We start from the raw sequence: 72089 nt of genomic DNA, 5'->3' as shown, positions 1-72089 counted from the left end.
AAGGCACCTCTAGGTGCCTTGGGGGGGAGGGAAACCTCCCCTTGGCTGCCGCACCTAGGAGATTGGATCTCCTAGGCTGGCGCACCACCCCCTTGGCCCTCCTATATATAGTGGGGGAGAGGAGGGACTTGATACACCAGCCCCTGGCGCCTCCCTCTCTCCCCGTTACGTCTCTCTCTCTTAGTATAGGCAAAGCCCTGCTACTGTGACGCCCTGCATCCACCACCACGCCGTCGTGCTGCTGGATCTTCATCAACCTCTCCTTCCCCCTTGCTGGATCAAGAAGGAGGAGACGTCTCCCGTCTGTACGTGTGTTGAACGCGGAGGCATCGTCCGTTCGGTGCTAAGATCTTCGGTGATTCGAATCACGTCGAGTTCGACTACCTCATCCCCGTTCTTTGAACGCTTCCGCTCGCGATCTACAACGTATGTAGATGCATCTAATCACTCATTGCTAGATGAACTCCTAGATGGATCTTGGTGAAACCGTAGGAAAATTTTTGTTTTCTGCTACGTTCCCCATCAGTGGCATCATGAGCTAGGTCTATGCGTAGTTCTCTTGCACGAGTAGAACACAATTTGTTGTGGGCGTAGATGTTGTCAACTTTCTTGCCGCTACTAGTCTTATCTTGCTTCAACGGTATTGTGGGATGAAGCGGCCCGGACCAACCTTACACGTACGCTTACGTGAGACCGGTTCCACCGACTAACATGCACAAGTTGCATAAGGTGGCTGGCGGGTGTCTGTCTCTCCTACTTTAGTTGGAGCGGATTCGATGAACAGGGTCCTTATGAAGGGTAAATAGAAGTTGACAAATCACGTTGTGGCTTTCACGTAGGTAAGAAAACGTTCTTGTTAGAACCCTACTTCAGCCACGTAAAACCTGCAACAACAATTAGAGGACGTCTAACTTGTTTTTGCAGCAAGTGCTTTGTGATATGATATGGCCAAAGTTGTGATGAATGATGAATGATCTATATGTGATGTATGAGATGTTCATGCTATTGTAATAGGAATCACAACTTACATGTCGATGAGTATGACGGTGACAGGATGATCATGGAGCCCCAAGATGGAGATCAAAGGAGCTATGTGATATTGGCCATATCATGTCACTATTATTATTTGATTGCATGTGATGTTTATCATGTTTTGCATCTTGTTTGCTTAGAACGACGGTAGTAAATAAGATGATCCCTCATAATAATTTCAAGAAAGTGTTCCCCCTAACTGTGCACCGTTGCTACAGTTCGTCGTTTCGAAGCACCACGTGATGATCGGGTGTGATAGATCCTTACGTTCACATACAACGGGTGTAAGACAGATTTACACACGCAATACACTTAGGTTGACTTGACGAGCCTAGCATGTGCATAGACATGGCCTCGGAACACAGAAGACCGAAAGGTCGAGCATGAGTCGTATAGAAGATACGATCAACATGAAGATGTTCACCGACGTTGACTAGTCCGTCTCACGTGATGATCGGACACGGCCTAGCCAACTCGGATCATGTTATACTTAGATGACTAGAAGAGGGATGTCTATCTAAGTGGGAGTTCATTATAATTTGATTAGATGAACTTAATTATCATGAACTTAGTCTAAAATATTTACAATATGTCTTGTAGATCAAATGGCCAACGTAGTCCTCAACTTCAACGCGTTCCTAGAGAAAACCAAGCTGAAAGACGATGGCAGCAACTATACGGACTGGGTCCGGAACCTGAGAATCATCCTCATAGCTGCCAAGAAAGATTATGTCCTACAAGCACCGCTAGGTGATCCACCCGTCCCACAGAACCAAGACGTTATGAACGCTTGGCAGACACTGCCGATGACTACTCCCTCGTTCAGTGCGGCATGCTTTACAGCCTAGAGCCGGGGCTCCAAAAGCGTTTTGAGAGACATGGAGCATATGAGATGTTCGAAGAGCTGAAAATGGTTTTCCAAGCTCATGCCCGGGTCGAGAGATATGAAGTCTCTGACAAATTCTTCAGCTGTAAGATGGAGGAAAATAGTTCTGTCAGTGAGCACATACTCACTATGTCTGGGTTACATAACCGCTTGACTCAGCTGGGAGTTAATCTCCCGGATGATGCGGTCATTGACAGAATCCTCCAGTCGCTTCCACCAAGCTACAAGAGCTTTGTGATGAACTTCAATATGAAGGGGATGGAAAAGACCATTCCTGAAGTATTTGCAATGCTGAAATCAGCAGAGGTAGAAGTCAAGAAGGAATATCAAGTGTTGATGGTCAATAAAACCACTAAGTTCAAGAAGGGCAAGGGTAAAAAGAACTTTGAGAAGGACGGCAAGGAAGCTGCCGTGCCCGGCAAGCAAGCTGCTGGGAAGAAGAAGTCAAAGTATGGACCCAAGCCTGAGACGGAGTGCTTTTATTGCAAAGGGAAGGGTCACTGGAAGCGGAACTGCCCCAAATACTTAGCGGACAAGAAGGCCGACAAAACAAAAGGTATATGTGATATACATGTAATTGATGTGTACCTTACCAGTACTCGTAGTAACTCCTGGGTATTTGATACCGGTGCCGTTGCTCATATTTGTAACTCACAGCAGGAGCTGCAGAATAAACAGAGACTGGCGAAGGACGAGGTGACGATGCGCGTCGGGAATGGTTCCAAGGTCGATGTGATCGCCGTCGGCACGCTACCTCTACATTTACCTACGGGATTAGTTATAAACCTCAATAATTGTTATTTAGTGCCAAGTTTGAGCATGAACATTGTATCAGGATCTCGTTTAATGCGAGATGGCTACTCATTTAAATCTGAGAATAATGGTTGTTCTATTTATATGAGAGATATGTTTTATGGTCATGCTCCGATGGTCAATGGTTTATTCTTAATGAATCTCGAACGTAATATTACACATATTCATAGTGTGAATACCAAAAGATGTAAAGTTGATAACGATAGTCCCACATACTTGTGGCACTGCCGCCTTGGTCACATAGGTGTCAAACGCATGAAGAAGCTCCATGCAGATGGACTTTTAGAGTCTCTTGATTATGAATCATTTGACACGTGCGAATCATGCCTCATGGGTAAAATGACCAAGACTCCGTTCTCAGGAACAATGGAGCGAGCAACCAACTTATTGGAAATCATACATACTGATGTGTGCGGTCCAATGAGTGTTGAGGCTCGCGGTGGCTATCGTTATGTTCTCACCCTCACTGATGACTTAAGTAGATATGGGTATGTCTACTTAATGAAACACAAGTCTGAAATCTTTGAAAAGTTCAAGGAATTTCAGAGTGAAGTTGAGAATCAACGTGACAGGAAAATCAAGTTTCTACGATCAGATCGTGGAGGAGAATACTTGAGTCACGAGTTTGGCACACACTTAAGAAAATGTGGAATAGTTTCACAACTCACACCGCCTGGAACACTCAGCGTAATGGTGTGTCCGAACGTCGTAATCGCACTATTAGATATGGTGCGATCTATGATGTCTCTTGCCGATTTACCACTATCTTTTTGGGGCTATGCTTTAGAGACTGCCGCATTCACTTTAAATAGGGCACCGTCGAAATCCGTTGAGACGACACCGTTTGAATTATGGTTTGGGAAGAAACCTAAGCTATCGTTTCTAAAAGTTTGGGGATGCGATGCTTATGTCAGGAAACTTCAACCTGAAAAGCTCGAACCCAAATCGGAAAAATGCGTCTTCATAGGATACCCTAAAGAAACCATTGGGTATATCTTCTACCTCAGATCCGAAGGCAAGATCTTTGTTGCCAAGAATGGATCCTTTCTAGAGAAAGAGTTTCTCTCGAAAGAAGTAAGTGGGAGGAAAGTAGAACTTGATGAAGTATTACCTCTTGAACCGGAAAATGGCGCAACTCAAGAAAATGTTCCTGAGGCGCCTGCACCGACTAGAGAGGAAGTTATTGATGATGATCAAGATACTTCTGATCAAGCTCCTACTGAAATTCGAAGGTCCACAAGGACACGTTCCGCACCAGAGTGGTACGGCAACCCTGTCTTGGAAATCATGTTGTTAGACAACGGTGAACCTTCGAACTATGAAGAAGCGATGGCGGGCCCGGATTCCGACAAATGGCTAGAAGCCATGAAATCCGAGATAGGATCCATGTATGAAAAAGAAGTATGGACTTTGACTGACTTGCCCGTTGAACGGCGAGCCATAGAAAATAAATGGATCTTCAAGAAGAAGACAGACGCGGATGGTAATGTGACCATCTATAAAGCTCGGCTTGTCGCTAAGGGTTATCGACAAGTTCAAGGAATTGACTACGATGAGACTTTCTCACCGGTAGCGAAGCTAAAGTCCGTCCGAATCATGTTAGCAATTGCCGCATTCTACGATTATGAGATATGGCAAATGGACGTCAAAACGGCATTCCTTAATGGTTTCCTTAAGGAAGAGTTGTATATGATGCAGCCGGAAGGTTTTGTCGATCCTAAGAATGCTGACAAGGTGTGCAAGCTCCAACGCTCGATTTATGGGCTGGTGCAAGCATCTCGGAGTTGGAACATTCGCTTTGATGAGATGATCAAAGCGTTTGGGTTTACGCAGACTTATGGAGAAGCCTGCGTTTACAAGAAAGTGAGTGGGAACTCTGTAGCATTTCTCATACTATATGTAGATGACATACTTTTGATGGGAAGTGATATAGAACTCTTGGACAGCATCAAGGCCTACTTGAATAAAAGTTTTTCAATAAAGGACCTTGGAGAAGCTGCTTATATATTAGGCATCAAGATCTATAGAGATAGATCAAGACGCCTCATAGGTCTTTCACAAAGCACATACCTTGATAAGATTTTGAAGAAGTTCAAAATGGATCAGTCCAAGAAAGGGTTCTTGCCTATTTTGCAAGGTGTGAGATTGAGCTCGGCTCAATGCCCGACCACGGCAAAAGATAAAGAAGAGATGAGTGTCATCCCCTATGCTTCAGCCATAGGATCTATTATGTATGCCATGCTGTGTACCAGACCTGATGTAAACCTTGCCGTAAGTTTAGTAGGAAGGTACCAAAGTAATCCCGGCAAGGAACACTGGACAGCAGTCAAGAATATCCTGAAGTACCTGAAAAGGACAAAGGACATGTTTCTCGTTTATGGAGGTGACGCAGAGCTCGTCGTAAAGGGTTACGTCGACGCTATCTTCGACACAGATCTGGATGACTCTAAGTCACAAACCGGATACGTGTATATGTTGAATGGAGGAGCAGTGAGCTGGTGCAGCTGCAAGCAGAGCGTCGTGGCGGGATCTACATGTGAAGCGGAGTACATGGCAGCCTCGGAGGCAGCACATGAAGCAATATGGGTGAAGGAGTTCATCACCGACCTAGGAGTCATACCCAATGCGTCGGGGCCAATCAAACTCTTTTGTGACAACACTGGAGCTATTGCACTTGCCAAGGAGCCCAGGTTTCACAAGAAGACAAGGCACATCAAGCGTCGCTTCAACTCCATTCGTGAAAATGTTCAAAATGGAGACATAGAGATTTGTAAAGTACATACGGACCTGAATGTAGCAGATCCGTTGACTAAACCTCTCCCTAGGGCAAAACATGATCAACACCAGAATTCCATGGGTGTTTGATTCATCACAATGTAACTAGATTATTGACTCTAGTGCAAGTGGGAGACTGTTGGAAATATGCCCTAGAGGCAATAATAAAAGCATTATTATTATATTTCTTTGTTCATGATAATTGTCTTTATTCATGCTATAACTGTATTATCCGGAAATCGTAATACACGTGTGAATACATAGACCATAATATGTCCCTAGTAAGCCTCTAGTTGACTAGCTCGTTGATCAACAGATAGTCATGGTTTCCTGGCTATGGACATTGGATGTCATTGATAACGGGATCACATCATTAGGAGAATGATGTGATGGACAAGACCCAATCCTAAGCATAGCACAAAGATCGTGTAGTTCGTTTGCTAGAGCTTTTCCAATGTCAAGTATCTTTTCCTTTGACCATGAGATCGTGTAACTCCCGGATACCGTAGGAGTGCTTTGGGTGTACCAAACGTCACAACGTAACTGGGTGACTATAAAGGTGCACTACAGGTATCTCCGAAAGTGTCTGTTGGGTTGACACGGATCGAGACTGGGATTTGTCACTCCATATGACGGAGAGGTATCACTGGGCCCACTCGGTAATGCATCATCATAATGAGCTCAAAGTGACCAAGTGTCTGGTCACGGGATCATGCATTACGGTACGAGTAAAGTGACTTGCCGGTAACGAGATTGAACAAGGTATTGGGATACAGACGATCGAATCTCGGGCAAGTAACATACCGATTGACAAAGGGAATTGCATACGGGGTTGCTTAAATCCTCGACATCGTGGTTCATCCGATGAGATCATCGTGGAGCATGTGGGAGCCAACATGGGTATCCAGATCCCGCTGTTGGTTATTGACCGGAGAGTCGTCTCGGTCATGTCTGCTTGTCTCCCGAACCCGTAGGGTCTACACACTTAAGGTTCGGTGACGCTAGGGTTGTGAAGATATGTATATGCAGTAACCCGAATGTTGTTCGGAGTCCCGGATGAGATCCCGGACGTCACGAGGAGTTCCGGAATGGTCCGGAGGTAAAGAATTATATATAGGAAGTGCTGTTTCGGCCATCGGGACAAGTTTCGGGGTTATCGGTATTGTACCGGGACCACCGGAGGGGTCCCGGGGGCCCACCGGGTGGGGCCACCTGTCCCGGGGGGTCACATGGGCTGTAAGGGGTGCGCCTTGGCCTAGATGGGCCAAGGGCACCAGCCCCAAAAGCCCATGCGCCTAGGGTTCCACTTGAGGGAAGAGTCCCAATGGTGGAAGGCACCTCTAGGTGCCTTGGGGGGGAGGGAAACCTCCCCTTGGCTGCCGCACCTAGGAGATTGGATCTCCTAGGCTGGCGCACCACCCCCTTGGCCCTCCTATATATAGTGGGGGAGAGGAGGGACTTGATACACCAGCCCCTGGCGCCTCCCTCTCTCCCCGTTACGTCTCTCTCTCTTAGTATAGGCAAAGCCCTGCTACTGTGACGCCCTGCATCCACCACCACGCCGTCGTGCTGCTGGATCTTCATCAACCTCTCCTTCCCCCTTGCTGGATCAAGAAGGAGGAGACGTCTCCCGTCTGTACGTGTGTTGAACGCGGAGGCATCGTCCGTTCGGTGCTAAGATCTTCGGTGATTCGAATCACGTCGAGTTCGACTACCTCATCCCCGTTCTTTGAACGCTTCCGCTCGCGATCTACAACGTATGTAGATGCATCTAATCACTCATTGCTAGATGAACTCCTAGATGGATCTTGGTGAAACCGTAGGAAAATTTTTGTTTTCTGCTACGTTCCCCATCAGTGGCATCATGAGCTAGGTCTATGCGTAGTTCTCTTGCACGAGTAGAACACAATTTGTTGTGGGCGTAGATGTTGTCAACTTTCTTGCCGCTACTAGTCTTATCTTGCTTCAACGGTATTGTGGGATGAAGCGGCCCGGACCAACCTTACACGTACGCTTACGTGAGACCGGTTCCACCGACTAACATGCACAAGTTGCATAAGGTGGCTGGCGGGTGTCTGTCTCTCCTACTTTAGTTGGAGCGGATTCGATGAACAGGGTCCTTATGAAGGGTAAATAGAAGTTGACAAATCACGTTGTGGCTTTCACGTAGGTAAGAAAACGTTCTTGTTAGAACCCTACTTCAGCCACGTAAAACCTGCAACAACAATTAGAGGACGTCTAACTTGTTTTTGCAGCAAGTGCTTTGTGATATGATATGGCCAAAGTTGTGATGAATGATGAATGATCTATATGTGATGTATGAGATGTTCATGCTATTGTAATAGGAATCACAACTTACATGTCGATGAGTATGACGGTGACAGGATGATCATGGAGCCCCAAGATGGAGATCAAAGGAGCTATGTGATATTGGCCATATCATGTCACTATTATTATTTGATTGCATGTGATGTTTATCATGTTTTGCATCTTGTTTGCTTAGAACGACGGTAGTAAATAAGATGATCCCTCATAATAATTTCAAGAAAGTGTTCCCCCTAACTGTGCACCGTTGCTACAGTTCGTCGTTTCGAAGCACCACGTGATGATCGGGTGTGATAGATCCTTACGTTCACATACAACGGGTGTAAGACAGATTTACACACGCAATACACTTAGGTTGACTTGACGAGCCTAGCATGTGCATAGACATGGCCTCGGAACACAGAAGACCGAAAGGTCGAGCATGAGTCGTATAGAAGATACGATCAACATGAAGATGTTCACCGACGTTGACTAGTCCGTCTCACGTGATGATCGGACACGGCCTAGCCAACTCGGATCATGTTATACTTAGATGACTAGAAGAGGGATGTCTATCTAAGTGGGAGTTCATTATAATTTGATTAGATGAACTTAATTATCATGAACTTAGTCTAAAATATTTACAATATGTCTTGTAGATCAAATGGCCAACGTAGTCCTCAACTTCAACGCGTTCCTAGAGAAAACCAAGCTGAAAGACGATGGCAGCAACTATACGGACTGGGTCCGGAACCTGAGAATCATCCTCATAGCTGCCAAGAAAGATTATGTCCTACAAGCACCGCTAGGTGATCCACCCGTCCCACAGAACCAAGACGTTATGAACGCTTGGCAGACACTGCCGATGACTACTCCCTCGTTCAGTGCGGCATGCTTTACAGCCTAGAGCCGGGGCTCCAAAAGCGTTTTGAGAGACATGGAGCATATGAGATGTTCGAAGAGCTGAAAATGGTTTTCCAAGCTCATGCCCGGGTCGAGAGATATGAAGTCTCTGACAAATTCTTCAGCTGTAAGATGGAGGAAAATAGTTCTGTCAGTGAGCACATACTCACTATGTCTGGGTTACATAACCGCTTGACTCAGCTGGGAGTTAATCTCCCGGATGATGCGGTCATTGACAGAATCCTCCAGTCGCTTCCACCAAGCTACAAGAGCTTTGTGATGAACTTCAATATGAAGGGGATGGAAAAGACCATTCCTGAAGTATTTGCAATGCTGAAATCAGCAGAGGTAGAAGTCAAGAAGGAATATCAAGTGTTGATGGTCAATAAAACCACTAAGTTCAAGAAGGGCAAGGGTAAAAAGAACTTTGAGAAGGACGGCAAGGAAGCTGCCGTGCCCGGCAAGCAAGCTGCTGGGAAGAAGAAGTCAAAGTATGGACCCAAGCCTGAGACGGAGTGCTTTTATTGCAAAGGGAAGGGTCACTGGAAGCGGAACTGCCCCAAATACTTAGCGGACAAGAAGGCCGACAAAACAAAAGGTATATGTGATATACATGTAATTGATGTGTACCTTACCAGTACTCGTAGTAACTCCTGGGTATTTGATACCGGTGCCGTTGCTCATATTTGTAACTCACAGCAGGAGCTGCAGAATAAACAGAGACTGGCGAAGGACGAGGTGACGATGCGCGTCGGGAATGGTTCCAAGGTCGATGTGATCGCCGTCGGCACGCTACCTCTACATTTACCTACGGGATTAGTTATAAACCTCAATAATTGTTATTTAGTGCCAAGTTTGAGCATGAACATTGTATCAGGATCTCGTTTAATGCGAGATGGCTACTCATTTAAATCTGAGAATAATGGTTGTTCTATTTATATGAGAGATATGTTTTATGGTCATGCTCCGATGGTCAATGGTTTATTCTTAATGAATCTCGAACGTAATATTACACATATTCATAGTGTGAATACCAAAAGATGTAAAGTTGATAACGATAGTCCCACATACTTGTGGCACTGCCGCCTTGGTCACATAGGTGTCAAACGCATGAAGAAGCTCCATGCAGATGGACTTTTAGAGTCTCTTGATTATGAATCATTTGACACGTGCGAATCATGCCTCATGGGTAAAATGACCAAGACTCCGTTCTCAGGAACAATGGAGCGAGCAACCAACTTATTGGAAATCATACATACTGATGTGTGCGGTCCAATGAGTGTTGAGGCTCGCGGTGGCTATCGTTATGTTCTCACCCTCACTGATGACTTAAGTAGATATGGGTATGTCTACTTAATGAAACACAAGTCTGAAATCTTTGAAAAGTTCAAGGAATTTCAGAGTGAAGTTGAGAATCAACGTGACAGGAAAATCAAGTTTCTACGATCAGATCGTGGAGGAGAATACTTGAGTCACGAGTTTGGCACACACTTAAGAAAATGTGGAATAGTTTCACAACTCACACCGCCTGGAACACTCAGCGTAATGGTGTGTCCGAACGTCGTAATCGCACTATTAGATATGGTGCGATCTATGATGTCTCTTGCCGATTTACCACTATCTTTTTGGGGCTATGCTTTAGAGACTGCCGCATTCACTTTAAATAGGGCACCGTCGAAATCCGTTGAGACGACACCGTTTGAATTATGGTTTGGGAAGAAACCTAAGCTATCGTTTCTAAAAGTTTGGGGATGCGATGCTTATGTCAGGAAACTTCAACCTGAAAAGCTCGAACCCAAATCGGAAAAATGCGTCTTCATAGGATACCCTAAAGAAACCATTGGGTATATCTTCTACCTCAGATCCGAAGGCAAGATCTTTGTTGCCAAGAATGGATCCTTTCTAGAGAAAGAGTTTCTCTCGAAAGAAGTAAGTGGGAGGAAAGTAGAACTTGATGAAGTATTACCTCTTGAACCGGAAAATGGCGCAACTCAAGAAAATGTTCCTGAGGCGCCTGCACCGACTAGAGAGGAAGTTATTGATGATGATCAAGATACTTCTGATCAAGCTCCTACTGAAATTCGAAGGTCCACAAGGACACGTTCCGCACCAGAGTGGTACGGCAACCCTGTCTTGGAAATCATGTTGTTAGACAACGGTGAACCTTCGAACTATGAAGAAGCGATGGCGGGCCCGGATTCCGACAAATGGCTAGAAGCCATGAAATCCGAGATAGGATCCATGTATGAAAAAGAAGTATGGACTTTGACTGACTTGCCCGTTGAACGGCGAGCCATAGAAAATAAATGGATCTTCAAGAAGAAGACAGACGCGGATGGTAATGTGACCATCTATAAAGCTCGGCTTGTCGCTAAGGGTTATCGACAAGTTCAAGGAATTGACTACGATGAGACTTTCTCACCGGTAGCGAAGCTAAAGTCCGTCCGAATCATGTTAGCAATTGCCGCATTCTACGATTATGAGATATGGCAAATGGACGTCAAAACGGCATTCCTTAATGGTTTCCTTAAGGAAGAGTTGTATATGATGCAGCCGGAAGGTTTTGTCGATCCTAAGAATGCTGACAAGGTGTGCAAGCTCCAACGCTCGATTTATGGGCTGGTGCAAGCATCTCGGAGTTGGAACATTCGCTTTGATGAGATGATCAAAGCGTTTGGGTTTACGCAGACTTATGGAGAAGCCTGCGTTTACAAGAAAGTGAGTGGGAACTCTGTAGCATTTCTCATACTATCTGTAGATGACATACTTTTGATGGGAAGTGATATAGAACTCTTGGACAGCATCAAGGCCTACTTGAATAAAAGTTTTTCAATAAAGGACCTTGGAGAAGCTGCTTATATATTAGGCATCAAGATCTATAGAGATAGATCAAGACGCCTCATAGGTCTTTCACAAAGCACATACCTTGATAAGATTTTGAAGAAGTTCAAAATGGATCAGTCCAAGAAAGGGTTCTTGCCTATTTTTCAAGGTGTGAGATTGAGCTCGGCTCAATGCCCGACCACGGCAAAAGATAAAGAAGAGATGAGTGTCATCCCCTATGCTTCAGCCATAGGATCTATTATGTATGCCATGCTGTGTACCAGACCTGATGTAAACCTTGCCGTAAGTTTAGTAGGAAGGTACCAAAGTAATCCCGGCAAGGAACACTGGACAGCAGTCAAGAATATCCTGAAGTACCTGAAAAGGACAAAGGACATGTTTCTCGTTTATGGAGGTGACGCAGAGCTCGTCGTAAAGGGTTACGTCGACGCTATCTTCGACACAGATCTGGATGACTCTAAGTCACAAACCGGATACGTGTATATGTTGAATGGAGGAGCAGTGAGCTGGTGCAGCTGCAAGCAGAGCGTCGTGGCGGGATCTACATGTGAAGCGGAGTACATGGCAGCCTCGGAGGCAGCACATGAAGCAATATGGGTGAAGGAGTTCATCACCGACCTAGGAGTCATACCCAATGCGTCGGGGCCAATCAAACTCTTTTGTGACAACACTGGAGCTATTGCACTTGCCAAGGAGCCCAGGTTTCACAAGAAGACAAGGCACATCAAGCGTCGCTTCAACTCCATTCGTGAAAATGTTCAAAATGGAGACATAGAGATTTGTAAAGTACATACGGACCTGAATGTAGCAGATCCGTTGACTAAACCTCTCCCTAGGGCAAAACATGATCAACACCAGAATTCCATGGGTGTTTGATTCATCACAATGTAACTAGATTATTGACTCTAGTGCAAGTGGGAGACTGTTGGAAATATGCCCTAGAGGCAATAATAAAAGCATTATTATTATATTTCTTTGTTCATGATAATTGTCTTTATTCATGCTATAACTGTATTATCCGGAAATCGTAATACACGTGTGAATACATAGACCATAATATGTCCCTAGTAAGCCTCTAGTTGACTAGCTCGTTGATCAACAGATAGTCATGGTTTCCTGGCTATGGACATTGGATGTCATTGATAACGGGATCACATCATTAGGAGAATGATGTGATGGACAAGACCCAATCCTAAGCATAGCACAAAGATCGTGTAGTTCGTTTGCTAGAGCTTTTCCAATGTCAAGTATCTTTTCCTTTGACCATGAGATCGTGTAACTCCCGGATACCGTAGGAGTGCTTTGGGTGTACCAAACGTCACAACGTAACTGGGTGACTATAAAGGTGCACTACAGGTATCTCCGAAAGTGTCTGTTGGGTTGACACGGATCGAGACTGGGATTTGTCACTCCATATGACGGAGAGGTATCACTGGGCCCACTCGGTAATGCATCATCATAATGAGCTCAAAGTGACCAAGTGTCTGGTCACGGGATCATGCATTACGGTACGAGTAAAGTGACTTGCCGGTAACGAGATTGAACAAGGTATTGGGATACAGACGATCGAATCTCGGGCAAGTAACATACCGATTGACAAAGGGAATTGCATACGGGGTTGCTTAAATCCTCGACATCGTGGTTCATCCGATGAGATCATCGTGGAGCATGTGGGAGCCAACATGGGTATCCAGATCCCGCTGTTGGTTATTGACCGGAGAGTCATCTCGGTCATGTCTGCTTGTCTCCCGAACCCGTAGGGTCTACACACTTAAGGTTCGGTGACGCTAGGGTTGTGAAGATATGTATATGCAGTAACCCGAATGTTGTTCGGAGTCCCGGATGAGATCCCGGACGTCACGAGGAGTTCCGGAATGGTCCGGAGGTAAAGAATTATATATAGGAAGTGCTGTTTCGGCCATCGGGACAAGTTTCGGGGTTATCGGTATTGTACCGGGACCACCGGAGGGGTCCCGGGGGCCCACCGGGTGGGGCCACCTGTCCCGGGGGGTCACATGGTCTGTAAGGGGTGCGCCTTGGCCTAGATGGGCCAAGGGCACCCGCCCCAAAAGCCCATGCGCCTAGGGTTCCACTTGAGGGAAGAGTCCCAATGGTGGAAGGCACCTCTAGGTGCCTTGGGGGGGAGGGAAACCTCCCCTTGGCTGCCGCACCTAGGAGATTGGATCTCCTAGGCTGGCGCACCACCCCCTTGGCCCTCCTATATATAGTGGGGGAGAGGAGGGACTTGATACACCAGCCCCTGGCGCCTCCCTCTCTCCCCGTTACGTCTCTCTCTCGTAGTATAGGCGAAGCCCTGCTACTGTGACGCCCTGCATCCACCACCACGCCGTCGTGCTGCTGGATCTTCATCAACCTCTCCTTCCCCCTTGCTGGATCAAGAAGGAGGAGACGTCTCCCGTCTGTACGTGTGTTGAACGCGGAGGCATCGTCCGTTCGGTGCTAAGATCTTCGGTGATTCGAATCACGTCGAGTTCGACTACCTCATCCCCGTTCTTTGAACGCTTCCGCTCGCGATCTACAACGTATGTAGATGCATCTAATCACTCGTTGCTAGATGAACTCCTAGATGGATCTTGGTGAAACCGCAGGAAAATTTTTGTTTTCTGCTACATTCCCCATCATTTTAGCCCCTGGTCGAACTCACAAATAAGGGTATCTTTGATCCCCGGAGTCTAGAGAACGCACTCCGACATCTGGCACCCCGAGTAGGGGGCTAAGGTTGAGTCAAGAGATCGGTGAGGAAGACATAAGTTGGATCATGGACCGAGGCAGTCCGGGTGAGCTCCCCCAAATAATTGTTCTTCAAGCAAGAAGAACAGGAGAAGGGGAGGAACCGTCGAAACCTCGGTATCTGAGAAGTTTTCAACGACGGTCTCCGTCGACCGGGATTATGGGGGCCGCAGCCGCGTTTCTCTCCATACGAGCGATCTTGCGTAACCCACTGGTGTTGGTGGACATGCGGTCTTGATGAGGACATCAATACCATTGTTACACCCACAACCCCTGCTGCTATACATACTGGACCAATTACTAGAGCTCGCGCACGCCAATTGAATTATCAGGTACTTTTGTTTCTTGGTAACGATTCTAATGTTCATGAGAATATGATGCTGCCTAAATTGGATACATTTGTCTTGCTTACAAATGAAGGGCCTAGCTTGGACAAGAAAGATGAATCTTGGAACAAGTTCAAGCGTGGAGATGATGGCATGCGCAAGGGGATCCAGAACGGAGTTACAAGTGATGATTTCAGGACTTTGAAGCCACCATAAGGAGTGCATGAGGCCTTGGACGAAATATACAAGATGCCACTTCATAAATTTTGTCTAGAATCTATTTTAGGTGATGCGTCACCTTATTATTGGGCCAGGCCCATGTATTTTCGAAATACTTAAGTATAGGCTGTTTTTAGAGTCCGTATGTGTGGGGAAACAAGAGTTAGGGTTGGTTTCAGACCCCTCCTCCAAGGGCCACGAAATTCCCCCCTCTTCCTCCATATATACAACCCTTAGGCATCGTTTAGACTTTGGGTTTTGTTTAGATTAAAAGTTCGTCGTAGCTGCAACTTCGCGTACTTCGTTTGTGTCCAACGACCAGACCAAAACGTCACAGAACCCCATCTTGATCAATAAAGCTTTCATCTTATATTCGCAATATCTAGATTGCAATCTCAGTTTCTTGCTTGTTCTTCGTTTGCTCGCAGGAAACAGGCCCTCGTGGTCAGGTTGATCGTGCTCCGGCATGGTCAATAACCCCTTGGAGTTGGTTTAGCGATTGCTAAGGTGCGACGTCCTTGCACGTTCGTAGTCAGATCGTCAAAGTCGACTTCCTCTAAAACGATAGCCACTATCTCATCAAAAGACGGGACACCTTTGCCCCTATCAAGTGGTATCAGATTCCCAGGTTGCTCGGTGAGATTTTACAGTTTTTCGTAGTTTAGGTCGAGTCTGTTCTTCATACCTATAGTCCATGAAAAAGCCAAAAAAAATAGGGTTAGGTCCTCATATCCGAACCAATCTAAGCCTTTGCATAGTCTTTTTAGAGTTTTGCTTTGTTGAATTTGCGGTTGCATCGTCGTGTCGAGTTGCTGGTCTTAGCGTCTAGTCCCTTAGAGTTTTGAGTTCTGTTCACAGGTTGTCACGCCGCCGCCGCACCATCGTCATACCACCACCCCACCATATACATCGCCGCTGCCATATAGAACCACCAATCCGAGTCCACATATACCATTGCCGTATACCACCACCAATTTGAGTCCAGATATATCATCGCCATATTCCACCACCAATCCGAGTCCAGATATACCACCACAGTCCGAGTTCCACCAGATTCATCTCCGCCACCAGTCCTAGTCCGAGTCCAGTATTTGTTGCTTTGTTTTCGAGTTCCAGATCACGCCATACTCCGAGTCGTGACAGAGTAGGACTCCCGAGACTACGTGCTACCCGTAGAAGAAAAATAGTTCCAAACTAAAAAAAAACTAAGTCTGGAAAATTCTGGCTAGGCAGTTTTTAGACCATTTGTAGACTTTTTCGAAAAAAATTTGTTGCGGAGCAAAAAAAAGAGGAAAAAAAGTGGAAAAAAATTCAGAGTGTGCTCCTCCATTGTTTACGTGCAGCGCCGTGATTTTGTTAGTGTTCTAGGCTCGCGTCTCTAGCACAGTCTAGCCTAGGACCAGCACAGTACCGTTGTTAAGCGTTTATTCAACTTTGCATCTCTGAATTGATTATTGCTGACCCTTTTTGCTACTATATTATAAGCCTTCCCAGCTCCACATACATCTACGTCGTGCGTTTGACTCTCCCTGGTAATCGCTCTATCCAAGCTTTGAGAGTTTTGACTACGACGGTTGCCGATCACCGCCTGCTGCTGGGTAAGAACTGGTAAGAATTTGAGATTTGCTTGACGGATTTGTGACACCACCACCACCTCTTGTTAGTAGTCTGTAGGATCATATTCTTGTGTGTTTCTATTGTTGCTAACCATGGCAGGATCACAAGCCAATGAGACTGACTGGGAGAACATGACGAATAAGGAGTTGCATGATAAATTTCAGCAAATGATGAGTGGACAGGTGCAAGATGTGCTAAAAAGATTTGAAGAGGCCATGAAGAAGATAGATGACATGGAGAAGACGTTCGAAACAGAGCTCGACAACAGGTTTAATGAATTGCTCGCACGTCTTCCACCACCACCACCGGCTGCACCTAACGCACCTCTACAACAACAACAATAACAACAACAACAACAACAACAACAACAACAACAACGACTACCTCCACATCGCGAAACAGCCCTCCGACGAGCGAGCCGTCTCCCTCTTGCACCTAGCCAAACTGTTGGTGCTGCTGTTGATACTTCTGTGGCTCCTGCTGCTGATGCGGAGGAGGATGATTTTGCAGGAGATTACGAGGATGAGGTTGATCAAAATCAGAACTACGTGCCACCACCAGCACAGCAACCACCTAGTCGTCCGCATGCAAATAATGGCAAATGGTAGGGCCCACCCTTAGGTACAAGATCATGACCATCTCCCTAAACTAAAATTGAATATTCCACCATTTGAGGGTAGATATGTTCCTGATATATATCTTACTTGGGAGTTAGAAACTGAACAACGATTTACATGTTTACAATATCCCGAGGAGAGACGTGTTCCTGCTACTATTTGTCCATTCACTAGTTTTGCATGTGTTTGGTGGTCTGAGCATTGTAGATTATATCCTATTCCAACTACTTGGGCTGCTTTGAAAACTGCTATGCGTACTCGTTGGGTTCCACCATATTATCAACGTGAATTACTGCAAAAATTGCAGCGTTTAAGACAAGGAAAAAATTATGTAGAAGAATATTATCAGGAATTACAAACTGGCATGATTAGATGTGGTATTGTTAAGGAGAATGAAGCTATGCTTGCACGTTTTATGGGTGGATTAAATAGAGAGATTCAGACCATTCTAGAGTATAAGGAGTATACTAATATCACTCGTTTATTCCATCTTGCTTGTAAAGCTGAACGTGAAGTGCAGGATCGACAGACATTGGCGCGAACTAACTTTTCTACAGGTCGATCTTCATCATGGATACCACGTGCATCCTCTACTTCTACTACACCAGCACCTCCATCAGGTGCCACCTCCAGCCGTGATACAAGAAATCAGGCACAACCACCACTATCTGCCAAGAGCACACCTCCCGGGCCTGCGCAGAGTTCTTCTTCTTCCATGGCATCAACAGGGCACACAAGTGATATTATTTGTCGTCGTTGTAAGGGAGGAGAACACTTTGTGAGAGAATGCAAATCTCAGCGTGTGATGATTGCTACTGAGGATGGTGGGTATGAGTCCACTAGTGACTATGATGAGGAGACTTTGACTCTTATTACACGTGAAGAACACGGTGGAGATGATTCTGATCATGAGACGCAATACATGGCTCCCGAAGATGCTCAACGTGTTTTGAGTGTGCAGGTCACACAAGCTGAGCAAAATCAGAGGCATAATTTGTTCCATACAAAGGGAGTTGTGAAGGAACGTTCTGTTCGCGTCATCATCGATGGAGGGAGCTGCAATAACTTGGCTAGCATGGAGATGGTGGAGAAGCTATCACTCACCACAAGACCACATCCACATCCTTACTACATCCAATGGTTCAACAACAGTGGCAAGGTTAAGGTAACACGTACTGTTCGTGTGCATTTTAGTATCTCTACATATGCTGATTATGTTGATTGTGATGTGGTACATATGCAAGCATGTTCCCTATTACTTGGTAGACCATGGCAATTTGATAAAAATCCTGTACACCATGGTAGAAACAATCGGTATACTCTTGTTCATAAGGATAAAAATATTACTTTGGTTCCTATGACTCCTGGTTCCATTTTGAAAGATGATACTAATAGAGCTAATAAAGCAAAACAGGAGAAAAATAAAAGTGAAAATCAGATTGTGGCAAAAGACTTTGAGCAACAAATGCAGCCTAATAATAAACCATCTAGTGTTGCTTCTGAAATTAAATTGAAAAGTGCATGTTTAATTGCCACCAAATCTGATATTGATGATTTAGATTTTAGCAAATCTGTTTGCTATGCTTTTGTGTGCAAAGAGGCATTATTTTCATTCAAGGACGTGCCTTCCTCTTTGCCTCCTGCTGTCACTAACATTTTGCAGGAGTTCGCTGATGTCTTTCCACAAGACGTGCCACCGGGATTACCACCTATTCGATGGATTGAGCATCAAATTGACTTAATTCCCTGTGCATCATTACCCAACCGTGCACCATACCGTACCAATCCAGAGGAGACGAAGGAGATTATGCGTCAAGTACAAGAACTGCTCGACAAAGGTTATATACGCGAATCCCTTAGTCCTAGTGATGTTCCTATCATTTTAGTGCCGAAAAAGGATGGTACGTCACGTATGTGCGTTGATTGTAGAGGCATTAATAATATTACTATTCGTTATCGTCATCCTATTCCTAGGCTAGATGATATGCTTGATGAATTGAGTGGCTCTATAATATTCTCCAAAGTTGATTTGCGTAGTGGATACCATCAAATTCGTATGAAATTGGGAGATGAATGGAAAACAGCATTTAAAACTAAGTTTGGATTATATGAGTGGTTAGTCATGCCTTTTGGGTTAACTAATGCACCTAGTACTTTCATGAGGTTAATGAACGAAGTTTTATGTGCTTTCATCGGACGATTTGTGGTAATTTACTTTGATGACATATTGATTTATAGCAAATCTTTGGAGGAACATTTGGAACATTTACGTGCTGTTTGTATTGCTCTACGTGATGCACGTTTGTTTGGTAACCTTGGAAAGTGCACCTTTTGCACCGACCCAGTATCTTTTCTTGGCTATGTTGTTACTCCACAGGGAATTGAAGTTGATAAAGCCAAGGTTGAAGCTATTGAGAGTTGGCCGCAGCCCAAAACGGTCACACAAGTGAGGAGTTTCCTTGGCCTCGCTGGTTTCTATAGGCGTTTTGTGAGAGATTTCAGCACCATTGCTGCACCTCTCAACGAGCTTACAAAGAAGGATGTGCCTTTTGTTTGGGGTACCGCACAGGAAGAAGCCTTCACGGTATAGAAAGATAAGTTGACACATGCTCCTTTACTCCAACTTCCTGATTTTAATAAGACTTTTGAGCTTGAATGTGATGCTAGTGGAATTGGATTAGGAGGTGTGTTATTACAAGATGGAAAACCTGTTGCATACTTTTCTGAAAAATTGAGTGGGCCTAGTCTGAACTATTCTACTTATGACAAAGAATTATATGCTCTTGTTCGGACCTTAGAAACATGGCAACATTATTTATGGCCCAAGGAATTTGTTATACATTCTGATCATGAATCTTTGAAACACATTAAAAGTCAAGCAAAACTGAACCGTAGACATGCTAAATGGGTTGAATTCATTGAGACTTTTCCTTATGTCATTAAACACAAGAAGGGTAAAGAAAATGTTATTGCTGATGCATTGTCTCGTCGTTATACTATGCTTTCACAACTTGACTTTAAAATATTTGGTTTGGAGACCATCAAAGATCAATATGTGCATGATGCTGAATTTAAAGATGTATCGCAAAATTGTAAGGAAGGGAGAACTTGGAACAAGTTCGTTCTTAACGATGGATTTGTGTTTCGTGCTAACAAGCTATGCATTCCAGCTAGCTCTGTTCGTCTTTTGTTGTTGCAGGAGGCGCATGGAGGAGGATTAATGGGACACTTTGGCGTCAAGAAGACAGAGGATATACTTGCTACACATTTCTTTTGGCCAAAGATGAGACGGGATGTTGAGCGTTTTGTTGCTCGCTGCACTACATGTCAAAAAGCTAAGTCACGACTCAATCCTCATGGTTTATATATGCCTTTGCCTGTACCTAGTGTTCCTTGGGAGGATATATCAATGGACTTTGTTTTAGGTTTACCTCGAACAAAGAAGGGGAGGGATAGCATATTTGTTGTCGTGGATAGGTTCTCGAAAATGGCACACTTTATACCATGTCATAAAAGCGATGATGCTGTTAATGTTGCTGATTTGTTCTTTCGTGAAATTATTCGCTTGTATGGTGTGCCAAATACTATTATTTCATATCGTGATACTAAATTTCTTAGCCACTTTTGGAGATGTTTATGGGCTAAGTTGGGGACTAAGCTGCTTTTTAGTACTACTTGTCACCCCCAAACTGATGGACAAACTGCAGTAGTCAATAGAACATTGTCTACTATGCTTAGGGCTATTTTGAAGAATAACAAGAAAATGTGGGAAGAATGCTTGCCTCATATTGAATTTACTTATAATCGTTCATTGCATTTGAAGGAAATATGCCCTAGAGGCAATAATAAAGTTATTATTTATTTCCTTATACCATGATAAATGTTTATTATTCATGCTAAAATTGTATTAACCGGAAACATAATACATGTGTGAATACATAGACAAAGAGAGTGTCACTAGTATGCCTCTACTTTACTAGCTCGTTGATCAAAGATGGTTATGCTTCCTAACCATAGACATGAGTTGCCATTTGATTAATGGGATCACATCATTAGGAGAATGATGTGATTGACTTGACCCATTCCGTTAGCTTAGCACTTGATCATTTAGTTTATTGCTATTGCTTTCTTCATGACTTATACATGTTCCTATGACTATGAGATTATGCAACTCCCGTTTATCGGAGGAACACTTTGTGTGCCACCAAACATCACAACGTAACTGGGTGATTATAAAGGTGCTCTATAGGTGTCTCTGAAGGTACTTGTTGGGTTGGCGTATTTCGAGATTAGGATTTGTCACTCCAATTGTCGGAGAGGTATCTCTGGGCCCACTCGGTAATGCACATCACTATAAGCCTTGCAAGCATTGCAACTAATGAGTTAGTTGCGGGATGATGTGTTACGGAACGAGTAAATAGACTTGCTGGTAACGAGATTGAACTAGGTATTGAGATACCGGCGATCGAATCTCGGGCAAGTAACATACCGATGACAAAGGGAACAACGTATGTAGTTATGCGGTCTGACCGATAAAGATCTTGGTAGAATATGTGGGAGCCAATATGAGCATCCAGGTTCCGCTATTGGTTATTGACCAGAGACGTGTCTTGGTCATGTCTACATAGTTCTCGAACCCGTAGGGTCCGCACGCTTAAAGTTTGATGACGGTTATATTATGAGTTTATGTGTTTTGATGTACCGAAGGAGTTCAGAGTCCCGGATGAGATCGGGGACATGACGAGGAGTCTCGAAATGGTCGAGATGTAAAGATTGATATATTGGATGACTATATTCGGACATCGGAAAGGTTCCGAGTGATTCGGGTATTTTGAGGAGTACCGGGGAGTTACGGGAATTCGTATTGGGCCTTAATGGGCCATACGAGAAAGGAGAGAAAGGCCTCAAAGGGTAGCCGCACCCCTCCCCATGGGCTGGTCCGAATTGGACTAGGGAGGGGGGCGTCCCCTTTCTTCCTTCTCCTTTTCCCTTCCCTTTCCTTCCCTCCTACTCCTACTACTTGGAAGGGCTCCTAGTTCTACTAGGAAAGGGGGAATCCTACTCCCGGTGGGAGTAGGACTCCCCTAGGGCGCGCCATAGAGAGGGCCGGCCCTCCCCCTCCTCCACTCCTTTATATACAGGGGCAGGGGGCACCCCAAAGACACACAATTGATCTCTTGATCTCTTAGTCATGTGCGGTGCCCCCCTCCATCATAATCCACCTCGATCATATCGTAGCGGTGCTTAGGCGAAGCCCTGCATCGGTAGAACATCATCATCGTCACCGCGCCATCATGCTGACGAAACTCTCCCTCAACACTCGGCTGGATCGGAGTTCGAGGGACGTCATCGAGTTGAACGTGTGCAAAACTCGGAGGTGCCGTGCGTTCGGTACTTGATCGGTCGGATCGTGAAGACGTACGACTACATCAACCGCATTGTGCTAACGCTTCCGCTTTCGGTTTACGAGGGTACGTGGACACACTCTCCTCTCTCATTGCTATGCATCACCATGATCTTGAGTGTGCGTAGGAATTCTTTTGAAATTACTACGTTCCCCAACAGTGGCATCCAAGCCAGGTTTTATGCGTAGATGTCATATGCACGAGTAGAACACAAGTGAGTTGTGGGCGATATAAGTCATATTGCTTACCAGCATGTCATACTTTGATTCGACGGTATTGTTGGATGAAGCGGCCCGGACCGACATTACGCGTACGCTTACGCGAGACTGGTTTTACCGCCGTGCTATGCACACAGGTGACTAGCGGGTGCCAGTTTCTCCAACTTTAGTTGAACCGAGTGTGGCTACGCCCGGTCCTTGAGAAGGTTAAAACAGCACTAACTTAACAAACTATCGTTGTGGTTTTGATGCGTAGGTAAGATTTGTTCTTGCTCAGCCCGTAGCAGCCACGTAAAACTTGCAACAACAAAGTAGAGGACGTCTAACTTGTTTTTGCAGGGCATGTTGTGATGTGATATGGTCAAGACGTGATGAGATATAAGTTGTTGTATAAGATGATCATGTTTTGTTGAAGTTATCGACAACTGGCAGAAGCCTTATGGTTGTTTCTTTATTGCATAAGATGCAAGAGCCAAATAATTGCTTTACTTTATCGCTATGCGATAGCAATAGTTGCAAGAGCAATAGTTGGCGAGACGACCATGTGACGACACATTGATATAGATCAAGATGATGGAGATCATGGTGTCATGCCGGTGATGATGGAAATCATGACGATGCTTTGGAGATGGAGATCAATGGCACAAGATGTTGATGGTCATATCATGTCACATATTTTGATTGCATGTGATGTTTATCTTTTATGCATCTTATCTTGCTTTGATTGACGGTAGCATTATAAGATGATCTCTCACTAAATTTCAAGATAAAAGTGTTCTCCCTGTGTAACACCCCGGATGTAACTTTCCCAATTTGTACTCCAACTCTTGCCGTTTCCGGCGTTAAGTTATTTTATTTTCTCGGGTTCGGGTCTTTGTCTCCGTGTGTTGTTATCGTTGTCATGCATATCATATCATGTCATTTTGTGCATTGCATTTGCATACGTGTTCGTCTCATGCATTCGAGCATTTTTCCCGTTGTCCGTTTTACATTCCGGCGCTTCGTTCTCCTTCGGTGGTCATTTCTACCTTTCTTTCGTGTGTGGGGACTAAACATTTCTGGATTGGACCGAGACTTGCCAAGCGGCCTTGGTTTACTACCGGTAGACCGCCTGTCAAGTTTCGTATCTTTTGGACTTCGTTTGATACTCCAACGGTTAACCGAGGGACCGAAAAGGCCTCGTGTGTGTTGCAGCCCAACACCCCTCCAAGTTGGCCCAAAACCCACCTAAACCTGCTCCATCATCTAGAGCGTTCGATCACGATCGCGTGGCCGAAAACCGCACCTCATTTGGACTCTCCTAGCTCCTCCTATGGCTATATATAGTCCACCCTCTCAAAATTCGCGGTACCACTCTTTCCCTAACCCTACCCCTTTCTTCATCCGCGCGCCGGACGTGTCCGTCGGCGCCGGACAAAATCGTCGCCGCCGCCGCCCGCACCAGTGGCGTCCCGCCGCCTGCCGCCGCCCGAGGCCCGCGGGGCCCGACCGCGGCCCTCCCGACCCGTAGCCGCCTCTCCGCCGCCCGCCGCCTTCTCCTCCCGAGCCGGCGTCGCGCCCCGCCGCCCGGCTTCGCCCGCCGCTTCCTGTCACCTTTCCCCGCCGCCTTGCCTCGCCGCCGGCCAGCAGGAGCTCGCCGGAGCCGCGAGCTCGCCTCCCCGCGTCCCCGGTGGCCGGAGCCGCCACCCGCCGCCGGATCCAGCCCGGATCCGGCCAGATCCGACTCTCCCTCTCCTTCCCGCCGATTTTGCGACCTCGCCGGAGCAAGTCAACCCTCACCGGAGCTCCTCGGTTCGCGTGGCGATCCAGATCTGGGACGAACCCTAGGGGTTGACCTCTCAATTTTTCCCAAGTCTGCAGTTCAAGTGCTCATGTTCATAGCCTCGTAACTTTGCATCCGTAGCTCCGATTCACGCATATAGCATATCAAAATGTTCATCTCAGAGAGTACATCATTTCATTCCATTGCATCATTTTCATTTGAGTTCATATTGATGCCCGAAATGCTTTTAGAAGAGGGCTACTTGAGTTAATTGTCAGATCTGCTGCTCCATTTAGCTTTTTGTCAATTTTGCCATGATTATTGTGTGCATGATATGCCCATGAGTTCTACATATGTTTTGTTAAGGGTTTTGTCATCTTTCCAGAGGTGCAACCCATGTATTTTTGTGATGTGTGTGGTGACTAACATAAGCTTGCAAAGTGGTGCACTTGGTAATTCTGTTTTCAGGGACTTAGCATTTCCACTAAGTCCTTGATCTGTTTATCTCATGTTGCCATATGTTCGTGTTGTTTCCTAGTGATCCGTGCCTCTTTTGAGGATGATCAGTAAGGATGTTTTGTTAATATTGTAGTGCTCTATCCATCCATGTCTTTGTTTGCAATTATGGAGCACCCTAGCTTGAGTCAATCGAGCTCTACTTTTGCTACTTTGTGAATCTGGGCAGATTGTCAACTTGTTTGCAATTTTGCCGATGATGTTGTAGTTGATCCGTGCATGCTATGCTATTGTTCTTGCCATGTCTAGCTTGCATTTTGTGTGTTCTTGATGGGTGTATGCTTAGTTGGTCATGACTTGCTCCGTAGTGAGTGCATCGAGCTCGTAAACATGCCTACTTGATATCTGTTTCAGCATGCTCCAGTTTTCACTTAGTCTGAGAACTGATTATGTTTTTGCTATGTCCACATGCTTGCAATTGTATTTTCTGATCCCTTTTGTCTCAAGGTCACTAAGGGACTTTTGTTAAGCTCTTTGAGTAGCTCCATGCCATGCTTTACTTTGCCATGTTCAGGACCTGTAGCATGTAGTTTTGTTGCTCCGAAGAGTGCTACCTGATCTGAAATTCCAGACAAGTGTTAATTTCACTAAGTCTGAGATCTGTTTGCCATATGCATTTTTGCCATGCTTGTTTGAACCTGTTAATGGATGAATTGGCCATAGCTCAGTGCTAGACTTTTGTTAAGATTCTTGTATGCATCCTTGCCATGTATTTGGATGTCATGTTTGGGTGCTGTAGCATGTTCATTTCATTGCATTTAGATGGCTACTTGCTATAAATCGCAGACCGGTGTCATATTTGAATCGCTTGCCATTTCCAAACCGTAACTCCGATTCCGGTGTTCTTTATATCGTTTTCAAGCGATTTAATCTCATCTTTCCAGTGGCACACTTGGATTTCCAAGTTGAGGCCAGGTTCTTGCATTCCCTGTCAAATCTTGCATATGCATCCCGCATCGCATCCCGCATAGCATATCATCTTTGCATCATTTTGTTCGAGCTTGCACGTGGTTGATTGTGTCCTTGTTGTGCTTGTTTGTCTTGTTTGGGTAGAGCCGGGAGACGAGTTCGCTAACGAGGAGCCCGTTGAGTTTGCTTTCGAGGATCCAGTCAACTCTGACAACTGTGCAGGCAAGATGATCATACCCTCTAAATCACTACTATCTTTGCTATGCTAGTTTGCTCGCTCTTTTGCTATGCCAATGCTATGACGCCTACCATTTGCTTTCAAGCCTCCCAAATTGCCATGTCAAACCTTTAACCCACCATGTTCCTAGCAAACCGTTGATTGGCTATGTTACCGCTTTGCTCAGCCCCTCTTATAGCGTTGCTAGTTGCAGGTGAAGATTGAAGGCCGTTCCTTGTTGGAACATTTATTTACTTGTTGGGATATCATTATATTGCTATGTTATCTTAATGCATCTATATACTTGGTAAAGGGTGGAAGGCTCGGCCTCTCGCCTAGTGTTTTGTTCCACTCTTGCCGCCCTAGTTTCCGTCATATCGGTGTTATGTTCCCGTATTTTTGCGTTCCTTACGCGGTTGGGTTATAATGGGAACCCCTTGATAGTTTGCCTTGATTAAAGCTTTTCCAGCAATGCCCAACCTTGGTTTTACCATTTGCCACCTAGCCCTTTTCTTTCCCTTGGGTTCTGCAGACTCAAGGGTCATCATTATTTTAACCCCCCCGGGCCAGTGCTCCTTTGAGTGTTGGTCCAAACTGTCAGCCGCCGGTGGCTACCAGGGGCAACTCTGGGCTGGCCTACCGGAAGTTTAGACAATCTGAGTGTGCCCTGAGAAAGAGATATGTGCAGCTCCTATCGGGATTTGTCGGCGCATTCGGGCGGTGTTGCTGGTTTTGTTTTAACCTGTCGAAATGTCTTGAAGAACCGAGATACCGAGTCTGATCGGAACATCTTGGGAGGAGGTCTATTCCTTCGTTGACCGTGAGAGCTTGTCATGGGCTAAGTTGGGACTCCCCTGCAGGGATTTGAACTTTCGAAAGCCGTGCCCGCGGTTATGGGCAGATGGGAATTTGTTAATGTCCGGTTGTAGACAACTTGAACCTTAACTTAATTAAAATGAATCAACTGAGTGTGTTACCGTGATGGCCTCTTATCGGCGGAGTCCGGGAAGTGGACACGGTGTAGGAGTAATGTTTGCGCAAGTTGCTCTCTAGTTTCTCGCTCGCACTTTGCCTCCTCTTCTCGCTCTCTTTTGCGAACAGGATAGCCACCATATTTTCTAGTCGCTTGCTGCAGCTCCACCTATATTTACCTTGCCTTACCTATAAGCTTAAATAGTCTTGATTGCGAGGGTGCGAGATTGCTGAGTCCCTGTGGCTCACAGATTACTATTACACCAGATGCAGGGCCTGATGATTCCACTCCAGGTGACGCGCTTGAGCTCAGGTGGGAGTTCGACGAGGACTCTCAACGTTACTATGTTTCCTTTCCTGATGATCAGTAGTGTTGCCCAGTTGGGGGTGAACGGGACCGTTGTCGCATGTTGGGTTCTCTTTTATTTTGGCGCCGTAGTCGGGCCATGAGTGTTTGGATGATGTAATGTTATTTATGTACTTGATTGACGTGGCGAGTGTAAGCCAACTATGTATTCTCCCCTTATGATTTATATTACATGGGATGTTGTGAAGATTGCCTAACTTGCGACATATGCCTTCAATGCGATTATGCCTCTAAGTCGTGCCTCGTCACGTGGGAGATATAGTCGCATCGAGGGTGTTACACCCTGAGTATGCACCGTTGCCAAAGTTCGTCGTGCCCAGACACCACGTGATGATCGGGTGTGATAAGCTCTACGTCCATCTACAACGGGTGCAAGCCAGTTTTGCACACACGAAATACTCAGGTTAAACTTGACGAGCCTAGCATATGCAGATATGGCCTCGGTACACTGAGACTGAAAGGTCGAGCGTGAATCATATAGTAGATATGATCAACATAATGATGTTCACCATTGAAAGATACTCCATTTCACGTGATGACCGGTTATGGTTTAGTTGATTTGGATCACGTGATCACTTAGATGATTAGAGGGATGTCTATCTAAGTGAGAGTTCTTAAGTAATATGATTAATTGAACTTTAATTTATCATGAACTTAGTCCTGGTAGTATTAGCATATCTATGTTGTAGATCAATAGCCCGTGATGTTGCTCCCAGTTTATTGTGTTCCTAGAGAAAAATTATGTTGAAAAATGTTAGTAGCAATGATGCGGATTGGATCCGTGATCTGAGGATTATCCTCATTGCTGCACAGAAGAATTATGTCTTTGATGCACTGCTAGGTGACATACCTATTGTAGGAGTAGATGCAGACGTTATGAACGTTTGGCTAGCTCAATATGATGACTACTTGATAGTTTAGTGCACCATGCTTAAACGGCTTAGAATCGGGACTTCAAAGATGTTTTGAACGTCATGGACCATATGAGATGTTCCAGGAGTTGAAGTTAATATTTCAAGAAAATACCCGAGTTGAGAGATATGAAGTCTCCAACAAGTTCTATAGCTAAAAGATGGAGGAGAATAGCTCAAGCAGTGAGCATGTGCTCAGATTGTCTGGGTACTACAATCGCTTGAATCAAGTGGGAGTTAATCTTCCAAATAAAATAGTGATTGACAGAATTCTCTAGTCACCATCACCAAGTTAGTAGAACTTCATGATGAACTATAATATGCAAGGGATAACGGAAACGATTCCGAAGCTCTTCGTGATGCTGAAATCGACGAAGGTAGAAATCAAGAAAAGCATCAAGTGTTGATGGTAAACAAAACCACTAGTTTCAAGTAAAGGGACAAAGGGAATAAAGGGGAATTCAAGAAGAACGGCAAGCAAGTTGCTGCTCAAGTGAAAACCCAAGTTTGGACCTAAGCCTGAAACTGAGTGCTTCTACTGCAAAGGGACTGGTCACTGGAAGCGGAACTACCCCAAGTAATTGGCAGATAAGAAGGATGGCAAAGTGAACATAGGTATATTTGATATACATGTTATTGATGTGTACTTTACTAATGTTTATAGCAACCCCTCAGTATTTGATACTAGTTCAGTTGCTAAGAATAGTAACTCGAAACAGGAGTTGCAGAATGAACAGAGACTAGTTAAGAGTGAAGTGACGATGTGTATTGGAAATGGTTCCAAGATTGATATGATCATCATTGCACACTCCCTATACTTTCGGGATTAGTGTTAAACCTAAAATAAATGTTATTTAGTGTTTGTGTTAGGCATGAATATGATTGGATCATGTTTATTGCAATACGGTTATTCATGTAAGTTAGAGAATAATTGTTGTTCTGTTTACATGAACAAAACCTTCTATGGTCATACACCCAATGAAAATGGTTTGTTGGATCTCGATCGTGGTGATACACATTTTCATAATATTAAAGCCAAAAGATGCAAAGTTGATAATGATAGTGCAAATTATTTGTGGCATTGCCGTTTAGGTCATATCGGTGTAAAGCGCATGAAGAAACTCCATACTGATGGACTTTTGGAACCACTTGATTATGAATCACTTCGTACTTGCGAACCATGCCTCATGGGCAAGATGACTAAAATGCCGTTCTCCGGAACTATGGAGAGAGCAAAAGATTTGTTGCAAATCATACATACTGATGTATGTGGTCCAATGAATATTGAGGCTCACGGCAGGTATCATTATTTTCTGATCTTCACAGATTATTTGAGCAGATATGAGTATATCTACTTGATGAAACACGAGTCTGAAACATTTGAAAAGTTCAAAGAATTTCAGAGTGAAGTGGAGAATCATCGTAACAAAAATAAAAGTTTCTACGATATGATCGCAGAAGTAAAATATTTGAGTTACGAGTTTAACCTTCAGTTAAAACAATGTGAAATAGTTTCACTACTCACGCCACCTGGAACACCACAGTGTAATGGTGTGTCTGAACGTCGTAACCGTACTTTATTAGATATGGTGCGATCTATGACGTCTCTTACTGATTTACCGCTATCGTTTTGGGGTTATGCATTAGAGACAACTACATTCACATTAAATAGGGCACCATCTAAATCCGTTGAGACGACACCGTATGAAGTATGGTTTGGCAAGAAACCTAAGCTGTCGTTTCTTAAAGTTTGAGGTTGCAATGCTTATGTGAAAAAGTTTCAACCTGATAAGCTCAAACCCAAATCGGAGAAGTGCGTCTTCATAGGATACCCAAAAGAAAATGTTGGGTACACCTTCTATCACAGATCCGAAGGCAAGATATTCATTGCTGAGAATGGATCCTTTCTAGAGAAGGAGTTTCTCTCGAAAGAAGTGAGTGGGAGGAAAGTAGAACTTGATGAGGTAATTGTACCTGCTCCCTTATTGGAAAGTAGTTCATCACAGAAATCTGTTCCTGTGACTATTACACCAATTAGTGAGGAAGCTAATGATGATGATCATGTAACTTCAAATCAAGTTACTACCGAACCTTGTAGGTAAACTAGAGTGAGATCCGCACCAGGGTGGTACGGTAATCCTATTCTGGAGGTCATGTTACTTGACCATGACGAGCCTACGAACTATGAGGAAGCGATGATGAGCCCAGATTCCGCGAAATGGCTTGAGGCCATGAAATCTGAGATGAGATCCATGTATGAGAACAAAGTATGGACTTTGATTGACTTGCCCAATGATCAGCGAGCCATTGAGATTAAATGGATCTTCAAGAGGAAGACGGACGCTGATAGTAGTGTTACTATCTACAAAGCTAGAATTGTCGTAAAAAGGTTTTCGACAAGTTCAAGGTGTTGACTACAATGAGAGTTTCTCACTCGTATCTATGCTTAAGTCTGTCCGAATCATGTTAGCAATTGCCGCATTTTATGAAATCTGGCAAATGGATAAACAAAACTGCATTCCTTAATGGATTTATTAAAAAAGAGTTGTATATGATGCAACCAAAAGTTTTTGTTAATCCTAAAAGTGCTAACAAAATATGCAAGCTCCAGCGATCCATCTATGGTCTGGTGCAAGCATCTCGGAGTTGGAATATACGCTTTGATAAGTTGATCAAAGCATATAAGTTTTATACAGACTTGCGGTGAAGCCTGTATTGACAAGAAAGTGAGTGGGAGCACTACAACATTTCTGATAAGTATATGTGAATGACATATTGTTGATCGGAGATAATGTAGAATTATTCTGCAAAGCATAAAGGAATGTTTGAAAGGAGTTTTTCAAACAAAGACCTTGGTGAAGCTGCTTACATATTGAGCATCAAGATCTATAGAGATAGATCAAGACGCTTGATAAGTTTTTTCAATGAGTACATACCTTGACAAGATTTTGAAGTAGTTCAAAATGGAACAGTCAAAGAAGGAGTTCTTGCCTGTGTTACAAGGTGTGAAGTTGAGTAAGACTCAAAACCCGACCATGGTAGAAGATAGAGAGGGAATGAAAGTCATTCCCTATGCCTCAGCCATAGGTTCTATAAAGTATGCCATGATGTGTACCAGACCTATTGTATACCCTACCCTGAGTTTGGCAAGGGAGTACAATAGTGATCTAGGAGTAGATCACTGGACATTGGTCAAAATTATCCTTAGTGGAATAAGGATATGTTTCTCGATTATGGAGGTGACAAAAGGTTCGTTGTAAAGGGTTACGTCGATGCAAGTTTTGACACTGATCCAGATGACTCAAAGTCTCAATCTGGATACATATTGAAAGTGGGAGCAATTAGCTAGAGTAGCTCCGTGCAGAGCATTGTTGACATAGAAATTTGCAAAATACTTACGAATCTGAATATGGCAGACCCGTTGACTAAACTTCTCTCACAAGCAAAACATGATCACACCTTAGTACTCTTTGGGTCTTAATCACATAGCGATGTGAACTAGATTATTGACTCTAGTAAACCCTTTGGGTGTTGGTCACATGTCGATGTGAACTATGGTGTTAATCAGATGGTGATGTGAACTATTGGTATTAAATCACATGGCGATGTGAACTAGATTATTGACTCTAGTGCAAGTGGGAGACTGAAGGAAATATGCCCTAGAGGCAATAATAAAGTTATTATTTATTTCCTTATATCATGATAAATGTTTATTATTCATGCTATAATTGTATTAACCGGAAACATAATACATGTGTGAATACATAGACAAACAGAGTGTCACTAGTATGCCTCTACTTGACTAGCTCATTGATCAAAGATGGTTATGTTTCCTAACCATAGACATGAGTTGTCATTTGATTAACGGGATCACATCATTAGGAGAATGATGTGATTGACTTGACCCATTCCGTTAGCTTAGCACTTGATCGTTTAGTTTGTTGCTATTGCTTTCTTCATGACTTATACATGTTCCTATGACTATGAGATTATGCAACTCCCGTTTATCGGAGGAACACTTTGTGTGCCATCAAACGTCACAACGTAACTGGGTGATTATAAAGGTGCTCTACAGGTGTCTCCAAAGGTACTTGTTGGGTTGGCGTATTTTGAGATTAGGATTTGTCACTCCGATTGTCGGAGAGGTATCTCTGGGCCCACTCGGTAATGCACACCACTATAAGCCTTGCAAGCATTGCAACTAATGAGTTAGTTGCGGGATGATGTGTTACAGAACGAGTAAAGAGACTTGCTGGTAACGAGATTGAACTAGGTATTGAGATACCGACGATCGAATCTCGGGCAAGTAACATACCGATGACAAAGGGAACAACGTATGTAGTTATGCGGTCTGACCGATAAAGATCTTCGTAGAATATGTGGGAGCCAATATGAGCATCCAGGTTCCGCTATTGGTTATTGACCAGAGACATGCATGTCTACATAGTTCTCGAACCCGTAGGGTCCGCACGCTTAAAGTTTGATGACGGTTATATTATGAGTTTATGTGTTTTGATGTACCGAAGGAGTTCGGAGTCCCGGATGAGATTGGGGACATGACGAGGAGTCTCGAAATGGTCGAGATGTAAAGATCGATATATTGGACGACTATATTCGGACATCGGAAAGGTTCCGAGTGATTCGGGTATTTTCAGGAGTACCGGGGAGTTACGGGAATTCGTATTGGGCCTTAATGGGCCATACGAGAAAGGAGAGAAAGGCCTCAAAGCGTGGCCGCACCCCTCCCCATGGGCTGGTCCGAATTGGACTAGGAAGGGGGGGCGCCCCCTTTCTTCCTTCTCCTTTTCCCTTCCCTTTCCTTCCCTCCTACTCCTACTACTTGGAAGGGCTCCTAGTTCTACTAGGAAAGGGGGAATCCTACTCCCGGTGGGAGTAGGACTCCCCTAGGGCGCGCCATAGAGAGGGCCGGCCCTCCCCCTCCTCCACTCCTTTATATACAGGGGCAGGGGGCACCCCAAAGACACACAATTGATCTCTTGATCTCTTAGCCGTGTGCGGTACCCCCCCTCCATCATAATCCACCTCGATCATATCGTAGCGGTGCTTAGGATAAGCCCTGCGTCGGTAGAACATCATCATCGTCACCACGCCGTCGTGCTGACAAAACTCTCCCTCAACACTCGGCTGGATCGGAGTTCGAGGGACGTCATCGAGTTGAACGTGTGCAGAACTCGGAGGTGCCGTGCGTTCGGTACTTGACCGGTCGGATCGTGAAGACGTACGACTACATCAACCGCATTGTGCTAATGCTTCCGCTTTCGGTCTACGAGGGTACGTGGACACATTATCCCCTCTCGTTGCTATGCATCACCATGATCTTGAGTGTGCGTAGGAATTTTTTTGAAATTACTACGTTCCCCAAAGCATTCTACTACTAAGATGTGCCCTTTTGAAATTGTGTATGGTTTCCTACCTCGTGCACCTATTGATTTGTTGCCTCTTCCATCTTCGGAGGAGGTTAATTTTGATGCTAAAGAACGTGCTGAATTGATTTTAAAAATGCATGAGTTAACTAAGGAAAACATTGAGCGTACGAATGCTAAATATAAACTTGCTGGAGATAAGGGTAGAAAACATGTTGTGTTTGCACCTGGAGATCTTGTTTGGTTACATTTGCATAAGGATAGATTTCCTAATTTGCGCAAATCAAATCTAATGCCATGTGTTGATGGTCCTTTTAAGGTGTTAGGGAAAATAAATGATAATGCATATAAACTTGAGGTGCCTGCAGATTTTGGGGTTAGTCCCACTTTTAACATTGCATATTTGAAGCCTTATTTGGGTGAGGACGATGAACTTTCGTCGAGGACGACTTCATTTCAAGAAGGGGAGGATGATGAGGACATCAATACCATTGTTACACCCACATCCCCTGGTGCTATACATACTGGACCAATTACTAGAGCTCGCGCACGCCAATTGAATTATCAGGTACTTTCGTTTCTTGGCAACGATTCTAATGTTCATGAGAATATGATGCTGCCTAAATTGGATACATTTGTCTTGCTTACAAATGAAGGGCCTAGCTTGGACAAGAAAGATGAACCTTGGAACAAGTTCAAGCGTGGAGATGATGGCATGCGCAAGGGGATCCAGAACGGAGTTACAAGTGACGATTTTAGGACTTTGAAGCCACCATAAGGAGTGCATGAGGCCTTGGACGAAATATACAAGATGCCACTTCATAAATTTCGTCCAGAGGCTATTTTAGGTGCTGTTTCATCTTATTATTGGGCCAGGCCCATGTATTTTCGAAATACTTAAGTATAGGCTGTTTTCAGAGTACGTATGTGTGGGGAAACAAGAGTTAGGGTTGGTTTCGGACCCCTCCTCCAAGGGCCATGAAATTCCCCCCTCTTCCTCCATATATACAACCCTTAGGGCATTGTTTAGACTTTGGGTTTTGTTTAGATTAAAAGTTCGTCGTAGCTGCAACTTCGCGTACTTCGTTTGTGTCCAACGACCAGACCAAGACGTCACAGAACCCCACCTTGATCAATAAAGCTTTCATCTTATATTCGCAATATCTAGATTGCAATCTCAGTTTCTTGCTTGTTCTTCATTTGATCGCAGGAAATAGGCCCTCGTGGTCAGGTTGATCGTGCTCCGGCGTGGTCAATAACCTCTCAAAGTTGGTCTAGTGATTGCTAAGGCGCGACGTCCTCGCACGTTCGTAGTCGGATCGTCAAAGTCGACTTCCTCTAAAACGATAGCCGCTATCTCATCGAAAGACGGGACACCTTTGCCCCTATCAGGTCTCCCCCGAGCATCTGGCTTCTGGAGATCAGTGATCTCACCAACAGCACCCCAGATATGAGGTCAGGCGAAAAAAGGATCATTTTGGTATCAATCCACCCCATTCCATCGAGGAAATAGGCTCAGAGGCAGGGGTGGATGACGAACACCGAGAAACCCTCGAACAAGGGACCATAAATACTTGGCAAGGTCATAAAAAGCGACGCCGAAGAAGCATTAGCATTAGACAAGAAGAAGATGAGTGTCTCCCTGGCCTACTCCAATGATGGAGCTTGAACGAAGATGGAGGAAAATCTCTAGAAGCCCCGTCGCCATCGCCACCGGAAGAACCTCAGGTATAGTCCAAATCAATTTTTTTCAACTGAAAGCATATCCAGAAGACTGACGAGAGGAGGATTAGGAGAAAAAGGAGGCAACGCCACCTTCCCAACGAGGAGTAGTGTGCTTCATATGAGGGAGAGGCATAAGCTAACATACTTTCTCTACTTGGATCATATGCACTTATGATTGGAACTCTAGCAACCATCCGCAACTACTAAAGATCATTAAGGTAAAACCCAACCATAACATTAAAGCATCAAGTCCTCTTTATCCCATACGCAACAACCCCCTTACTCGCATTTGTGTCTCAGTCACTCACGCAACCCACTATAAGAGAATCATAAACGTATTGCAACACCCCACAGTGGGAATCCCTCACGCTTGCGCGACACGGAGGGCACCATAGGACAACACCAAAGTAAAACATACAACTCATACCAATCTAGATCATCAATCAACCCAAAGACAAAGGATATCTACTCAAAACATCATAGGATGGCAACACATCATTGGATCATAATATGTGGCATAAAGAACGATGTTCAAGTAGGGATTACATCAGGGTGCGGGAGAGTGGACCGCGTAAAAGAGATGAGGATGGTGATGTTGATGAAGACAATCACTGCGACGATGATTCCCCTCCCAATGGCACTCTGGTGCCACCGAGAGAGAGGAGGAGAGGTTCTCCCCCTTGTGCTTCCTCCTCCATGGCCTCCCCTAGATGGGGAGAGGTTCTTCCTCTGGTCCTTGGCCTTCATGGTGATGATGGCCTCTCCAGGATCCTCCTCCATGCCCTCCTATGATGATGGCCCCCTCCGGCAGGGTGCCAGAGAGGGCCTAGATTAGTTTTCAGTGGTTACGGAGCCTTCTCGCGGCGGAACTCCCGATCTAGGTTAATTTTCCGCACTGCTCTCCGCCACGCTTTCTCCTCTCCCTCCTCCGGTCACCTCCTCCCACTGTGCCCACGGCCATCGACCATGCCAACCTGCCACGCCACAGGCAAAGCGCCGACCATTCGCCGTGTTTCGTCATCTCTCTCCTACCATTGCGCCCATGGCACCCATGCATCCACCTGCCCACCATGCGCGCCGCCACCCCTGTATGCCTCCTCCACCGCCAGAGTGACTCCTGGCCCCACCTTCAAGCCGCCGCCGCTGCTCACCGCGCCATTAGCAGCTCCCCTCACATCACACTTTTCTTAGCTCCGAGCATGACGCGGGTTGTCCGCCATGGTCACCGGCCAGCGTCGTCCGCCATGGTCATCGGCCATCCAGAACGGACCCTCTGCACACCGTTCCTCTGCTCCGCGGCGTGGATGGTGAGGCGAGGAGCCCGATTCAAAGTGGTAAGCACTTCCGCAGTTTTTCACTACTGCTCGCTAGGCTTCTGAAGCTGGAAGCTAGAGATCCTCAATTCTTTCGTTTGCCGACACCAAACCAGCCCACTTTGTGGTTGCCTTTGCAGCCCAATGCTCCAAATGGCCCATGCTGTTTATCTTCTCCGATGCCATCACTTAAACCCTTCAGCTGCTGGTCATTAGTGACGGGCGCTTCACTTCCTCTCCCCATGATCTCTGCAGAAGAAACTGATGGATTCCTCTTTAAATTCGGTGCTCCACCTGAACTCACTTTGTACCAATCATCCTCCATATGGGTGGGCGTCTTCCATACCGCTCATGCCCGTACCTCTGGTGATCAACTCCCTCCCCTCTCCTTCTCGACATTCCCTATGACGTATTGATCTACGCATGTGATTCAACCTCCCGCCGCCGTCTCCCACCCTCCTCCCTCGCCCAACGACCAACGACGCATGTGTCTGTGGCCCCAACGACCAGCCTGCTTCTTCCGCCTTGATCTGAAGATGACGATCTGGAGGAGGCCCACGACGGTGTCCTGTTTCCTCTCTGGTCAAGCTCTTCTTTTCTTCTGAATAAGGCTTTTGTCAGGTTCTTGTGCTCTTCTCTAATTATTATTTTTGACAAAACATAGCTAAATCACTATTTTCATTCATTAAGAACGGGAGCACACCTCAAAATGAGGTGGAATTTTTTTTACAGATCCACTATGCAAGGTCGACAGAAGGAAATAAAGAAGGATGAATTACAGTAGGAGTATAAGTAGGATTAGATGATTAGTGATTGAAAGCTGCAAAGCAGCAAAGGCCTAGACTGGTTAAACTTTTCTTATCCATGATTACCCAGCCACCGGACGCTCTTGATCTAACCGTCCGCAAGGTGCCCAGCTCCAGAACAATGAAATCACACTTATGCAGGAATGGCGAAGCTTGGAGATTGAAAATACGGTCAGTTTGCTCCATCCATATGCGCCACAAAATAATCATGACCATGGACAAGAAAGTATGCACTCGACAATCAGGAATATAGTCCAGAGCATGCAACCACCAGTCAATCAAGCTAAGAGTATTCAACTGAGTAAAAAATGGTATGTCTCTCTTGTGCCTCACCTGCCATACATTGGCATATTCTGCTGGCTGAACCTAACCTCTCTGTCACGGGATGTATGTAGGTAGTGGTACAAAGATAAATGGTGAGGTGTGAAGTAGCTGGTGGGTTATGGGGGATACCATCGTCGCATCACACGCCGTCACCATCCGCTTACATGAAGGTTTCAGAAGCTCCCTCTTTGCCACCACTGTTATCTTTTCTCTATTTGGTTAGCGTTGTTTTTTCTCTTCAATATTTTAGCTATTAGAAATGTTGGATCTCTTGGTATTTGACCATCGACCTGAGAAGTAGTACCTTTTTGATAAATAGTTTGGTAAAACTACATCATTCAGTTCATTTCATGGATCACCTCCGGTGGTAGTTAATTTTAATTTTTAAATCAAGATGTAAGTACAAAAAAAATTCTAATTGTTGCTTTGCTACAAATGAAAAAGATAAAATCATTAGAGTAGGAAACTTCTAGACAAAGTAAAACCTACATGTATAAGTCTTTGAAAAAAGTTATCATACCAGTATATATAAATAAAATTTAGTTTTTTGTACAGTACTGCTTCCTTAGCAACTAAAAGAACTTTATCGATTTATGCTATTCATGATGCCTCTCTGGATGTTTGGAACATATATATCTGCTGACTTACTAGTTGAACCGTTGCGCCAAATGGCGCAGAGACCCGCTGGAGACATGTTGTCGATGAAAAGAGTTTCATGCTGCAAGAACCTTGAACTGAACCATAGTCCGGGAAAAGGAAAATTTTGCATAATATGAACATGTTCAATCTGAAAAAATGGCCACTATGATGAGGTAGTAAAGTTGGCATCTTTGTATTTTTTTAGCAAGTTTGAAATGATGGTTATCATGATGAAAAATTTGTGCATGCATATATTTCTTGGGATGATGAGAGGGTAAAGTTGGCTTGGCTGCATTTTTTAGCAAGTTTGAAAACATGCAGTATGATGAGAAAGAAAAGTTGGCTTGGTTGTATTTTTTTAGCAAGTTTGAAAACATGGTTATCATGATGAAAAAGTTGGGCATGCATATATTTCTTGGAAAAAAAGAGGGGAAAAGATAAGAAACCTAAGGGAAAAAGATATAATATAGTCGGTTTATCTTAAAATAGTTGATTTATTTTAATAGCATAGAGTGAAAGCCGAAACAAAAAAATATTCATTGGTATGAAAAATGAAGATAGAAGTGTTTTGAAATGTTGTCTCTATTCATAAAAATCGGCTGTACCAATTACTGAGGCATATATGAATATAGTTGGTTTATTTTAATATACTTGGTTTACTTTAATAGCATAGAGTCAGAGTTGAAACAAAAAAATAGCCATTGCTATGAAAAATTAAATTAGAAGTGTTTTGAAAAGGTTGTATCTCTCAATAAAAAACTGTTGTACCAATTAGTGAGACATATGCATGTATTATGTGGACTGAAAGTTATGTGCCTGTTTCTCCTAAAAAAAGAGCTATGTGTCTATTTTCTTTTAGAAGCATGTCTAATATTATTTACAGAGTATTTAAGGTTTACTGGGCCGGCCTGCTTGTTGTTTGGCCCACGGGCAATTTTTCTGCCCGGCCCGCTCGCTGTACAATACCAAGCGACAGGCATCGGTCCCCTGCTATTCCTCTTCCTCGACATCTCCGTTTGGTGGTCGAACCCTTTCGTGGAGAGACGAACCCTAGCGTTTGCGTGCTGGTGAGATTTCTTCCCCTTTTTGACTGGCTGGGGCTTATTTGAAACATGGATCTGGTCCGCATTCATTTGGGTTTGGCAACTCCTTTTCGTTTTCAGTCGACTCCTACTCCATTGCTGTCTTTTTTCAGCATGATGTTTTCTGCCTGTTTCCACATAGTTTGTGCCGATTGAAAATGTTTGTTGTTTAGGTTTGAAGGCATGAGGGGAGATAGCATCAACGATGCTGTGAACATTAGCTCTGATGAGAGCACGGACAGCAGCTCTGATGAAGCTCTGGACACGAGCTCTGATGAACCCGCGTACACCAGCTCTGATGAAGGTGAGGACATGAGCTCTGATGAACGGGCGTACAACAGCTCTGATGATGGCGTGGACACAAGCTCTGATGAAGGTATTTTTAGTAATGGTAAACATCAGACATTTAACCTAATAAAATGTGGCCATGATCTGTATTTTAGTCATTTGCGCTTATGGGCCATTTGTTTGTTGAATTATTGAGGAATGTGCTATCGTATGAAGAAAAAGAAGCTTCAGAAGACATGCAAGGATGTGTGTGACTGCCCTAGGGATTACTCAGTTGGTAAGGACTAATGCTAGATAATCCAGAGTGTTTCTTTCTATAGATAGGAAATTAATTATTTTACTTTTATTGTTAGGATATGATCCTAATTCTGAAGCCGACTGGATGTATTCAAAGAAATTTATGATGTCAAAGTGTGCTCGAAAGCGTCTTAGCTGCTATGTTCGTTCTGTTAAGCCTGCTATTAGGCACTATGTGTGTGAGATGAACAAGACTTTTACCAAAGTTGGGCAAAGAATGGTGAGAAGCGAATTTATTTGCCTATATGTGTATTTTGCCTACTCTATAAATCATAGTGTATAACTATAAGTCTGTTGAATGCTTGTAGTACTTCTATACTTTGTTCACTGAGAAGCACCTCATGAAGTTTCTCTCCAGTCCGGTTGATCGAATGCGGATTAAGCTTTCATCTGGGCGTTGTTTAACCTATGTTCGACTGATGAAAGGGGTTGACAAGAGGGCTGCTATAACACATAACTGGAGCCGCTTTGTGGAAAGAGCGAAGCTGAAAGAACGGGAAATCTGTGTCTTTTCTCTTCGACATTGCAAGGGGGTGCCAGTGTTCACTGTGCACAAAATCTGAAGAGGTTGGTGTATGAAACATAATTTTATTTCTGAAAGAAATATTTAGTTTATTTCCTGGTCTAAGCAAGTATGGGTTTTTGTAGGTTTCTGTGATGCAGTTTGGAAGTAGGAAGATGGGAAGGTGTTCTGCAAGGACATGTAGATATGTTCTCTAGTATGATGGTATGCCTATGTTTAGTAATGTTCAGTCATTTGATAGACTATGGTCGGGTTTGTTGGGCCAAGGGAACCAGGATGCTTTTCTTTTGGCAGTAATGTATCCTCTATGCTATCTATGTAATGCAATGATGATGAAGACTCTAAACTATTAGTGAGCTATATGCTTTTGCCTAACATTGTAATTCTGTTTGTTTGAAGTAATTAAGCGTACGCACATAGATATAGCATAGTCAGTACATGGGATTTCATAGAGATAGGATTGAAGTTTTGGCTGCATGAAAATACTCCGCACGAAGGATAATAAGTTTTGGTAATGCCTTTGAGCTAGCTTTCAAAAGTATCCTGGTCGACGTTGTTGCTTGGGTTTACAGCTCATTGCCATGGTCGAACAACGCTCTTTTTGCACTTCTTTTTCCAGACACCCTACATACAGTGATTTGTTGGTTGGTCAAAGAGGAAGATAGTTGATTTAGTAGGTTTTTCTTGTGAGTGTTTTACCTAGTAGTTCCATTGCCTGTGATTTCTGGGTCCAGCTTGCTGGTGGCAGGAAAGAGGTTAGAGATCACCTCAGCTGTCGGTGTGTTCGTTGCGCTGCCATTGAACTGTTGTTCTGCTTCAGGTGTTGGAACCAATTCATCATCGGGTTCCTGAAACTTGTTATGAGATATACATGGTCTATTTTTTGTATGTGTAAAACTGGTACACAAACTAAGACAAAAGTATGTCTAATATACCTCAAGAAGCGGTGCATTTGGACTGTCGTCATCGAATGAAAGCAGCAATGTTAATGGTTGCACCCTATCTCTTTCCATCGCTTCGACTTGTTTTTTAAGCTGCATAGTAGATTGCTCAAAACCCCATGACCAGGATGTTGCTTGTAGAAGTTCTCTTCTGCATTTCTTTAGGGGTTGTAGGTTTGCATCATCAAATACTACTATGTTGTTTTCTTGTAGATAGCTTATTGCGGCTACATTAGCTGATTCAGCAGCTTCGAGGGATGTACTTTTGAAATCCCCATAAATTTTTTTGGTTCTGTGGCTGCCCAGCCTCTGTGAGGTGGTAAATTGATTGAAAGAGAGGCAATTAGGCCATGCTCTCCCATGTCAAGTATGTCATGGTCAGTTATTTGCAGCTTAAGAGTGTCCATGGCTTGTTGAAGAATGTAACATTTGCTTATGTTGACATGGGTTGGCGACATCTGCAAGTTGTAAATCAGGCATGCATCACGTAAATGGACAAAGATGTCATGCATAAATGCTTCAATCGACTATATAAACAGGAAGTAAATTACCCAATTGTCTTGAGGCACATACCTGTGGAAGGCCCCTGACCATGAGTTCTTTGTCCAATGGAGAATCCGGATTCTCACCCGCCATATCCTTGCACTGGATGCGTGGTTTACGGAGTTGGAAGATAGAGGCGGCTCGGGGGGTGGTAGATCGAACTGGAAATGGATGCGGCTAATAGAAACCCTAGAATCTATGAGTTGGAGCCAGTGTTCTTGCTGTATATGGACTGCTGTGGGCTTGGCAAGGGTTTTCAGTGCGGCCTGATATGGACACCATGCCCAAGGCTTTATTCATTTTTTTAGCGCGTGTATTTTAGAATATGATCCCACTCTCACAGCCGTGCGATCGGATTTTCATAGGCAGATAGAAACGAGCTATTTTGCACTGCATTAGCGAATTTAGCTTTGCTATCTACAGAAACAGGAATTGTATACACAATAAGAATCATGTAGTATATTGATGGCCTTGGCTATGCCAGTTATAGAGACATAAATGGCACTAAAAATTAAATAAAAAGTCACACAGACATAAACAATACAAGCAACAGAGTCTTAACAAGGCCATCATTACTTCTTACACAGTGTTCGCAAGTCTTACACAGATAGAGAAATATAATTATACATTATGGCTAATCTATGCGGTTAAACAAAAGGATCGAAATAGACTACAATTCTAAAAGGTCTGGTTTAGGATCCATTCTTGTAGAACAAAACTCTAGAAACCTCTCCTGATGCTTTTTAGTTGCTTTTCTGATTTGAGCACCCTGCGCTTGAGCCTTTCTGCTATCTTCTCAATGTTGTTAAGAGGTTCGTTCATAAGCTGACCCATGGGTTCTTTCCCAGATGATCTGTTGAGCGCTGTCACATTGCATATATGATCAGATAATCCATGCATGTATCTTGTAAGAACGAACCAGCCCATAGCATTTTTCTTGTTCTTATACCTAGCCATCATTAATTTGTTCTTGATGGATCTGTTCTTCGCCTTTGTTTTCTGCTTGTTATACTTCGCCACTGCTAGCTCATGCTTTAGAGACTGATTTTCCTCATCCAGTTTCTTCATGTTGATGTAATTGTAGTCTCTTAGTTCAGTCTTAACCATGCATTTTATGTATCCAATTGCCTCCATGGCAGCTGTGTCCTCTGACATCGCATGATCGATACATTGTACCCCGGGAATAGCCATACGACTGCCATGATCTTCAACATATGATGTGGGCATATGGAAAAAAACAGTGACACATACTCTACCGCCGTCACATGCTTTGCTTTGATATTCAGCTGCTGGAAGTTCTAAAGTATGTAAAAGAACATCCAGCATCATCCTGTAAGGGATTTTGATCATCGGTGGTATGGCCTGTGATTTTAAACGGATGTCATTAGGCGCGAGGGCATGAATCATATTTCGGCAGGTAAAGGCTTTTAGAAGGGAAATTTTACTTTGAATAACCCAAGCAGAACTAACACCATATTAGTTTTTGCTATGGTAATAGCTGAATGAAGATAACTAATTTATCCTGGACAACTTTATGCACAAGAGCATAAGCTATGCATCGACGGTGTAGACCACAACATTCACTACCTGGTAGGTTCTAATTATCACAAGCATGAACTAATGACTATCACAAGTGTGAATTGAATCCTGAATGCAATGTATAAACAGGAGCATTGCGCCTGTATGAAACAAAAAGACACACATCCAACACTGAAATAATGCAGGAAGCTCTCTAGTACTGTGCCTATATGAAACAAAAAGACTTTGGTGTGTGCTTGTATGGAAGTATTTGGTGTATTCTTTTTAGATGACCATGCCAGCATTGATTTTCGTGGTTCAAAATTTGCCTTGCTGAGTGGTGTCAGTACAGGCATATCTTTTAGCCTACTTAAAACTTCATGACATTAAGAAATAGTTTTTCATAATAAGCCCACGAAGCTTAAACTACGAATCTTGCTGAGAGGAAATAGGCATAGAAAAAGTATCCACAACAGATGACTAAAGTATCAGTTGTTTTCTACTATATAACCACCAACCTCACAGCGGGGCTGCGAATTCTCATACTGAGTGTAGGCCTCTTCCATGCCTGCCATCTCCTCCTGCATAAAAAATTGGAACAACTTCAGTGCATACCAAGGAAAATCATTCTCGTCAAAGGAATGCTTTTTTATTTTTCTGAAAGAAAGCCACCTCAAGCAGCTGGCCTTCAGATTGGTTATTATTGGAGTATTCTTCATCCGGAGAAAACCTGGAATGTATCTCCTCTGTATCTAGCGACATCTCTTGTGAAATCAGGTAGATAGATTAAGCGCGGACCACAGCTGCAAGCTTAATCAGAAAGAGGGCACATAGATCTGCGGCTACATCACTGAATCATAAGGGTAGTTACCTGTGGTCCTGCTGAGGAGTTCTCCGGGCATCCAGATGCTGAAACACATGGAGAAACAACGGTTAGTAATATTGACTGCGCTCGCGCCGGTGTGGTCATTGTTTGGGAGCGAGGCACTGAACGTGCGGGAGAGAACACTCTGCCGATCTAGGGTTTCATCTGGCTGCCTTCATAGCAATATATGATATGTCTATATGGGCCTTTTGGCTGGGCTATTCTCTCTGGGCCCATACACCACAACTTTCAAGGGCCTCCATAGTAGTAGTTGGAAAGGAAAAATGCGAATAGAAAGGTACACAGAGGGCCACTGTAATTGTTGATCGCAAGTAATAGAAAAGAGAAGCAGGTAATACAGGTCTTAAACTGGCGTTACAGTTTGAAAATAAAAACACACTGGTGGCATAGTAAGGTTGCTTGCTAATAAGACATTTGTAATAGGTAGTTGAAGTTTTCGATCTTCTCCCCTATTTGATGTATATCAGTTTGCTCAGAGAGCAGAATACATCAACTTTTGTAGGCTTCATCACAACAATATTCCTATGGGAAATGAAGAAATAAGTTAACTGTTATATCATAGGACCTTGTCAGTATGTGTACATAAATTGACTCATACATATAGTATACCTTAGTTTTCCAGCATAGTTGGAGATCGAACCGTTATCTTTGCCTGTCGCGTGTACAGCGGCATGTAATGATGTCCTATATGCATATAGTCTGATTCACATCCACGTGGCGTTATGTAGATGGTAATATAATCTGGGATATCAATCACACTGTCAACCTAGCCAAAACAGTCATATCTAAGTGTATTTATGAAGCCCTGTCCAGGAAAACCATTCTCTTCAACCAAGACAAACGGGCTCAACAGCTGGCTTGCTATTTCGTGTTGGAGGATTCCAGCCGGAAGTTCACTTATACCCACACGAATAAATAGGGTAAGTGAAATTTGCTGGCCACCATAAGAAGAACACCAAGGAATAGCCTTGAAGATGTGGCCGCCTAGCTCAATGTGTCCCCTTGCCAGAACAGTTGATCTGAATGCTGCAAATGTAGCATACTGAACATCCCCTTGATAGTATACAAGGAAAGCATCAAAGCTAATTGGCTTCACCATGACGTATCTTGACGCTGGTATATACCGAATGGCCGCAGAAAATATTTCCTTTGTGTCTATGGGTTCAACACCATCTTCTCGTTTGAGGATTATAGAATGTGATAGCTCTTGGAATCTATCGGGGTCGACCTTCGTGTCTTGAAGAAAACAGTGTGGGGCAGTAGCATCGACGGTGATGTCCCGAGCATTTGGCACAGGTGGTAATGGCTCAATGGGCCTCATTATCTTGCTGAAAGGGTTGTTAAGCACACTAATAAGCACAGTGAACATGTCCAGGTGGATCCCTATTGCTGTGTTTGCTCGATCCCTAAACCTATGTCTGATCTTGATATTCATCCGCAATGGCACATTTTCTGGCGCGTCTGTCCAACAGATGCACCGGAACGCGAGAAGATCATTGTAGGTGATTGTGTCAGGGTAAAGCTCAGAGACGACACAATATGGATGCAGCATAAAATCCACTGTCTTGAATGTCCAAAGATGCACTGGGAGGTTTGTTATTCAACTAAAACCTGGGATCCAGCATGGTTATCATTGAAATCATAGGCTGGTGTGCCACAAAATGTTGAGTTTTGATCTGCACAGAGGGTGGTAAAGTATATATTACCCAGGTTAAGCCTCTGTTCGGACTGAAGGAACTCGACTGCTTGTTTGTTCTGCTAATTAAGAACTCCTGGTCAGGAGTATCAATAGTAACAATTTCATCGCACTTAAGCTGAAAAGCTTTAGCCAATGCATTATCAAAGTGCCTTCGTGCAGTTCTACTATCAGGAGAGAAAATGATTTGGAAATGGTAGTGTGTCCGGATCTTTGGGCATTTTGTTTCACCATAAGAAAGAAAAGCTCTTGTAATATTTCTTCTGGAACAGACAGACGAGGACGAAATACCTAGCAAGATTATAAAATAGTTTAGACTATCCGCCGGCTTAGGCGCTGAGAAAGGACGACTGGATCTAAGAATACAGGGGCAGCGGCTGAGCTTAGAGGAACAGGGAAAGAATGGAATCTACCTTGAACTAAAACGGCAGTATAGGATGCAGCTTCATCGGTTGAAGAAGACGCCATAAGCCCAGGGCACCAAGAGATGTAGCGAAGGAAGAAACCCTAGAAATGGATGCACGAAGAGTGTGACAGCGGGATTGGTGGGGTGGAGTAAGAGAGCGTGCAGGTTATGGGGGACATCACATAGGCCGGTCTTCAGCCACAGAACCCACACCTTGTCTGGATATGAGGCACAGCCAAGAATGGGCCTACTGGGCCGAAGTAAAAACAGGAATGGCCAGAGCCTTAAAGGCTATGAAAAAAAGGAGGAGATGACCATAGTCTAAAACAGAGGGGAGACAAAATCATCTATGAAAAGAAGAAATCATCTGCAGACTATGGGGCAGCATATCACGCATAAAAAGGCAAATGATAATCGAACATCACACACATAATAGGCTAGAGTTCACTTGATTATATAGAGGAGTTTTTTGTTTTGTCGTGCTTTGGCACTGCTACTTGAGCAGCCAAAGACTTTTTAGCACACAGACATATAAATAGAGGAGTTTTAGACATGCTTCGTAAGGAGCATACAACCACACCAAGGTCTATGCAAGAAGCATACACGGCAACGGACTCTACTTGTAGCTGGTCAAAGAGCATTGTGATGGAGCGTTGTCGAGAGCGAAGCTAGATGCATAAACCGCCATCTTTCTCCTTCGATCTTGCTGAGGAGAAGCTAATGTACATAGGATAGATAACCTACAGCAGAATGCAAAGTTTCAGAAACCAGTTCCAAGTATGAGAATGGCAAAACAAGTCCAAGAACAGTAGTATATAGGGAAATTGTGGTGTACCTATAGATATTTTAAGGTTGCATAGGCAGGGCAAAGGAGTCACTGCTGCTTTGTTTTCTTCCCTCCTCCAGTTCCTTTTCCAGCAACGGGGTTCCTTTATTTCAAGGTCTGTTAGTCAAAAATAAATAAGCGGAATGCTATACACAGGTTTGGAAACCAGCTATATTAATGGAATGTAAGAAGCAGGACTTACTTCTTGTTTTCCTGAAGTGGACTCTTATCATCTTTTGCATCAGCAGCACCAAAAGGATCTTCAGCCTTTTCATCATCGTTCACCTGGAGCACCCAACATATACATAAGCTTGATAATAGAGAGATATAGCATATTGATATTGGATGGTTATTAGGTTATACAATAGTAAGATTTTGCCTTGACACCTGTGTATCAATGCGTGACTATGCTGCTAATTTACTGAACGTATATCGTGCATTTACAGTATTATGCGTTAGTTAGCACATGTGTGTTAACAGGTATCTCAGGCGGAGCAGAGAAATATTTACCGCGGCTATTTCGCCACACTTCTTTGGAGGATCTTGTGCCAGAGGGAGCTTCTTGTCATTGCCGATAAATAAAGCATGCCTGGTCCTGCTGGGTGGGCATGGTGATTTGCTAGAAAAGAAAATACGATCATAAGTGTAAGCAAGTATTAGAAAATACTGCAGTAGTCCTTTCTAAAGAGGCATACCCTGGAGATGCAGATGAAATGAGACCAACACTGAGCTTTGAAGTTGGTGTCTGCGTCTGAGTGTAAAAAAGGAAATGAGAAGAACTGAATTAGTTTGTGGGCATCTTGATTCAATAAATCGAAAGAGAGATGGTAGACTAAGAAAACAACGCACCGCGCCTGTAGGTGATGGAAAAGTTATAGCAGGGCTCCCTAAGGAGCTGCCAGGCTAGGCTTGCTTGATGCTTGGGGTACTGGGTGTAAACATCTCAGATGGTACTGGAGTGTTAGTGAGGGAAGCAGAGGATGATGCTCCAGATGATCCAAGGACACAGTCAAAGGCAGATGAGCTTAACTCATGCTTGTAGGTTTCCATAATTTTCACAACTTGAAATGATAACTGTGTGCTTGTGGTTGCAAAGCTTCTCTTTGCAATGGACACAAGAAGTTTATACTTTTGCCCAATAATCTGGGTAATCTCTGGTGGAGCAATTTTATCAACCATCGGTACACGAGCTATCTCTTGTATGGTTGGAAGTTCTGGGTTTCTAAACTTCAGTAAATTGAGGAGTGGTTTTCCAACAGCTGCTTTTCCAACTTTATCAAACATGGTGAACTCAGCCTCACCTACATCATCACTCGAAAATACCGAAATACAGTACCTGCACATGGCACGAATAGAATGAGGATTGTAGTAAAGGACTAATAAAACATAGAAGAGGCATGTCTAAATAAATCAGGCAGGAAGCCTGAGGAAACGAACAACACAAAACAAAAGAAACGGGAGACAAAGGTCTTGGAAGGCACATACGTTTCCTGTGCTGCTATGGATGAGCAGTTAGGATTGGCGCATCGATAGTTCGATGCAACTATTGTAGAGGTATTGTTGCAGGAGGAGCAAGAGAAGAACCACCAGCGCTGATCAGGATTGAGCCTCTGGACAGTAACGGTACATATGAACCGTTTTTCCTGTCGAAGTAACATAACTTGCAGTTGAGCACATGACCAGGAAAAATTGGGAACAACATATAGAGGAAAAGACACCGAGGATACCTCGTTTTCGTAAGGGTTCAGGCAGAGGAGCTCTGACACGGTCTTTTCAACAGGATCAGCGTAGATACGGGTAGTAAATGCACCCTCGGTCAAAGCAGCATTGTTATCAATGGGTTTGAAATTAGTCCCCAACCTATTTTGATACGCAACAGGGGAGATAGTTAGCAGCGTGACAAAGAAAACAACACTGTCTTCATGTTCATGGTTAAAGCAAGAGAAGCCAATTAGAAGGCATATAGAAATCACCTGTTGCGGAAGTCATTTATCACTGGGAGATCCTTGTCAATGTACCAACGGCAAGCAGAACTACCACTAAGTCCTTGAACACCTGCATAGTTATTGAACAATATAGAGGGGTAAGAGGCTGCATTGAACATAGAATGAAAAGGCTGTACAATACAGAATGCATAAATGTATAAGATGAAATAGGTTGACCACCTTGATTTATTTTAGGTAGTGTTCCTACGAAAATTGCAATCACAACTTCCTTTTCGTCTCTTGCCCGCACCGCTTCTTCTTCGAATTCAATCGCTCGATCACCCCAGAGGACAGGCCTTAGCTCCTTGCCCCTATAGGTTTCATATGACGAACAAATCAGTAAACAAACGAATGAGCATGTGGCCTAGAATGGTGCATGCATAATAATAAGCAAACTCCACTTACTGTAAGTCAGTTAGGATTGTTGTCCTTGTGTTTGATGGCTCTGGCTGATGCATTGATTGGATAGTGACCACATCAGAAACAACAGTTATTCTTCCAATGACATCTTCAAAACCATAGAATTTGCAAGAGCATCAGACTCCAGATATTTGACAAGTGGTTTTTAATGTACTTAGGCGTGCAGTGACACAACTTACCAAGGAAACGAGGCGGTGGCCCACATGGCCTGGGGATGTCCTAAAATGGGATCAAATTGTAGGTGCAGAACGGGTAATCTGCTTCCAAGCCCGGGCGTAAAACAGCGTTGCTAAACCTGGTGAACTGAATCATGAAGCGACTCTCAACAGGTCTATAACTTGTCTTTGCTTCAACGCAGTTGAAGCTGCTCATCATGTAGACCTTTCCTTCCTGCAGCTCATTCTTCAGTTCTTCTGCTCGCTGAGGAGGTATTTGCACATACATATGGTTGCCCTGCCAACAAAAATAGCAATCAGAAAGGTATCCTAAGCCAAATATGGATAGTTGGCGTTGAGCTAGCTATGTAAAGACAAACCTGGCTATCAAGAACAACTAAGTCCATGTGCTGGATAGGCCCATTGTCAGTCCCCCCAAAACCACATGCGTGAGACAAGGACAGAGACAACCCACTTCCTGCTGTGCTTGTGTATCTCAGAGAGCATCTGATGCGCCATCTGGAAACATAAAGACACTTTTGCTTAGGAAGGTAAAAATACACAAAGAAGCAACATATTAGGTTTTGCAATATGATGGCATACCTAATCGAAGTCAAGTGAACAGACATACTAAGCGAACTACCAAAATACCTTTAACACGTACATAGATGCACAGAAAATAACAGTATTCGCTATCTTAGGTAATGAGCAGCAACAAATAAAACAACATTTACAAACTCAAATCTTATTGAAAAGGGAGTAGACAATCGAAATATTTCACCAAATTAGGAAGCATATAATAATAGAGACTAAGAGGCAGCAAGTAGTAGTGAGACCAAAAGCAGCTCGCAAAATAAAGCACGACGTAGGTACTATTCCAAAGACTCAAAGATCTCAGAGAAAACTATGTTTCTAGTCTGAGATCCAAGTGTGCCATCTTCGTTCTCGATAAGTATTTTCAAGTTTTTCTTGGAAGTCACACGTGAAACCGCCACGTAAAGCTGGCCATGAGTGAAAACATGGCTTTTCAGGTATAATCCAACAGCCGAGAGAGTTTGTCCCTGGCTCTTATTGATAGTCATGGCATAACAAACCCTGACCGGAAACTGGCGACGATGTAAAGTAAATGGCCATTTAGGATCCTTGGCAGTGAGGCAAATCCTTGGAATGTACACAACATCCCCAATATTAGAACCAGTCATGATGATAGCCTCAATGAGTTTCTCACCAAGTTTAGAGACAACAAGACGAGTACCATTACAAAGACCAGTTTCCTGACTCAAATTTCTAAGGAGCATAATCGGCACACCTTTTTTCAATAGAAACTTGTGCTGTGGGAAATTGTTAATTTTAATTGTATTGAGGTACTTGATAGGATAAAACACATCCATATTATGCATTCAGTCAGCAACATTTCCTATAGAATCATAGCTTAAGTACTCTCTCTCAGCAGAAGGCATTAAGGCTAGCACATGGTCATTAACTTCCTGAGCTAAATCATTTGTTGTTGTTAAGATAGCCCTTTGTCACAAGTACTTTCGATTAGAACAATTTTTAGCAAAGTTTGTATATACAACATTAACAATAGCGCCTATTCTATTTTCCTCAGAATGGATCAACATATCATCAGGAATTGTTACCCAACTTGGCTCACACTCCCCTTGTCTAGTAACACAAGGCGCTGTACCATCACTAATACTCAAGATCCAACCAGCAAAAGAAGCTATCCCAGCTTGTAAAACAGGATCTGTTGTTTGCACAGCCAAGCGCATGTTCACTTTAAGATGTAGAACCTCTATAAAACGCCATAGTGGTGAATTTGTTACAACAGCATTTATAACCTGTGAAAGTGCAACTATCCCTAGGTGGTTTTGGTAATTCATAACAACATATAGCTCATTGAGCTAATGCTATTCCAAGATGATTATTTCAGGAAAGCTCAATGATTGGCATGGCATGGATGTGAAAGTGGAACCCTCAAAATGCTAAGGACAAAGGATTGGCTCAAGCTCAAAAGCTCAAGACTCTTCATTTTATATTTTAGTGATCCAAGATCACATTGAGTCTTTAGGAAAAGCCAATACTATCAAGGAGGGATGAGGTGTTGCTTAATGAGCCTCTTGCTTCATGTGCTTAGTGATATGCTCCAAAATCCTCAACTACTTTCCCCATATCCACATATGACCTAAACCCTAAGCCAAACTCGGTCCTACCGATTCTTCCTATCTGGCGCCACCGAGTTTCACTTGTCATAAGCCACTGCCAAACCCTAGCAATTCGGTTCTACCGATAGGGATCTCGGTCTCACCGAGATGGGTTTGCAAACTCTCTGTTTCCCTTTCGTAACTTTTCGGTCTCACCGAAAGAGCGAATCGGTCCCACCGAGATTGCAATGTAAATTCAGTGTTTCCCTTTTGTAACTTTTTGGTCTCACCGAAAGAGCAAATCGGTCCCACCGAGTTTGCCTGACCAACTCTCTGGTTAGCTAATTACCAAATTCGGTCTCACCGAGTTTGTGTAATCGGTCTCACCGAGATTATGTTATGCCCAAACCCTAACCATATCGGTCCTACCGAGTTGCATGTCAGTCCCACCGAAAATCTCTAACGGTCACTAGGTTTACATTTTCGGTCCGACCGAGTTTGTTGATTCGGTCCCATCGAGATTGGAAAATTGTGTGTAACGGTTGGATTTTGTGTGGAGGCTATATATACCAATCCACCTCCTCTTCATTTGTGGAGAGAGCAATCAGAACACATACACAATTCCAACTCATATGTTCTGAGAGAGAACCACCTACTCATGTGTTGAGACCAAGATATTCCATTCCTACCATATGAATCTTGATCTCTAGCCTTCCCCAAGTTGCTTTACACTCAAATCTTCTTTCCACAAAATCCAAATCCTATGAGAGAGAGTTGAGTGTTGGGGAGACTATCATTTGAAGCACAAGAGCAAGGAGTTCATTACCTACACACCATTTGTTACTTCTTGGAGAGTGGTGTCTCCTAGATTGGCTAGGTGTCACTTGGGAGCCTCCAACAAGATTGTGGAGTTTAACCAAGGAGTTTGTAAGGGCAAGGAGATTGCCTACTTCGTGAAGATCTACCGCTAGTGAGGCAAGTCCTTTGTGGGCGATGGCCATGGTGGGATAGACAAGGTTGCTTCTTCGTGGACCCTTTGTGGGTGGTTGCTTCTTCGTGGACCCTTCGTGGGTGGAGCCCTTCGTGGACTCGTGCAACCGTTACCCTTTGTGGGTGGAGCCCTTCGTGGACTCGCGCAACCGTTACCCTTTGTGGGTTGAAGTCTCCATCAACGTGGATGTAGGATAGCACCACCTATCCGAACCACGGGAAAAACATCCGTGTCTCCAATTGCGTTTGAATTCTCCAAACCCTTCCCTTTACTTTCTTGCAAGTTGCATGCTTTACTTTCCGCTGCCAATATACTCTTTGCATGCTTGCTTGAATTGTGTGATGATTGCTTGACTTGTCCTACAATAGCTAAAATCTGCCAAGAACTAAAATTGGGAAAAGGTTAAGCTTTTATTTGGTCAAGTAGTCTAATCACCCCCCTCTAGACATACTTTCGATCCTACAACCTGTGAGCGAGTCCCACCCTCAATGACTGGTAAAATCTATCTCAAATCGCCACCCAAAACCATAACCTTACCACCAAAAGGCATGTCAGCTATAGAAGGATCGTCGGCAGACAGAATATCACACAAGCTATGATCCAAAGCCTCAAAACATTTACGATGCGTCATTAAAGCCTCATCCCATATTATTAGGGAGGCTGATTCAATCATCTCTGCTAATTTGCTAGATATTTTTATATCACATGTTCCATTGTCATCTAGACTGATTGGTATTTTAAACCTAGAATGAGCAGTCCTATCGCCAGGTAAAAGAAGTGATGCAACCCCAGAAGATGCAACTGTGAGAACAATCCTTTCTTTACCTCTAAGATAAGCAATTATGGAACTCCAGAGAAAAGTTTTCCTAGTTCCACCATATCCAGAAACAAAGAAGAAGCCAGGTTTTCCAGACACAACTCGGTCGATAATATTCTTATAAGCTAGGAGTTGATCTGGATTTAATTGGTTGTACATGGTTTCTGCCTTTAGTAGTTCACTTTTAGGATCAACAGATAGTTCATCAGTTATCATGTCATTGTCATCAGAGTTATCATCATATGTAGTCTTTAATGGAAGCTTGTGGTCTAGAATATTAGAACCATTTTTACTAAATAGAACCGTCAACTTATCAAGCAAGATGTCTCTCAGCTCATCAGGAGGTACAACATGATTATCATCACGAAAAGAGCGCTTGATATTGTACTTAATATCCTCAGCTAAGTGTGACCAATATTTTTTGAAGAAAGCATTTTCATCGTTAACACCACAATGAACAAGGATTGCAACAAAAAGCCTGCGCAGCTGATCTCCCATACCCCAGGTCAAAGCCTCATCAAACGCACTATACCATTCAAGATCATCTCCAAGTAAGCCCCTAGCAGCACATGCCTCCTTAAAGGTTTCATACACAATCCCATTATAAGTTCTAACATCCGTATAAGACATGGCACCTTTGACAACCATCAAGAGCATTCTAAGATAGAAAAGTTCTCCAGTTGTAGGGTGAACAGAATAAATTCTACCAATCCTATAACTCGGGGTCTTAGGAATCCATTGTTTTTTGCTTGCTAGCCAAGTCCATTTTGTTGCGAAGTCACAATAAGTAAGAGACCTAGCATTTGCATGGCATCTATTAGCTACAAACCACTCGGTTAACATTGTTCTCTGTAGCCACTCATCGTCAGCAACTGACTTTAGGTTTGCTTTAACATTGAAACGCGCCATGTGTTTATTTAATAAATGAACATGCAATCTTTCAATAGAAGGCATCTTACTGTGTATATCAAAGCCATATATCCTCCAACAACCATCTTTATCACATATGTAACGACATTGTCTATATTCCATGATCTCATCAATCTCAATACCATGCTTGTTTTTTATGCTTTCAAACAAAGTTTTTGAAAAATCAGGACCCTTTGTAACATACTTATAAAGATACTTGATGACATGGGTTTTATTGCACCACTCAACGTTAATATGCGCTTGGTATTTTTTAGCATAAGCAGATTATAAGGAACAACATGCCTATTATCAAGCCTGACCTTTTTTAATTATAAAACGGCCGTTGTCTGGGCGACTATACACAGGGAATCCACTATCATCTAGAGAGGTCTCGAGCTGAAATGACTTAGGAATTTTTTTGAACACAATCCATCTTTCATGCAAGGACATTCAACACCATCTTCCCCGCAAGGGCCGTGCATCATGTGTTCAGAAACAAGAACGTATCCAAGAGGATCCGCAACAGGATCAGGGATGGAAGCCGATATAAAAGAGTCAATTAAAGCAGGACTAACCTCCCGTTTTTTCCTATCAAGCCAGATCAGGATATGGGCATGAGGAAGCAATCTTTTCTGGAACTCCACAGTGTGTAGTACTGTGAACAAAGGGATAAAAAATATCACGAGCCGAGGTGGAAAATAACAGGCAAAAAGAGATGAGAGGAATCACAAAGCACATTTTACCCACTACGACAGGACCAAAGGCCTCCCCACTCTTAATATCATGAATATAGTCATTGAGCTTCATGTGATAAACCCTGACCGGAAGATCCGCCCTGTCTGAAGGCATCTGGCCAGGCTTAGAACACAGGGCTTCTGTTATCTCATGCCACTTGGGATTACAGGTAAAGGTGGTGAAAAGGTCTGGTGGGCCAAAGACACGTGAAATAGACACTGCGTCCTGGAAGTTCTCAATCATATAACACCGGCCACCGGTAAAAGAGGATGGAAGTATGTTTGTTTTGCCAACAGAACTTGCATCTGTCTGCCCTTTTCCAACAGCATCAGTGACTCCTTGCAAGTTCTCTGCTCTAAGATCATTATTAGCCTTCATGATGAAATGCAGCCTCCACTCATCTATGCAAGCGCGTGCATCTACAATGGCCTGCGAGGAAAGCAAACCACAACAAAGGTATGGATTATGCTGCTCTGGTCTATAGTGGAGACAATAGGAATAGTAGTCCTGCATAGTGAGCCTGGTTCTTTTGCTAGTATTTAAAGGGTCTGAACCAATATATTTAAGCCCGAGCTGAAACCCACGTTCTTCATAGGGGAAGAGAAGAGGATACTGCAAAGGCATATATGAAGTTTGCAAAGAAGATATTTGCTGCAGATTGTCATCTCTACCGTGTATTATTATGTCACGACAAGAAGCCTCCACCGTGAACTCACCAAACATTAAAGATGCTAGCTCATCAGTTGTAGGAAGGCTAAACTGTGGGCCATCAGATTCTCCAGGGGAAACTAAACGAATGGCTATCTCGGCATGCCTATTGGCTGCTAGTATTTCTCTAGCTGATCTAAACGTTTTGACATAAGAATTGTGTGTATCAAGCATATGCATCAAGCCTTCAACAATAGATTCATATAAACCACCATCACCCTTTTCACCCTTTTCTAAAGCCTGAATCCTGTTTTGCACCTCATTCTGGGTATCATATATATAGAGTTTGGCATACTTAGGGGTATTTCCTTCCTTAGGCATAAGAGATCCCATTCAATGACAAACCTGCCCGTTTATTTTGTATATATTTGGACCATTACCATCATTTACATAACGGTCAATAGTAGTTCCCATGGAAGTAAATGCAAAGAGGCAGTTGTACTGACGATTTTTTTTATAAACTCTCTACTACGCGAGGGACCATTGTATCTCAGCAACTCAGAGAGAAACAAGGGTGGCTTTTTAAAAGGTGTAATATACACCTTACCACCCTTGCAACATTTTTTTTAAACCACCTGCCTTAGCGTAATAGAGGATTCTGATCTCACCCTCTCCTCGAACCAGAAGACTGCACCATAGTTGGTACATTTGTAGTCTGGGCCACCAGAGAAAGATCTCTTTCGGTACCCAGCTGCAAATTTATCTTGACTTAGTAACAATGGTAAATCAGCAATGCATCATACAATAGTTTCTAGGCATATCGGCACTCAGCATACCTTTCAGCATCTCAGACTCCTCAGCCGTGAATCCAACCCAGTCAGCACTTAAGGGCGATCCAATGGCAGGCCCCTTCCCCCTAAGTCTATCAACAACCACCCTGCATCTCTTTCTATTACGGGATGTAATTTCTGGACTAAGAATGGGGAAGAAACCATAATCTAAAAAAACAAAGGGCCTATCACAGGTACGAAGAGGAATCGAGAGAGTGCAGGAGGCACACCTATAAAGGAAAAGGACTTATTTTAAAAGGGCACCCCGTACATTTTCTTTTAGGTAGGCCTGAGGATATGTAGGGCAACGGTGAGTCACAGAAAGACAGCCTTCATCGAACAACACGACGCGGAGGTGGTTGACTGGTGCTTGAACTGGCCTTACGACGAACAGAACGGCGCTGAGGCATGACTCACAGGAACGACATGAAGAACAGAACAACCACAACACACTGCAACAGGAACATAACACAAAGAAAGGCAATTTAATCAGGCACATTAAACAGCAAAAAGGCATACACCTAGACCCAGGAACAGAATTCAAAAGACAAGGTTCTATAAAGGGCATGGAACAATTTTTTTAAATGAAAGGGAGAGGCATCCCAAAAGTAAACTATAAGCCTTTTTAAAAATACACAGGCAGAAGGAAAAGGCAATCAAACAAATCCGAGCGGCGAAAAAACAAGAGAGAGAGAGCAAGTACACGAGACACCTTCCCAAGAGCCCATGGGAAACTATAAGCCCAAACAAACAAGATTCTCTAAAGTTCGTGGCCCAAGAAATACCTTCCCAAAAGCCCATGAAGAACCAGAAGCCCAAAAGGAACAGGGTCCTCTAAAGCCCGTGCTAGTTTTTTCTCTATAAGAGAAGGGGGCGGTCCAAAGACCAAAGACCCAGCCAAGGAAGAATCAATAAACAAGTAACATATTTATTATTTGGGCACGTGGGAAGAGCATTGAATCCAAAGAAGAAGACTATTATTATTTGGGCACGTGGGAAGTGCATTGAATCCGAAGAAGAAGACTATTCTTTTCAGTCTTGCAAAACACAGAAAGAAAACACTGTAAGAGCCATATAGAAAGCCTAAGGACTTTATTGCATCAGAGGAATGAACCAATTCAGTACAAAGCAGGCACACAGGCCCAAATAGGAAGCCTAGAAAAGATAGCTAAAGAGATTGAAGAGAGGAAAGCATCCGAGAGCATAGTAGACCCCAGTCAAACTGGACCAGAACAGGGCTAACATCTGGATTTATCTCCGTCTCCGCAGACGTACGGTGCAAGTGCAATAGCTCTCTTTCCAAGTGACCAACATGCCGAATGGCAGAGACTGCAACAGTTATGGAAGACGAAGGGAGCTCCTATAGGCCATCATACAGTCATAATTATAGTCTCGAACCACAAACCCATACAGACACTGCAAAAAACTTATAGCCTGGAGGGCAGCCTGTTCATAAGCATGGACAAAACCACACCAGGCTGAGCTCCAAAAAAAATTCTTGTCATGGAACCGGAGCGGAACTATCCCCTGGAAGCTCCAGTTCTACCCTAGCAAGAACGGACCCATCCTCCGTGATCTCACACAGATACAAAAGCGCCGGCAAAGAACACCGAGCCACCACGACTTCCAAAATGGGTATAACAGTTGAAATAAGAGTACACATCCTGCTCACACACAACGAAATTATAAAAAAACTGAAAAATAACACGACCGCCGGAGCAGATCCGGAATAGCGAGATTATCAGTACATCAACAACCATGATAACATGCAAAAACAAGTAAATACATCTGAACCCAAAGGTAGCTGACATGCAATGGAAAAGGAGAGCAAACCTTGAGGAGCAGCAACAGGTCACAGATTCAAAAACAGATCAGCCTTTCCAATCTACAAAATAAATGCAGACAGAACCATTAGAACACAGCAAGTCATAGAGCACATATATATTCTATCAAAGGTACTAAATAAGTGCAGAGCCACACAACGGCACCAGAACAATTCTTCTTTTAACCAAAGGAAACAACATCACTTAGCATGACAAAACACCATCCACTACATCTATAGCAGCTTTTAATTACTGAGCAATTAAACTGTATACATGCAGGAAGCGAAAGACCATCAATCAACTTCAACCACCGTGTTTTTTCAAGCAAAGTAAAAACACAAGAAGTATAAACCTTCAGGGCCACTGCAGAGGCAGCAGCCAACCAAAACGGACTAAGCACGACATCTTCTCGAACCTAGTATTTCGGGCTATTACTAAGCAATGCATCTCTCGACAATCCAAATATAGAGACAAACAGGCAAAAGAGAAGAACATTACCAGAATGATGAAGCACAACCGGAAGAGCAGCCAACAAGCGAACATGGATGAACAGCCGACCAACCTGAAAACAACCTAAAACACAAACCATACTCATATTAGTCACCGACGAACAGCATGAAGCATGCACATGCACAAATCACGGAGCGCAAAAATGGCAAAGCAGAGCACACGGTAGCAGACAACCATCCTATCGAGCAGCACCCAACCATTTCAACAAACACCTCAAAGACATATGTCCACACAGAGGCAGAAGAGAAAAGCACTAACCTGAACAACAAGAATGTAATGGCGCACGCTCCCACGTAAGAGCCAACGGGAAAATCGGCAGCAAACTGCGCACCAATGGAGCAAAGACAAGCAAACCAAGTCAGTAAGCAGGAGAAGGAACGACAGACATGAACAGGGAAAGGATAAGAAGATGAACCTCAACCAACACCACCCATGGAGGAACGCGCGGCCATGGCGAGAACCGCAACATAAGCTGGCCGAACTGGATGAAGGCAGGCGAACAGGAGAGGACGCGGCGGCCTGGAAGCGTGGACGAAAGCGAGCGAACGAAGCGACATGGAGGAAATGAGGGATAGAAGGAGGGAAGGGGGAAACCGGAGAGAAAAGCCCCCCGGCCACTGCAATGGCAGGGGCAATTCTCACAGAGGCATATGGGAACCCACCACACATCCATCGACATGCGGTCTGCCTACCGGGCCCAGGGGTTCCAGAGCCCACTGTCATAGGCTGCAACGACCCCACAGAGGGCACCCGCCAGAATGCGCACCGCCGACGCACACGCCGGTCACGTGGGGCGTCACACGTACCCACGCTGCACCACACGCATGTCCGTTGGCCACGCCCACACGGAGGGAACAATAGCAGGCCACCAGTAGTATAGCCTAGAAACAACGCGGCATGGCGCTGCCGTTCCACGAGATGAGTGAGACGAGACCGCTCGCCCACTCCGCTCTCCCACTCTCCATGCGCCGGGCCGGCCGAATCATGAGGTCAGCAGGCCATACAGGCAACGCGCACACGGGTAAAAGACACCAGGAAGCTGATGCGCGGGGCCATGCATCAGCGAGGGCTACTTGCAGCCATAGCACCAGCCAGCGAGGGTGGTTTTTCGCGCGCACGCGGCGCGGCACGAGGGCACCGACGCTGGTTTTTCGCGCACACGCGGCGCGACACGAGCAGCTGCCTCGCGCCCGCGCACCGGAGGAAGGAACACCCAGCCGTTTCGATCCAAGTGGATACAGCACCGGCCCACACGTCATCCCTCGCGACGATCCACCGCTCGGTAAAAACGACTGGGTTGAATTCTAGCGACGATCCGACGGCCAAGAAGCGAAAAAAGACCTGGTCAACCCTCATCGAACGGGTAGCGAACGAACTGATCGAGGGAGCATTCTGGGAGCGAGTTGGCTAGCTTCTATTTTGTTTTAAATTAGGTGCGCTTTGCCTGCACTATCATATACCCATACTTTATTTTTTCCAGTTGTCAAGATTTTGCCACACAAATTTTGTCTCATTTGGAGCGACTATACTAGAAATACTTCAATGTTCTACAAATTCAACATAGTTACTTGGGAGAGGAATCGGTGCACGTTACTGATAATTCTCTTTATCTTTGTGTGGAAATATATTTGTTCAACATTTCAGTATGTATTAATGATCGTTCATACAATATATGTTTTTCTTAGGATCTACCCATAGAAACCACAAAGTCCCGCAGCAACGCGCGGGGTTTCATCTAGTTATAGATACGTTGGATATGTATCAGCATCCCCAAGCTTAATTCCTGCTCGTCCTCGAGTAGGTAAATGATAAAAGAAATAATTTATGAAGTGTGAATGCTAGCAAGTGCATAAGTTTCATCAATGATAGTTCCAATCACTTTTTCTAGCATTATTATATATCATAACAGTAGCTCATTTTCATAAAACTTTTCATGATCAAGTAACAAGCTATTCACATGTTAAAGTATAAATCATAAACTCTCTCGAAACTAACAAACTATATTCTCAGTCATCAAACAATTGCAATTCATCTTATTTTCAGGAAGGGTCTATGTCAGAGCTTTGATTTAGCAAACTCCACATACTCAACTATCATTTAATCTTTCATAATTGCTAACACTCATGTGATAATGGGTTCAAAGTTTTAATCGGACACAGAGAAAGATAGGGGCTTATAGATTCGCCTCCCAACCTTTTACCTCAAGGGTAATGTCAACAATAATAGTTCATGATAACTTACATCTAATTGGATATATATATCAGGATCTTTCCAACACAATGTGCTTGCCAAAGGATAAAATGTAAAAAGGAAAGGTGAAGATCACCATGACTCTTGCATAAGGTAGAAGATAAAAGTAAAAGATAGGCCCTTTGCAGAGGGAAGAAGAGGTTGTCATGCACTTTTATGGTTGGATGCACAAAATCTTAATGCAAAAGAACGTCACTTTATATTGCCACTTGTGATATGGACCTTTATTATGCAGTTCGTCACTTTTATTTCTTCCACATCACAAGATCGTATAAATCTTATTTTCTCCACATTAATAGATCATACATATTTAGAGGGCAATTTTTATTGTATGCACCGATGACAACTTACTTGAAGGATCTTACTCAATCCATAGGTAGGTATGGTGGACTCTCATGGCAAAACTGGTTTAAGGAATGTTTGGAAGCACAAGTAGTATCTCTACTTGGTGCAAAGAATTTGTCTAGCATGAGGGGGAAAAGCAAGCTCAACATGTTGGATGATCCAAGACAATATACTTTATTTCAGATATAAGAAAACACAACCCATTACGTTGTCTTCCTTGTCCGACATCAACCTTTTAGCATGTCATATTTTAATGAGTGCTCACAATTACAAAAGATGTCCAAGATAGTATATTTATATGTGAAATCTCTCCTCCTTCAATATTCTTTCATGAATTGTTCAAGTGACCAATTCTACGTTTGCTAACTTTCAATAAGTTTACTACCTATACTTATTCTATGTGAAGTCATTACTCCCCATGGTATAAGCATATGAAACATATATAAATTCAGATTTATGATATTCAATTATTCAACCATTTACTCATAGGATATACGTGAAGCACGTGAGTAAATGACAAACTACTCCAAAAGATAATAGTGAAGGACAATGAGTAGTCAAATAATTAACTAGCCATGGGAGGATTCTTTTTCATTTAATAATTCAGATCCAATGATTTTATTCAAACATCAAGTAAAATTGAAAATACACTCAAAGCAAAACACATATCATGTGACGAATAAAAATATAGCTCCGAGTAAGGTATACCGATAGTTTTGAAGACGAAAGAGGGGATGCCTTCCGGGGCATCCCCAAGCTTAGGCGCTTGAGTCTTCCTTGAATATTACCTTGGGGTGCCTTGGGCATCCCCAACCTTAGGGTATTTCCACTCCTTATTCTCCTCATATCGATATCTCGCCCAAATCTTGAAAACTTCAATCACACAAAACTTAACGGAACTTCGTGAGATAGGTTAGTATGATAAAGAGTAAACCATTCACTTTGGTACTGTCAAAGACAAGGTTCATAATTGTTCTCACACAATGCCTACTGTACCATATCATTTCTACAATTTATATTGAGAAATATAAGTCATAGAAACTAGAAAACAAGCAAACTATGCAATGAAAACAGAATCTGTCAGAAACGGAACAGTCTGTAATGATCTGAACACTAACCATACTTCTGCTACTCAAAAAATTATGAAATAAATTGGTGGTCGTGAGGAATTTGTCTATTAATCTTCTGCAAAAAGAATCAACCTAATCTCATTCTCCAATAAAAAATGGCAGCAAATCTCATGAGCGCAAAGTTTCTGTTTTTTATAGCAAGATCACATTAACTTTCACCCAAGTCTTCCCAAAGGTCTTACTTGGAACTTTATTGAAACAAAACCTATAATACATGATTAATACAGTAAATTAATCATGAGAACACACAAAAACATTAAGGCTAAATATTGGGTTGTCTCCCAACAAGCGCTTTTCTTTAATGCCTTTTAGCTAGGCATGATGATTTCAATGATGCTCACATAAAAGATAAGAATTGAAACATAAAGAGAGCATCATGAAGAATATGACTAGAAAATTTAAACCTAACCCATTTCCAATGCCTAGGGATTTTGTGAGTACACAACTTATGGGAACAAGAATCAGCTAGCATAGGAAGGAAAACAAGGATAACTTCAAAACTTAAGCACATAGAGAGGAAACTTGATATTATTGCAACTCCTACAAGCATATATTCCTCCCTCATAATAATTTTCAGTAGCATCATGAATGAATTCAACAACATAACCATCACATAAAGCATTATTTTCATGATCTACAAGCATAGAAATTTTTCTACTCTCCACATAAGCAAAATTCTTCTCATTCGGAATAGCGGGATCACTAGTTCCTAGAGTTGACACTCTTCCAAACCCGCTTTAGATGATAGTATTATTCATACTCCAAAAGATATAAGTGAAGTTCATGGAGCATTCTACAATTAATATAAACTAACCAATGTCCAAGCTCAAAATGTGTAAGTGAAGCACACGAAGCATTCTATAAAACCATACTCAAAAGATTGAAGTGAAGCACGAAGAGCAATTCTATAAGATCATACTTAAAAGATATAAGTGAAGCACATGAAGCATTCTATAAATCAATGAAGGGATATCTCATACTAGCATGGTTCATAAAGGAAGAACAAAAAAACAAAGGACACAAATCATGTGAACGAAACAAAAACCGAGGTATACCGATAATTGTTGAAGAAGAAAGATGGGATGCCAACCGGGGCATCCCCAAGGTTAGATTCTTGAGTATCCTTAGAATATTTACTTGGGGTGCCTTGGGCATCGCCAAGCTTGAGCTCTTGCCTCTCTTTATTCTTATCACATCGGTAACTCCTCGTTCTTCGAACACTTCATCCACAAAAAACTTTAACAAAAACTTTGTGAGATCCGTTAGTATAATAAAGCAAATCACTACCTTTAGGTACTATTGCAAACTCATTACAATTTCATATTAGAACTATATCTACTGTATTCCAACTTCACCATGGTTCATACCCCCCGATACTACCCATAGATTCATCAAAATAAGCAAACAACACACGAAAAACAGAATCTGTCTAAAACAGGACAGTCTGTAGTAATCTGGAGGTTTAGTAAACTTTTGTAACTCCAAAATTATGAAATAAATTTGAAAATTTGAACAATTTATACAGAAGTAATGTTCAAAAAGTTTCAGACCCATTTGACTTTCCAGTAAAAAATGTAAAATCACGCGCTACAGCCAAAGTTTCTGTTTTTGTTCTGCACATAGTAAACAAACAATCTAATCATCCTAAAACCAAAGCTTGGCACATTATTTTTATAATACAATGGATATATATATATATATATATATATAAGGGGATAATTATTTACAGAGAAACTTCCATGAAAAATTCTACATTGTTTCCGTGAGCATGAGCACAAGTGCTCAAGGTCGACCCTCACTTCTTCAATGCATAACTTTCCAATCACTTCTCTTTTTGAAAAACTTTTTAGGCATGAGGGGCAAGTAATTTTTTTGTATTTTCATTCTTTTAATTTTTTTTGTATGTTTCACCCACAACTAAACAGAAACAAAAAAGGGAAAACAAAATCTACTTAGTGAAGAAAGCAAGCAAGCACACATGAGAATATCAACCCCACGCTATTGCTCCCCGGCAACGGCGCCAGAAAAGAGCTTGATAATCCCCAAGTGCAAGGAATCATCGTAGCAATTTCCAAAGGTGGAAGTGATAAGTATGGAGTGTAGAACCCACAAGGAGATAAAGGTAAGGTCAATATTCTCCCAAGCCCTATCTGCCACTGATACGACTCTACGTACACCGAACGTTTGCTTCCAACTAGCAACGAGAAATAAAACTATGTTGTGGGTATGAAGAGGATAACTTTGTATGATATCAGAGAGCTAAAATATAAAAATAGGTGCTGTTATCATGAAGTTAGAATATATTACTAAAGATTATAAATAGTGAGTGTGGAATAATGGTGGATCGGTGTGCGAAATTGTCCTAGGCAATCGTTAACAAGACCGGTAATCACTATTGCAGTTTCATATGAGGGAGAGGCATAAGCTAACATACTTTCTCTACTTGGATCATATGCACTTATTATTGGAACTCTAGCAAGCATCCGCAACTACTAAAGATCATTAAGGTAAAACCCAACCATAGCATTAAAGCATCAAGTCCTCTTTATCCCATACGCAACAACCCCCTTACTCGCGTTTGTGTTTCAGTCACTCACGCAACCCACTATAAGAGAATCATAAATGTATTGCAACACCCCACAGCGGGAATCCCTCACTCTTGCACGACACGGAGGGCACCATAGAACAACACCAAAGTAAAACATACAACTCATACCAATCTAGATCATCAATCAACCCAAAGACAAAGGATATCTACTCAAAACATCATAGGATGGCAACACATCATTGGATCATAATATGTGGCATAAAGCACCATGTTCAAGTAGGGATTACAACGGGGTGCAGAAGAGTGGACCGCGTAAAAGAGATGAGGATGGTGATGTTGATGAAGACGATCACCGCGGTGATGATTCCCCTCCCAATGGCACTCTGGTGCCACCGAGAGAGAGGAGGAGAGGTTCTCCCCCTTGTGCTTCCTCCTCCATGGCCTCCCCCCTAGATGGGGAGAGGTTCTTCCTCTGGTCCTTGGCCTTCATGGTGATGATGGCCCCTCCGGGATCCTCCTCCACGCCCTCCGGTGATGATGGACCCCTCCGCCAGGGTGCCAGAGAGGGCCTAGATTGATTTTCGGGTGGCTACGGAGGCTTCTGGCAGCGGAACTCCTGATCTAGGTTAATTTTCTGAGGTTTTTGTATTTATAGGAATTTTTGGCGTCGGTCTCATGTCAAGGAGGTGCCCGAGGTGTCCACGAGGCAGGCCCATGACGAGGTTTCTCGTGGACGCCCCGGGACTCTCCTGGCCCAACTCTTTTACTCCAGGGTCTTCTTTTGGTCCATAAAAAATCGTCAAAAATTGGCACGTCAATTGGACTCCGTTTTATACCCCTTTTCTGTAAAACTCAAAAACAAGGAAAAAACAGAAACTAGCACTGGGCACTAGGTTAATAGGTTAGTCCCAAAAATCATATAAAATAGCATATAAATGCATATAAAACATCCAAGGTTGATAATATAATAGCATGAATACTTCATAAATTATATATACGTTGGAGACGTATCAGGCACTCACATCCCGTCAATGAAGCTCTTTTCTGGAGCCATTGCCGGGGAGGTGAGTGCTTGAAGGTACATCTTTAGATCTTGCAATCGAATCTTTTAGTTTCTTGTTTTATCATTAGTTTGGTTTGTAAAAAGAAAACTACAAAAAATGGAATTGAGGTTGCATCATATTATTGATCATCTTTATAATATCTTTGTTGAAAATGATGGTTCAGAAAATTGTGCTTAGTTGTTAGAAGAAGAAGTCAATAAAATGTTTGGCACAAAATATTTGAATGATGAGCATGATTGCAGTGTTGTTAGTATGAATTCTTTGAATATCCATGATACTAATGATATGCAAAGACATAAGCTTGGGGATGCTATATTTGATGAAGATGATATTTTTAGTCCCCCAAGATTTGTTGTGCAAATTTGTTATAATGATTACACACCTCCTATTTATGATGATTATAATGATGAAAGTCGATTTGGAGAGATCATGCCTTTATTTAGTGATGAATCCACTATTTTGGAAGAGGTTTCAATCGACTATGACAAAAAGTTGCTATCTATGATGATTATGGTGATGACATGTATGCTATATCGAATAATGATAACCATGAAACTTGTCATCATGATTTTAGTTATCACTCTCATGATAGTTATTTTGTTGAGTTTGCTCCCACCACTATTGATGAGAATAAATTTGCTTATGTGGAGAGTAATAAGTTTTCTATGCTTTTGTGTCATGAAAAGAATGCTTTATGTGATGGTTATATTGTTGAATTTCTTCATGATGCTACTGAAAATTATTATGAGGGAGGAACTTATGCTTGTAGGAATTGCAATAATATCAAGTTTCCTCTCTATGTGTTGAAAATTTTGAAGTTATACTTGTTTTGCCTTCCTATGCTAGTTGATTCTTGCTCCCATAAATTGTTTGATCACAAAATCCCTATGCATAGGAAGTGGGTTAGGCTTAAATGTGCTTGCCATGTGTTTCATGATGCTCTTGTTATGTTTCAATTCTTATCTTTTATGCGAGCATCATTGAAATCTTCATGCCTAGCTAAAAAGGCATTAAAGGAAAGCGCTTGTTGGGAGACAACCCAACACTTTTAGCTACTGTTTTTATGTGTTCACATGATTATGCTATTGTAGTAATCATGTTTTATTGCTTTCATTTTAATAAAGTGCCAAGTAAGACCTTTGGGATGGCTTACGGTGATAGTTGATTTGATCTTGCTGAAAAACAGAAACTTTTGCGCTCAGGAAAACAATTCTCATTTTTAATAGAAGCGTGATAAAATGTTGACTCTTTTTGCAGAATATTAATAGGCAAATTACCCAGGTTTTCCTATTTCTGTTTTCAATGCATAGTTTGCTTGTTTTCTAGTTTCTATGGCTTATATTGCTCAATATAAATTGTGGAAATGATATGCTACAGTAGGCATTGTGTGAGAACAATTATGAATCTTGTCTTTGACAGTACCAAAAATGAAATGGTTTGCTCTTTATGATACTAACCTATCTCACAAAGTTCCGTTAAGTTTTGTGTGATTGAAGTTTTCAAGTTTAGGGTGAGATGTCGATATGAGGAGAATAAAGAGTGACAAGACCCTAAGCTTGGGAATGCCCACCCCAAGGTAATATTCAAGGAATATCCAAGCAACTAAGCTTGGGGATGCCCCAGAAGGCATCCCCTCTTTCATCTCCAACATTATCGACAACCTCACTTGGAGCTATGTTTTCATTTATCACATGATATGTGTTTTGCTTGGTGCATCATTTTATTTTGTTAGGATTTGCTTGCTGTTATTTAGAATAATATTTTGCATCTTTTATTTTAATAAAAATGTCAAGTATAGCCTTTGCCATGCTTATTTTGCAAGTCTACATGTTGCTGTTTTAAAACAGAAAGTTTATCGCTGTTGCAAAAATTCCCTAGAAAAGTCAGAATGTGATAAAATGTTAATTTTTTTTGCAAAATAAGCTCTGATAAATTTTCTACAGTGTGGTAAATATTCATAATCTTTGGAGTTTAATAAGTATTGATACTTTTGCATTCTTTACAGACTATACTGTTTTGGCAGGTTGCTGTTTTGTTTGCATTGTCTGCGCTTGGAGGCCCAACACGTGTCTACAAGAATAAAGTTGTGTAGTAGACATCAGTTGCTGACAGAACATTAAATCATAGGGTATGCATAATATGTTGTGCATATGCGCCCACTCAGAAACAATTCGACATGATTAAAGTGTGGAACATGGCACGGTGACAAAGGACAATTTGAGAGGAATAAAAACACCGACCTAAACAATGGAAAACAACCGCAGAAGATCCCTGAGGATGACTGCCGGTGTCAAAACCGGCGGATCTCGGTTAGGGGGTCCCGAACTGTGCGTCTAGGCGGATGGTAACAGGAGACAAGGGACACAATGTTTTACCCAGGTTCGGGCCCTCTTGATGGAGGTAAAACCCTACGTCCTGCTCGATTAATATTGATGATATGGGTAGTACAAGAGTAGATCTACCACGAGATCAAGGAGGATAAACCCTAGAAGCTAGCCTATGGTATGATTGTTGTATGATGAAGTTGTCCTACGGACTAAAACCCTCCGGTTTATATAGACAACGGAGAGGGTTAGGGTTACACAAAGTCGGTTACAATGGTAGGAGATCTTGAATATCCGCATCGCCAAGCTTGCCTTCCACGCCAAGGAAAGTCCCATCCGGACACGGGACGAAGTCTTCAATCTTGTATCTTCATAGTCCTGGAGTCCGGTTGAAGGTATAGTCCGGCTACCCGAACACCCCCTAATCCAGGACTCCCTCAGTAGCCCCTGAACCAGGCTTCAATGACGACGAGTCCGGCGCGCAGATTGTCTTCGGCATTGCAAGGCGGGTTCCTCCTCCAAATTCTTCATAAAAGTTTGTAAACACCAAGGGTAGTGTCCGGCTCTGCAAAATAAGTTTCCACGTATTGCCACAGAGAGAATAATATTAACACAAATCTAATCTGCTGACGTACTCCGCAGCGTGACATCACACTACGGCCAAGCTTTTATTCGAATCATTTTCACTTTTCCACCTCAGCGTGTTTTGCGAGGCGGTTTCCTTGGCACGTCTTGTCAAAGCAGAGATCGTGTCCCCTTTATTCATGGGATTCTTATCAATACGGACGTGGGTAACCCAACCGCACCACTTATCACGGCGCTTGGGAGGCAAGCGAGTTTTACTAGGCTGGTGGGGATGCATAGTCGCGTCCGCCCATATAAGGGGATAAGGATCCACCTTTTTACCTACGCCGTCTTCCTCCTTTGCCTATCCATCTTCTGCGCACCCGAGCTCCAGCGCCCAAGCCCGCACTTCCTACCTCAACCTTCTCCAACAATGTCCGGAGCGGGAGGCAAGTGGATGGTCTCCTCAGTCACGGAGGGCCATGTCAAAAAGCTAAGGAAGGCCGGATACTTGTCCAAGGACATCGCGCACCGGCTTCCTGAGGAGGGGCAGCTTCTCCCCACGCCAAGTCCCCATGAGAGGGTAGTATTTCTTCCCCACTTCCTCCGCGGACTGGGTTTTCCTCTCCACCCATTTGTCCGCGGACTCATGTTCTACTACGGCCTAGATTTCCATGATCTGGCCCCGAACTTCATCCTCAATATCTCGGCGTTTATCGTCGTGTGTGAGGCCTTCCTCTGCATCCGCCCCCATTTCGGCCTCTGGCTCAAGACCTTCAACGTCAAGCCAAAGGTGGTGCGCGGCACCCAGGCGGAGTGCGGAGGTGCCATGGCGGGCAAAATAGCCAACGTCCTATGGCTCGAGCGCTCCTTTGTGGAGACCTTGAAGGGGTGGCAGTCAGGGTGGTTTTACATCACCGAGCCACGCGATCCGAAGTGGATCGCGGCCCCTGAATTCTGATCCGGACCCCCTACGCGGTTCACGTCCTGGAAGGAGACGGGCTTGTCGTGGGGCGACGAAGAAGAGGTGACCGGACTGCAAAAATGCAACCAGTCCCTGGTGAACAAGCAGCTCAAGCTTGTCAACGTAGTCCAGGTCATGCTCATCCGCCGGATCCTTCCGTGTCAAGAATGGGACTTCAATTTGTGGGAGTTCAACCCGGCGCAATACTGAACTCTGAGCAGGCTCTTCGACATGACGTACGAAGATGTCTGGATGGGGCTAACCAAAGGCGCCGAGGCTCCCACATCCGCCTCCGAAGACCGCGGATTCAGCTCGCAGCGTCCTGCTGGCGAGGTGAGATATTTCCATCTTTTACAGGATGTTAAGTTTTTTTTGCATAGTTTGACTCCATGCAGGATCTAAACTCCCTTACCTTTGACAGGATTGGCAGGTGCAGTCCGGACTGATTAACTGTCTGGCTCCCTTGCCCGAAGACCCAGCCCCTGCTCTCCTAGTGAAGCTGCTGGTTCCGGCACCTTATGTGGTGCCGGAGAAGAAGGCCAAGAAGAAGGCCACGGGGACTCGAAAGAGTTCCTGGAATATGGTGGTGTCGGACTCGTCGTCCGACGAGTCCAAGACGCACTCCTCCCGTGAAGATGAGGAGGAGGAAGAAGAAACCTCTCCCCCTCCAGCGGGGGGAGGAAACAAGAGGAAGGCCGCCCCAGTAGGGGAGGCCTAAGGGTCCAAGAAGAGGAAAACCCCTCCGCCGGACTACACCCCCGACGCCGACGAGGATGAAGAGGAGTGGCCGGACAGGGCCAAGCGTCCGGCGAAATCGTAAGTGTTCGGATACCGGAGTAACTCATGATATTTCTTTTGTTGCACAACTTCCCTAATTTCGAATATAATCATGCAGCCCGCCCAAGGACGGGCTCGACGAGTCGTCGAGCGGCTCCCTGGATTCATCGGACGTGAATTTGGTTCCGCCCGCTGCCTCCCCCTGTGCCGCGGATGACGCCGAAGTGGCGTCGCGACAAGCTCCGGGGCAAGAGGAGGTGGTCCAGGAGGAGGCGCGAGGCGACCTCCCGGATTCCAGGAGTAAAGGGGACAAGACCCCCCAGGGCTCCAAGTCCGGCTTTAAGCCGGACACCGCGCCAGAATCGTCAACAGTTCCGGACCGTGGCAGGCGAACTCCTGCCAAGAGGAGCAAGCCTACTGAGCCGGCGTCCTCCGTCCAACCGGAGGCGCCGGACAATCTGCTGGAGGTGCTTAAGGGCGCCTCCATCGACGAGGAGCACTGTACCATCATGAGTACGGTGGTCCAGAAGGTTCAGTCCGCCAAAAGCGGACTGACTGAAGCTTGTGCTAGCCTTCTAACAGGCTTCAAGGTAAG

General features: G+C 43.6%; 2 protein-coding genes and 2 pseudogenes across 2 annotated transcripts; 1 reads left to right on the top strand and 3 right to left on the bottom strand.

The window, feature by feature from the left end:
- Nucleotides 1-36543: 36543 nt before the first annotated feature.
- Nucleotides 36544-40785, top strand: EDA11 (Cysteine/Histidine-rich C1 domain family protein). Its single transcript, XM_087541343.1, has 6 exons — nucleotides 36544-36780; nucleotides 37663-37763; nucleotides 39811-40013; nucleotides 40122-40202; nucleotides 40279-40442; nucleotides 40531-40785. The coding sequence occupies exons 1-6, from the start codon at nucleotides 36544-36546 to the stop codon at nucleotides 40783-40785; spliced, it is 1041 nt and encodes a 346-aa protein (XP_087397469.1).
- A 2164-nt stretch (nucleotides 40786-42949) lies between these two features.
- On the bottom strand, nucleotides 42950-44509 carry LOC147984959 (uncharacterized). Its single transcript, XM_087541342.1, has 3 exons — nucleotides 44420-44509; nucleotides 44266-44328; nucleotides 42950-43591 (listed from the first exon to the last, which is right to left on the bottom strand). Exons 1-3 carry the CDS (start codon nucleotides 44507-44509, stop codon nucleotides 42950-42952), a joined length of 795 nt encoding a protein of 264 aa, XP_087397468.1.
- Nucleotides 44510-47609: 3100 nt separating this feature from the next.
- Nucleotides 47610-50640, bottom strand: LOC147984958 (replication protein A 70 kDa DNA-binding subunit B-like; annotated as a pseudogene).
- Nucleotides 50641-53758: 3118 nt separating this feature from the next.
- On the bottom strand, nucleotides 53759-56839 carry LOC147984957 (uncharacterized; annotated as a pseudogene).
- Nucleotides 56840-72089: the final 15250 nt, after the last annotated feature.

Source organism: Triticum urartu, chromosome 2A (assembly GCF_056163025.1).
Source record: "Triticum urartu cultivar PI428250 chromosome 2A, HENAU_Tu73, whole genome shotgun sequence".
NCBI lineage: Eukaryota > Viridiplantae > Streptophyta > Magnoliopsida > Poales > Poaceae > Triticum > Triticum urartu.
This window is presented reverse-complemented; position numbering and strand designations above follow the sequence as displayed.

Coding starts and splice junctions, on each gene's coding strand:
- EDA11 (XM_087541343.1), top strand. CDS start 36,544: ATGCGCGCCGCCACCCCTGTATGCCTCCTCCACCGCCAGAGTGACTCC. Junction 36,781..37,662: donor TCTGCTCCGCGGCGTGGATG/GTGAGGCGAGGA, acceptor ATGATTACCCAG/CCACCGGACGCTCTTGATCT. Junction 40,014..40,121: donor GGACACAAGCTCTGATGAAG/GTATTTTTAGTA, acceptor TGAATTATTGAG/GAATGTGCTATCGTATGAAG.
- LOC147984959 (XM_087541342.1), bottom strand. CDS start 44,509: ATGTCGCTAGATACAGAGGAGATACATTCCAGGTTTTCTCCGGATGAA. Junction 44,329..44,419: donor CTGAAGGCCAGCTGCTTGAG/GTGGCTTTCTTT, acceptor TTTTTTATGCAG/GAGGAGATGGCAGGCATGGA. Junction 43,592..44,265: donor ATTCGCAGCCCCGCTGTGAG/GTTGGTGGTTAT, acceptor TTAAAATCACAG/GCCATACCACCGATGATCAA.